Source organism: Cervus canadensis, chromosome 1 (assembly GCF_019320065.1).
Source record: "Cervus canadensis isolate Bull #8, Minnesota chromosome 1, ASM1932006v1, whole genome shotgun sequence".
NCBI lineage: Eukaryota > Metazoa > Chordata > Mammalia > Artiodactyla > Cervidae > Cervus > Cervus canadensis.
In genome coordinates this window covers 59,711,371-59,783,459 of record NC_057386.1, presented here as the reverse complement: position 1 = coordinate 59,783,459, position 72,089 = coordinate 59,711,371, and the positions used below count along the sequence as shown (strand labels likewise).

General features: G+C 41.9%; 1 protein-coding gene and 1 pseudogene across 3 annotated transcripts; one reads left to right on the top strand and one right to left on the bottom strand.

The window, feature by feature from the left end:
* Positions 1–13,689: 13,689 nt before the first annotated feature.
* Positions 13,690–42,646, top strand: TMEM192 (transmembrane protein 192). 3 transcript variants are annotated; one of them, XM_043483803.1, is made up of 6 exons: positions 13,690–13,803; positions 21,558–21,704; positions 25,831–26,032; positions 32,495–32,629; positions 38,141–38,243; positions 38,556–42,646. In XM_043483803.1, exons 1-6 carry the CDS (start codon positions 13,795–13,797, stop codon positions 38,692–38,694), a joined length of 735 nt encoding a protein of 244 aa, XP_043339738.1. In that variant the 5' UTR covers positions 13,690–13,794; the 3' UTR covers positions 38,695–42,646. The 3 variants fall into 3 exon arrangements, with proteins under 3 accessions (XP_043339738.1, XP_043339729.1, XP_043339746.1); XM_043483794.1 differs by having other exon boundaries at positions 25,768–26,032; XM_043483811.1 differs by lacking the exon at positions 32,495–32,629 and having other exon boundaries at positions 25,768–26,032.
* Positions 42,647–70,135: 27,489 nt separating this feature from the next.
* On the bottom strand, positions 70,136–71,119 carry LOC122438377 (annotated as a pseudogene).
* Between the last annotated feature and the right edge of the window lie 970 nt (positions 71,120–72,089).

Sequence of the window (72,089 nt, the reverse complement as noted above, 5' to 3'; positions counted from 1 at the left end):
TTGATGAATGAATAAATGAATGAGTGAGGAGTGCTGAACATACACTCAAACTCTAGCTTCCCTGTGATCTTGGGAAAGTCATTTAAACACTCTGGCCAGTTTTCTGAACTGTAAAATGCAAGCAATAATATTTTACAAGCCCATCTCTGAGGATTGTTATCAAGACCAAAATAGAAATGTTGCTTAAAAATGTGTAAAGATTTTATAAATTGTCACATCCACATAAACGCTGTACATAGGATCCTTCTTAGGAAGAGGCAGGATATACACATGTCCATGTATAAATGTACATGTTATTCCTTTGTGTCTTCTGTTTTTTCTCCTTTATAACACTCTAAGCAACTTAATTTTCATTTATTTTAAAGAATAAATTCGTCTCTAGCTTATATTAACAAGAATGCTGTAAACAGCAAATCATCACATGTCCTGTTTTATGTCACCTTTGTACAAACAACTTCAGAGACTGAAATTACAAACTTTTCTAAATATTGGAAAATCAAAATAATTATTTTATAAGTTGTTGGAAGATACTTTCAAATGTCTTTTAAATCTCAGCACACAGAATTGTGAATTGTATTTTAAAAGAAAAAATTTTTCTTAAAGCCTAGAAAGTAATTAAATGAGATATCACTGCAGAAAGCTGAAAGCCTCATCTTCTGGTTATTTCTGAAATAAGGAAATCCTCCATGGAAATACTAAGAACTAACCTGGCTGGATTTCAGGGCCTGAGACTTAGCTTTGGAGTTGAATCAGGCAGGAACAGAGATCAGATGAGACCAGCTCTAAATTACTAAGTAGCAGCCATGATTTCCATGAAGTGTACAAAATTCATTTCATCCTGAGTTTCTGTAAATGGTTTTTCTAAACTTTCAGAGTAATTTTGCTTTTGGTCTAAATCTTCACATTTGGTACCTATCCAAGGACAAATTATTTTTGGAAGTTTTAGCAAATTTGTTCTCCCACTCTGAATTAGTCAGCAAAACCAATATAAAATTTTTATGTCTTCAAAAACAAGTGTGTTTTTAAATATCAGGCACAAGAACTACTGGAGAACACAAACCAAGAACTTGGGAGAAAGTGATGGATAAAGTCTAAAATTTCATAGGTCCTGAGGACCTCTAATAGAACATTTTCACCCAAATTTGAAGTTTTTTTGCAATTGGATTCTATTTGTGGTACACAGTGCTCTGAAAGATACAAACATTTATGGAACAAATAAATGGAAACTACAGAATATTTCCAATTGCTTATAATATCCTTAAATTTCTTTCCAGAAAGTTCATAAGCCAAAAAATAATTTGACACACTATAATAACCTTTTGACTTACTTTTTCTGACTGTTGATTGAAAGGAAAATTTTCAATGACACATCTCTGGGAATCTAAGACAGACTTAGCTATAAAGCTTTATTTCAAAGCTGAATTTGGAATATATACATTCCTGATAAAGGTACGGGGAAACTTAAGAGGTTTGTAAAAAGGTCAAATTTGAAATTTGATTTAAAGCCAAGTTAGAAATCAATATCGGCTTTCCTGGTGCCTCAGTGATAAAGAATCCACCTGCTAATGTGGATCATTCTCTGATCGGGAATGATTCCACTTGCTGTGGAGCAACTAAGCTCGTGAACCACAGCTATTGAGCCTGTACTTTTAAAGCCCAGGAGCCACAGGTACAGAGCCAATGTGCCACAACCACTGAAGCCTGTGAGCCCTAGAACCTATGCTCCACAACAAAAGAAGCCACCACAGTGAGAAGCCAGAACAGAGCAACTAGAGAGTAGCCCCTGCTCTCCACAACTAGAGAAAGCCCCCACACAGTAATGAAGACCAAATGCAGCCAAAAATAAATAAATTTTTAAAAACTATCAATGAAAGTGTTCGCTGCTAAGTCATGTCCAACACTTTGTGACCCCATGGACTGTAGCCCACCTTCCAGGCTCCTCTGCCCATGGAGTTTTCCAGGCAAGAATACTAAAGTGGGTGGCCATTCCCTTCTCAGGGGGTCTTCTGTACCCAGGGATCAAATTGGGGTCTTCTGCATTGCAGGTAAATTCTTTATTGTCTGAGCTACCAGGGAAGCCCAAAACAATCTCCAGTATCAGTAGCTAAAGAGAATGAGAGTGAATAAAGAGATCTCACTTTAAAATCAATAATAAATATTAATTAGGCACCTATTGTTTGCACCTGTAGGGAGTTAAAATGGACAAGAAGGACATGTGCTGATCTTCTCCTTCAAGAACACCAAAATCACAACTAGCTGCTGAACAACCATCAACAGGAGGATATTGAAATCCACCAAGAAAAGAGATATCCCACATCCAAGGACAAAGGAAAAACCTCAACAAGGCAGTAGGAGGGGCACACAATCATGTTAAAATCAAACCTCATACCCACCAGAGTCTCTTGGAGGGCACAAATAAAACTGCTTATGTGCACCAGGATCAGGGAAAAGGAACAGTGATCTCCCCCAACAGGAGACTGAGCCAGACCTGCCTATGAGTGTTTGAAAGTCTCCTAAAGAGATGTGGGTCAGCAGTGGCCTGCTGCAGGAACAGGGGTACTGGCAACAACTGGGAGACATGGCTTGTTGGCCTAAGTCCTCTTGGAGGAGATCACCATTAGCTCTACCATTGGAGCTGAACCTGCACCTCTTTTTTTCAAATAAAAAGTTTATAGTATTATCAAGTTCAAGCTTGTACTGCTCACTGCACAACAGGACAATAAATTGAGAGACAAGTTGTTGGGGCAAGGAATACCAATTTTATTCAGAAAACCAGCAGACCAAGAAGATGGTGGACTAATGTCCCAAGGAACCATTTTCTCTGAGTTAGAATTCAGGCTTCTTTAATATTAAAATGAGAGGGAGTAAAGTCAAACATTTCCTGGTTGCAATCAGCCTTCAGAGAGGACTTGTTTATTTCTTCTTTCCTGCAGTCTTCACAGGTGGGTCTGCTCTGGATGTTTCCTATGAGTAAAACAAAGCTAAATGTCCATTATCAGGAAGGTAGAATTCCCATGAATGGGCCATTGTGTATAATTAAGCTTATAGGCAAATCATTTTAATGACTAACTTGTCATTAAAGTTTGACTTCTGTCGAATACAAAGGTTCTTCCTTATTGCGTGTGTGGTAAGTTGCTTCAGTTGTGTCTGACTCTGCAACCCTATGGATGGTTGCCCACCAGGCTCCGCTGTCCATGGGACTCTCCAGGAAAGAATACTGTAATACATTGCCATGCCTGTCTCCAGGAGATCTTCCCAACCTGGGATTTGTCTCCAGCATTGGCAGGCAGGTTCTTTACATCTAGTGCCACCTGGGAAGCCCTCTTCTCTATTACAGGGAGACAAAGGTGATGTGTAATCACAGATGATTTCTACCCTAAAGTGTAAGTAAGTCCTTTAGCCTACCAAGTACACCATCATCATCCCAGGTCCTTCCAATGAATATTCGTTGATTGAACCCTAGAGGGTTGATCTCCTCTAGGATTGACTGGTTTGATCTCCTTGCAGTCCAAGGGACTCTTAAGAGTCTTCTCCAACACCATAATTCAAAAGCATCAGTTCTTTGGCACTCAGCCTTCTTTATGGTCCAACTCTCATACCCATACCTGACTACTGGAAGAAGCATAATTTTGACCATATGGACTTTTGTTGGCAAAGTAATGTCTCTGTTTTATAATATGCTGTCTAGATTTGTCATTCCTTTTCTTCCAAGGAGCAAGCGTCTTTTAATTTCATGGCTACAGTCACCATCCACAGTGATTTTGGAGCCCAAGAAAATAAAAGTCTGTACTGTTTCCATTGTTTCCCCATTTACCATCACCACAACACACATCCACAACTGGCCATCATTTCCACTTTGGCTCAGCCTCTTCATTCTTTCTGGAGCTAATTCTCTGCTCTTCCCCAGTAACATAATGAACACCTACCAACCTGGCAGGCTCATTACCCAGTTTCAAACCTTTTTGCCTTTTTATACTGTTTATGGGGTTCTCAAGTCAAGAATACTGAAGTGGTTTGCCATTCCCTTCTCCAGTGGGCCAGGTTTCATCAGAAGTCTCCACCATGACCCATCCATTTTGGGTGGCCCTGCATGGCATGGCTCATAGTTTTATTGAGGTACACAAGGCTGTGATCCATATATTCAGTTTGGTTGTTGATGTTCAGTTGCTCAGTCATGTCTGACTCTTTGTGATCCCATGGACCGCAGCACGCCAGGCTTCCCTGTCCTTAACCATCTCCTGAAGCTTGCTCAAGCTCAGTTTGGTTAGCTTTCTGTGATTGTGGTTTTTGTTCTGTCTGCCTTCTGATGGAGAAGAATAAGAGGCTTGAGAAAGCTTCCTGATGGGAAAGACTGGCTGTGGGGCAAACTGGGTCTTGCTCTGATAGGTGGGGCCATGCTCAGTAAACCTTTAATCCAAATTTTCTGCTGAAGGGGAGGTGCTATGTTCTTTCTCTGTAGTTTAGCGTGAGGCCGAATTATGATAGGGGTAATGGTGATAATGGTGACCTCTTTCAAAAGGACTTATACCAGCATGTGCGGCTCCCAGGACTGTTGTATTCAGTGTCCCTGACCCCATGGCAGGCCACTGTCACTCACATCTCTGCCAGAGACTCCTGGACACTCACAGGAAAGTCTGGCTCTGTCTTTTATAGGGTCACTGCTTTTTCTCCTGGGTCCTGGTGCTCACAAGGTTTTGTTTGTGCCCTTCGAGAGTCTGTTTCCACAGTCCTATGGAAGTTCTGCAATCAAATCCCACTGGCCTTCAAGGTCAAATTTCCTGGGGTTCTCAATCCTTTTGCTGGATTTCCAGGTTGGGAAATCTATTGTGGGCCCTAGAACTTTTGCAATATTGCAAGAACTTCTTTGTATAATTGTTCTCTAGTTTGTGGGCGTTCTGCTCAGAGGCTGTATGGTGGGGCTAATGACCACCTCCTCCAAGAGGACTTATGCCACATGCCATGCCTCCCAGGTCTGCTGCAGCCAGAGCCCCTGTCCCACTGGCAGGCCACTGCTGACCCATGCCTCTGCAGGAGACACTCAAACACTTAAGGGAAGGTCTGGTTCAATCTCTTGTGGGGTCCCTGGGTCCTGGTGCACAACATTTGGTCTGTGCCCTCTGAGTGTCTCTGGCAAGCATGAGGTTTGGATCTAAATGTGATTTCGCCCCTTCTACCATCTTGCTGGGGGCTTCTCCTTTGCCCTTGGGCATGGGGTATCTTTTTTTTGGTGGGATCCAATATTTTCCTGCTGATGGTTGTTCAGCAGCTAGTTGCCCTTTTGGAGTTCTCACGGGAGAAGATGAGCACATGTCCTTCTACACTACCTTCTTGAAAGCAATATACTGTACACGTTGACATAATAACTAAATGTTGTATGTGAACCTTGATTGTGTTAAGTAGTTAGAATAGGAAAAAAAACGGCCCAAAATGGTGGTGGCTAAAAGACAAAGGGAACAAAGGAAAAATCCACAGACCAGAATGAGAACCTCAGGTGAAACAGACACTCCCCTTTCCTGGCTAGCCATGATTTGCATAGGGCAGGCTCAGAGGGGAGGAGACAAAATGTATAAAAAGAAGAAGTCAAGCTGGGTTGGGGTCTTGGCTCTCCTTTGGGGTCAGCCTGCTTGAGGGTATACTTTGCTTGCAGAATAAAACTCTGAGCTGTAACCAAGCTGTACCCCTGGTCCACTGTTTCAAATCTTTGCTGCAGTGAGACAGAACCAAGGAAATTACACACTCTCCCTACATATCTGGTGCTATGACCTGGATATAACCTAGCTGAGGCAACCTTGGCTCAGCCCCAGTGAGGCAGAGACCAAGCACAGAAGAAGCCCAACGTGGCAAAAGTTCATGCTGTGGAAACTGCAGAAAAAGAAACCCAGTGCAGTGGAAGTGACAAGAAGCCCAGCATGCTGGAAACCAGGACAGCAAGCACACACTCAGCAGAAAGCTCACACGGCTCAGTCTCAGATTCCAGAAGACCTCCAGTTAGGGTAAGAAGTCCTCACCCCTATGGCTGGAAGGACATATGGCTAACAAAATCCATTTATTTACAATCTCTCATTTCTTGTTTCCTTGAACCCTCTGCAAACAGTGGGCACAACCGAGAGACTCTGGTAGGGGTTACTCCCCAGTGTGTCCTGAAGGCTCCACTATCTGCTGTGCCCTAGTAACTGTTGTCCAAACAAGTGAGAGTTCTTCTCTCCTTAATCTCCTTTGTCCCGAGGATCAGGCCAATGAAAACTGTGGGCACAGGTCAGGCATTTAGCAGTTTTTCCAGCAGGTTATGAAGGGGACTCCTTGGCACATTCTTCCCACTGCTTTTTCCTCCCATCCTTCAGCTCCTCTCTCAATCTATAGCACTGTTTACAAAGTATTGGGCAGGTCATCATCTTTCCATTTCCAAAAGTTGTGCTTGAAACCGTTTACCTAAGGCTGAAACTCAAATCCATGTGACCGGGACTCTGTGCTGTGTTGTGCTTAGTCGCTCAGTCATGTCTGACCAGGACTCCAGCCTGGCCAAAACCCATGGTGCCTGGTTTTAGGGCCTAATGAAGCTCAGATTCTTGATGTCTCATTGCAGAAAGAATTCAGTGAGAGACACAGGGATAGGTAAGGGGTAGATTTGTTCAGATTCAGAGAGAAACACACTCCACAGAGTGTGGGCCATCCCAGAAGGCGAGTGTGGTGGCTGTGAAATGTGGTGTGGTTAGTTTTTAGTGGCTGGGCAATTTCATGTGCTAAGTGGGAGGATCATTCCAACTATTGGGGGACTGCCCACTCTTTGTCTTTTGATAAATGCCTTGGAACTGTCCTGGCACCTCTGGGTGTGTCATTTAACTGGCAGATTGAGGATCAAGGCTTAGTTGAAGTCGACTTGTCTGCCATCTTGGACCCATTTGATTTAATTGGTTTATGTTATGTTCTTGGGTTATGTCATTCTCTCAAAAGTTGTGCCCTGCCCCCTTCCCTCCTGTCTCATGCTCTTTTTGTGAACCCTGTCTGGGACCACAATGTTGCCTCTACAATCTTCTGGCAGGACAATCAGAAAATAAGGAGTCCCAAAAGGGAGGGGTTATATGTATACCTATGGCTGATTCATGTTGAGGTTTGACAGAAAACAGCAAAATTCTATAAAGCAACTATCCTTCAATAAAAAAAAAAATTAATTTAAAAAAAGAAAAGAAAATAGCTGGCACTTGTGTGGGAAAGATGGTAAAATAGGCAATCCCTCTAGAGATTAGGCCTTCATCTTCCATGTTTCCTACAACATGTGTGACAACAGCACCGCTCAGTGGATGCACTAGGGCGGGTGACAGACACATAACACCTGCTAGAAGTCCATCTGTTGGTGGCATCCCTTCAGGGGCATTTGGGCTACCAGGGACAACATTTGCCACTTTGGGAGTTAGCTACGCAGGCCATTTGGGCCCAAACCCTTACCACCCTTCTCCTAAAGCTGTGAATGTACCCCCTGGATCAAATCTCCACTCCACTTTATTGAAAATCAGTTGGTTGCCTCTTGTCATTTTGTCCTTAGGCCACTTTGCCTCAACTCCTACAACCACAACCCTGCCCCTTCTGTAGGCAACACCACTCCACCCAGCCAGTAACCCACTCCTTTATCATTACTTCTGTTATTACCTAGAGTGGATCTATGACAATGAAATGTTTCTCTTATGGAGGACTAGGGGAGGAAATCAGGGACTTACATTCCCACAGAAGGGTTAAGAGAATTAGCCTTGCGGCTGTTTTGCCAGGTTCCCAGTCTCAGGGCACAGGCTTGGATTGCTTTACATCACAGTGGACAAACTGACAATGAGTTAAGATTACAACCCCTTAATCCTACCCAGCATTAGTTATGCTGGAGACACCCAACTCCAGCCCAGGGGGCCCAAGAGGTCGACCTGTCTCGACCTTCCTAGAGATCTGGTCCCTAGGAGGTTGTCATACTTCAGCCTGCTTGGGGATCCACCAGCCCAGGGGTCCCAGGAAGTTGACCCTTGGAAGCTGATATGCCTTGACCTGCCTGGGGATTCAATCTCCAGGAGGTTGACGTGCCTCAACCTGCCTGGGGATCTGCACCCTGACCCAGGGATGCCTGGCTCCCAGGTTGCAACAGTACTGGGTAGGATAAGCTTCAGAAAGACTCACCCCTAAGGAAGTCCACCCATGGAAATAGTAGGAAGCATATTAGTTGTGGTGCTATGTCCAGTCTCAGCAACAACTCAGGAACCCAACAAGAACCTGATTGCCTTTCTGGAAAGGCTAAAAGAGGCCCTCCAAAAGTTTACCAATCCGGACTGACACTCTTACAAGAGACAGGTGATTTTAAAGGACAAATTCCTGTCCTAATATGCATCAGATATAAGGATAAAGTTTCAACAGCTACAGCAGCAGAACCCTGCTTCCACTTTAGACAAAATGGGCCAGATGGCCACCAATACCTTTTATAACAGAACATAAGAGGGAGGTCAAGGCCCAGGAAAGGGAGAGAAGGAGAGACTAGTCATGCCCAGATGTTGGCTGCCCTCCAGGGAAGCGCTATGGCAAACTCCGAGTCCTTGAAGGACAAGGCACGAGATGAATGCCTAATCTGTAGACAGGTGGGACATTGGGCCAAAGAGTGTCAAAATCGTGGTAAACTTCCTAAAACAACTTGCTACAAATGCTGTCAATTGGGACACTGGGCAGTACGGTCTCAAGGTCAAGTGCCAAGCCTTCACTCACTATGGTTCAACAGGACTGAAGTGGCCCACTCCAGCCAGCCTGCCTGTCATAGATGACCATCACGGGGCTGGAGCCGAGGGTACAACTGAATGTGGCAGGTAGACCCAAGAATTCTTTTGGTTGACACAGGGGCTACCCACTCTATCCTGACCTCCTACTCCAGAGCCTTCTCCTCCCAAACCTATACCATTTTGGGTGCTACAGGAAAAACAATTACAGAAAGATTCACCTGAGCCCTTCTTTGTTACTGGGATGGGCAAATATTTTCCCCACCAGTTTCTGGTGGTCCCTGAGTGTCCTACTCCCTTATTGGGAAGAAATATACTCACTAAGCTGGGAACCACCCTTGTGATGGGAAGATTTTCAGCCCCTAGAGCCTTACAGCTTCTGGTTACTACCCGTTACTCCCTCTCCAATAGGGAGGGACCAAAAACTATGGGAGGCTCCAGGAGAGAAACAACAAACAACCTGGACATTATTACATCAGCGGTTCAGAGATACTCCTCACCTGTTTGGATAGGCTCTTAGCTATGATTTCTTAGATCTGGATCTGGGACCAAATGAGAAAATATTACAATATGTAGGTGACCTACTAATCTGTAGATGAGGGAAATGCCCAGTAAAGTGTGATTCAAATTCTAAACTTTTTGGCAGAGAGGGGATATAAAATCTCTTGTGCTAAGGCATAGATGGTTCAGACAAGGGTCACTTACCTGGGAGTTCAGATTATGCCTGCGTCCAGGAGGCTGTCCACCGACCGAGAACAAGGAATCCTGCAGTTGCCTTTCCTCACAACTCTAAAACAATTGTGAGCTAACCGGGTATTGCAGGATCTGGATACCCAACTATGGTCTACCGCCCAGCCCTTACGTGAAAGCTTAAAGGAACTGGATGATTCAATCCCATTGAAGAGGGGAACTCCTCAAAAGGAGGTAGAGGCTACTTTAGTGTACAAGCCTTAACTCAAGTACCCACCTTGAAGTTGCCAGACGCAGAAAAAGCATTCCAACTATGTGTCCACGAAAAGGAAGGAATAGGCTTGGGAGTGTTAAGTCAAAGGTTGGGACCTGAGCCCCAGCCAGTAGCTTACTTATCCAAGAGGCTTGACCCAACCACCTGAGGCTGGCCTCCCTGCCTTTGAAATATTGCAGCTACTGCAGTCCTGATAGAAGATGCTTTAAAACTCTCTCTTGGGAGAAAACTAACTATTTTTACCAGCCACCAAGTGAAACAACTCCTGAATGGGAGAGGCCATTTATGGATGTCCGATCAAAGGATCCTTAGGTATCAAGTAGTGCTGGTGAAAATCCAGGCTTGACTATATCCCCTTGTGAGGCTCTTAACCCAGCTACCCTCCTGCCTACCCCCAAGGGCTCTCTCCCCTTTCACTCCAGCCTAGAAACTTTGGACCATGGACAAAACCCTGAAAGGGATTGCCCAAAGATCCTCTGACCAATGCTGAGGAAATCTGATACATTGATAGAAGCAGCTTTGTCTTGGATGGAAAAAGAAGAGCCAGATATGCAGTAGTCTCCAATTTCGAGACCATAGAGGCTAACTGTTGCCACCAGGTACATCAGCCCAATTGGCTGAGCTCATAGCTCTGACTCGAGCTTTAAAGCTGGGAAAAGGAAAAGAGTAGCCATCTACAGTGACTCCAAGTATGCCTTTCTGGTGCTACATGCACATGCTGGAAAGGAAGAGGCCACTTGACCACCAGAGGGTCCTCAATCAAGTATGGTGCTGTAATCAATCAATGGTGCTATCCTCAATCAAGTGTCCTGCCATAAAGGACACCAAAAAGGGAGCATGGAAGAGGCACGAGGGAACCAAGCAGCTGATCAGGCAGCTAAGAGAGCAGCATTACAGAACCATGACATAATAGGGCTTGCCACCCTAGTTCCACAGATTAATTTGCCAGAAACTCCTTTATATACTGAAGGTGAGACTCATAAAGCTAAGAGTAAGGGCTTTCAAGAAGATCATATGGGATGGTTCCAAAAGGAGGTACTTGGGCTATCTTGAATGAGATGTGTTGTTTCTGGCTAAACCCCTCCAGCCAAGTTGAAGAAAGTCTCACAGTCCTCAAGAAAAATATTCAGATCCTACAGGATCTCAAAGAATGAGCTGGAGAGTCCTCAGGGTGGCTATAATCTCTCCTTGGGGATCTTTCTCCCAGTGAGGGGGGATTTGGAGTTGACTAATGTCCCTACTAACCCCTATTAGCACCATATTGACACTACTTATAATTATTCCATGTAGTATCAATTATTTAACTCATTTTGTCTCTGCCAAGGTCAACAAGCTACAAAATGCAGTGCTAGTTCAACAAGGATATATAAAACTATACCAACCGCAGAAAACATCTATCATTCACCCTTAGACGGATACCACTATAAGGACTCTGAGGCTTGAGACTAGCAAGAGGAGAAGCCCAATGCCCCTTGCTGACCCAGCTTAGCAGGAAGTAGCCAAAGAGACCTCGGTGCCCCTAATCCCAAAGAATTGGGCCTCCCATCTCTTGAGGGGAATATTTTAGGTAGTTAGGATAGGAAAAAGGAGTCTAAAGTGGTGGTGGCAAAAAGACAAACAAAGGGAAAAGCCCACACAAAGGGAACAAAGGAAAAATACACAGACCAGAGTGAGAAACTCAGGCGAAACAAACACACCCCTTTCCTGGCTAGCCCTGATTTGCATAGCACAGGCTCAGAGGGTGAGGAGACAAAACATTTAAAAAGAGGGAGCTAAGACATGCTGGGGTCTCTCCTTTGGGTTCAGCCTGCCCTCATGCCTCCAGGGTGTACTATCCTTTGTGCAATAAAACTCTGAGCTGTAATGGAGCTGTAACACTGGCCCACCATTCAAATCTTTGCTGTGGTGAGACAGAACTGAGGAAATTACACACTCTCCCAACAATTGGATCCTAGATGGTTGGGTGAAGGGAAGCAACAAAACATACATTTGCAGGACAATTTGGAAATTTTTGTCATGGATTTGCAGTTATGGAATTACTATTGGTTTTCTTAAGCATAATCAATTATTGTAGTTAAGAAGGAAAGTGAACGTTGCTCAGTTGTGTCCAACTCTTTGTGACTCCATGATCTGGAGTCTGCCAGGCTGCTCTCTCCATGGAATTCTCCAGGCAAGAATAGTGTAGTGGGTTGCCATTCCCTTCTCCTGGAGATCTTCCCAACCACGCATGGAACCCAGGTCTCTTGCAGGTGTATTTTTTACCATCTGAGCCACCAGGGAAACCTGCAGTTAACATGAAAACATCCTTCCTTTTAGGCAATGAACTATCTAGAAAAAGCTTCACTTTGAACTCAATCTACCTTCAAATAGTTCAATTTAAAAACATGTGACACACACACAAGCATGAGCCCTCACATAGAGCAACTAACTGTTGAGATAATGTTAACCACTGTTGAATCAATGTGAGGGGTATACAGATGTTCTCTGTACTAGTTTTTCAAAGTTTCCCAGGTTTGAAAACTTTTAAAATAAAATGTTGAGGGGAAATGCACATCTAGACAAAGCTCTTGAGATATAATTCATAGAGTCTCAGAAAATTTTAAAGATTTAAAGTTGCGTTGAGATTTGAAAGATCAAAAGTTCATCTTTTATTTTGTTGTTGCTCAGTTGCTAAGTTCAACTGTCTGTGACCTCATGGACAGCAGAAAGCCAGGCTACCCTGTCCTTCACTACATCCCTGAATTTGTTCAAACTCATAGCTATCAAGTCGGTGATGCCATCCAACCATCTCATCCTCCGTTGCCCCCTTCTCCTCCTGCTCTCAATCTTTTCCAGCATCAGAGTCTTTTCTAATGAGTCGGCTCTTCACACCAGGTGACCAAACTGTTGGAGCTTCAGCTTCCGCATCAGTCTTTCCAGTGAATAGTCAGGTTGATTTCCTTTAGGATTGACTGGCTTGATCTGCTTGCTCTTCCATCTTTGCTGATACTTAAATAATTTTATTTCAACAATGATATAAACAAGATTACACCATACACAATGTACAAAGAAGCATTAAAAAAGTATGAAAGTGTATTACTACAATATCAGAATAGAATGGGGGCTAATACTGACAAAAATTTTAACTTTCTTTACATTTTAACCAGGCTTCCCTGGTGGCTCAGAGGTTAAAGCGTCTCCCTCCAATGCGGGAGACGCGGGTTGGATCCCTGGGTTGGGAAGATCCCCTGGAGAAGGAAATGGCAACCCACTCCAGTATTCTTGCCTGGAGAATCCCACGGTCGGGGGAGACTGGTAGGCTACAGTCCACGGGGTCGCAAAGAGTCGGACACGACCGAGCGACTTCATTTTCACATTTTAACAAAAGATAGTGTATTCTCAGAAAAATGCCATAAAATTTCTTGTTCAATTTCACTTGAAATAAAAAGTCCCAAAACCCCTCTTATTGCCTCCTTTTCCACTGGTGAAATCTTTAAGTGTGTCCATGAAACCAGTTTTTATTCTGTTTGTGTTCCTCTGCTGGTGGAGTTTTGCGCTATCAATGAAAACCTGGGATTCTACCGCTGGTCCTGTGCACAGACCTACGCTGCAAAAAGTAACTAAGGAAGGCCGATAAAAGTTAATGCTTTACAAAGAAGCAGCTGACGGCCAAAAATAGTTCAATTCTTGGACTTAGAACGCATCCATTAGCGCCCAAATCTCTGGCCAACCTAGGACACCAGCTCAGGTTTCGCAGTCCGTAGGCACCGCAGCGTTCCCAGAGACAGCGGCCTCCCGGGGATGGACTTTAGGCAGGATCACGCCCCTTTCTCCTCGGCCATTCGGGATTGAGGTATCGGGTCAGCCCCCTCGGAATCTACCAATAGTTCGCGAGAGGCGGGACTAGTCCCTTTGCCCCTCTGCCAATCGAGGGCGAGGGGCGGGTCTGGGACAGCCGCCGGAAGCCGGGCCCTGGAGCGAGTAGGAGGGGCCCGCCTCTACGCTTCGGCCAATTGAAAGCAAAGGGCGGGCCCAAGGGCGTGTTCCGGAAGGCGGTGTGGGCGCAGGTGCGGAGACTGGGCTGCCCGGCTGCGGCCTCCGGCGGCCGGCAGTATGGAGGACGTGAGTGCTCAGTTGCAGGTGGCGAGCGACCGGCCGGCCTCCTCCTCTTCTGATGCTGGGCGCCCTGGGCAGAGACGGGGTTGGGAGCAGTCTTGGCGGAGGGGATCCTTCTGCGCGCGGCTGCCGGGCTGCGGTGTGCGGGAGGGGCACAGGGGCGCCGGCGGGGTCCGCGCCTTGCTGGCCCTGGGCTTATTTTCTCGGCAGAGGAGGCAGGAGGGGCGCCCAGCCCTTGCGGTCGCGTGTCGGGTTCCGGAACTGGGGAGGCCCGTGGTGCGCGCTGGGCCTCGGGCGCTGGGAGGCTCGGGCGCAGGAGCGAGTCCACCTCCTCTTGGCCTCCGGCCTTGGCGCTGAGAGCAGATCTATCGCTATCATCACCCGGAAACACACATTGGAGGAAAACAATGTGATGTTTTGAATGGAGGACTGGTAGGAGTGAAGGGATTTTTAAATCTCCTTACTTAAGATGGATCCAAACCAGATTATTAAGAAGCCACTGCACTAGTTACCCTGTACAGAGTGCGGCGTAACTGTAAAAGTCTTTGCTTAAGTGTATTAAAACAATTTTAGGAAAATCATGTATTTGTGCCCAGAATTAACTAGATTACCCATTGACACAAAATTCTTGCTCTTGAGAAAATGCAAAGTTGATAGTTATATTAAAGCACTGATTTGAGTTAATAAATTAATAGGAATATTACTATGCTCCTGCCACTGAATGAGATGCATCAGGCAAGACACTTGAAATACAGTTCCAGCCCTACAATACCTTAGATTCTTGTGCAAATAGTGACCATAGTTCAATTATCTTGACTAAATAAAGACCAAACAATTTCTAATGATAGGACTAAAAACCATGTTTTTTCCACTATGAGAAAGTGGAAAGCTAACTGTAACACTTGCAAGTAGATTTGAGACTCATATATTTTTTTAGAAATGGATTGTTTTTGAATTTTTAAAGGGTGAGATTCATGAATTGAAAATGTGTGGAGAAAATGAGTATCTAAATGGAAAATTAGACTCATAAAAATGTGTGCAGTAAATGCTTCTTGCTTGGTGCTAAGCTGCCTCCCGGTTCTTGGATCTGTAACTTTTAGCTTTAGGACTAGTACAATCCTAGCAATTTGTTTCACCAACAATTGAAGAGTAATGTTTCACCAGTAGCTACATAGCTAGGTCACTTTAGGTATGAACAATTGCCTACCTTTGGTATTTGTGGATATGATTTCTCCCACCCAAGAGAAAGCTAAAAACTATGTGCCATGTCCTAGGCCCAGACAGCTAAATGAATTAAAAGAGGCAAAGACTTAGTTTGGGTTCTTTGTTTGCAAACCAATTTTGGCTACTTTAAGGAAGAAAGGGATTTATTTGAAAGGATATAGGGTAGATGAACACCTAATCCTCTGAAAGGATTCAAACAAGGGCTGCTTAAGGGATGCAGTGACAGGAGTCCTGCAGGGACTCTGGCAGAGGTAGGGGCACTGGGTGGGCTTCAGTAGACTGAATTGAGGAGGTGGAGCTGAATCTGGGGATACGGAAGCAGCTTGGGTTCACCAGACAGAGAACCCAGAAAGCAGAGTGCTGTACAGAGGGAGAGCTTCAATGAATGCAGAGTCCCTATTCAGCTAAGTCCTCTTCTGTATGCCTCTGAGGTAATGCCCTGACAACTGAGGGGGAAAAAAAAAAAAAACGACCCAGAAGGACTAGAAGGAGCAGTACTCTCACACAGGGCCAGGATTAGTGCTTGTTCTTCCAGCTAGACTGGAAACCTCGTAATCACATGGTATTGAGTATTCAGAAAGGTCTTGCTTCACTTGTAGGAAATATTTAGCACTAGACCAAACATGGTATGGTCCCACCTAAGAAGCACCTTAAAAGAGTAAAGAGATCAAATTGTTTCCAGTGACTTAACTGAATCCAGAAAAAAGCTCAATATTTACAGGAGTACAAAAGTATCCAGCACCCAAAGAGTTAAATTTTTTTGCAGTGTCTGGCATCCAATCCAAAATTACCAGGCATTGCTAATTATGTGATATAATGGAGATGTTAAGTAATGCTATCATAGTAATCATTTTGCAGTATGTAAGTGTATCAAATCAACTCATGATACCCAAACTTACACAATGTGACATGTTAATTATATCTCAATAAAGTGGAAAAAATGACCAACCATGCAAAGAGGCAGGGAAATATGACATAATAAATTAATTAAAATTCATTAAAAAATGACATGAAATAGCAAACAAGGACATTTAAAAAAACTACCATAACTTTTCTATATGTTTCAAAGGTTAAAAAGACATGAGAGATATAAAATAGACCCACTCAAACTTGTAGAAATAAGAACTACAGTGTCAAAATGAAAAAAAGGCAGAGGGAACAGCATTGAGGCATCAGGGAAGGCAGCATGTTTGCAAGACAGCCGTTTGACAGGTGGGGAGGGATGAAGAGGCACAGAGATTGGAAAAATGGCCCCTGGAGGTGTTCATGGACATTAGCTAAGGGAATACCCAGGGAGGTGGGACAGCTGCTGAGAAAGCTAGAAGAATAAAAGTCATGAAGAAAACAGAAATCATCAGAATTGCTCCTTGAGTTATGACAAACTAATCAGGAAGCTATCTAGGCATTGAATTAAAAAAAAAAAAAAATGTAGTGGTGTTGAATGCCTGCTAGTGGAAATCGAGAAGCCCATCCCAGATCTGGTCATGTCCCAGACTTCTGTGTTATCTTTATAATCTTGGTGCCCAGAGCCCACCCTTACACCATTTGTCCCCCTCTCTACCCCATCCAAAGTAAATATATATATATTATATAATGTATAAATGTTATATATATTTAATATACACACTAAATATATATTAATATCAATTAACAACAGTCAATTATTAATAACCATAATTAAATTATATTAAATATATAATATATGTATTTATATATTATATATATATTTACTTTGGAAGTAAATATATAAGCTAAGTCACTAAGCCATGTCTAGCTCTTCACAACCCCATGGAGCCCTGCCAGGCTCCTCTGTCCTTGGGATTTCCCAGGCAAGAATACTGGAGTAGGTTGCCGTTTCCTTTACCAGGGGATCTTCCTGACCCAGGGATCGAACCCACATCTCCTGCTTGGCAGGTGAATTCTTTACCACTGAGCCACCTGGGAAGCCTCACACACACACACACACACACACACATGTATGTATGTATATATGCACACGTGTGTGTGTGTGTGTGTGTGTGGTGCTGGTGCTAAGTCATTTCAGTCGTATTGGACTCTTTGAGACGCTATGGACTGTAGCCCACCAGGCTCCTCTGTGCATAGGATTCTCCAGGCAAGTGGGTTGCCGTGCCCTCCTGCAGGAGGTCTTCCAGACCCAGGGATCCAACCCGTGTCTCTTCTGTGTCCTGCATGGCAGGTAGTTTCTTTACCACTAGAGCCACATGGCCAGCCCTATATATTTATATATATACATACATATATGTGTGAACGGCTGATGCTAACAGCTGATTCATTGGAAAAGTCCCTGATGCTGGGAAAGATTGAGGGGAGAAGGAGAAGAGGGTGTCAGAGGATGAGATGGCTGGAAGACATCACTGATTTAATGGATATGAACTTGGGCAAACTTTGGGAGATAGTGAGGGACAGAGAGGCCTGGTACATTGCAGTCCACGGGGTCGCCAAGAGTTGGATACAACTGGGTGACTGAACAACAACAGTATTTTTATACATATATGTATATATATATGTACATATATATGTGTGTGTATATATATATATCATATATATATATGTATAATGTTAAATCCGGAGATCAAATCAAGATGGTGGAATAGAAGGACATGTGGTCATCTCCTCCTGTAACAGCACCAAGATCACAGCTTGTTGCACAGCCATTAACAGGAGGATGCTAGAACCCACCAAAAAAGATACCCCGTGTCCAAAGACAAAGGAGAGACTGCAATGAGACAATAGAAGGGGATACAATGATGATAAAATCAAATCCCATACTTTCTGGGTGGGTGACCCACAAACTGGAGAAGAATAATACCTAAGAAGTTCTCCCTTTGTTGTGAGGGTTCTGAACTCTATGTCAGTCTTCCCAATATGGGGATCTGGGAAAGGGACTAGGAATCCACTAGGAATCTGACTTTGCAGGCCAGCAGGATTTGATTACAGGGTTTCCACAGGACTGGAAGAAATAGATACTCCACTCTTGGAGGGCACAAGCAAACTCTTGCATGCACCAGGACTCAGGGGAAAAGAGTAGTGACCCTATAGGAGACAGAACTAGACCTACCTGCTAGTGTTGGAGGGTCTCCCGTGGAGGTGTGGGTTGTCAGTGGCTCACTGTGGGGACAGGGACACTGGCAGCAGCAGTCCTGGGAGGTGCTCCTTGGCAAGTGAGCCCTCTCAGAAGAGGCATTAGACTTACCATAGAGCCTGTAGACTCCAGAGCTGGGTTGCTGCTGCTGCTGCTGCTGCTGCTAAGTCGCTTCAGTCATGTTTGACTCTGTGCGACCCCATAGACGGAAGCCCACCAGGCTCCTGCATCCCTGAGATTCTCCAGGCAAGAACACTGGAGTGGGTTGCCATTTCCTTCTCCAATTCATGAAAGTGAAAAGTGAAAGGGAAGTCGCTTAGTCATGTCCAACTCTTAGCGACCCCATGGACTGCAGCCTACCAGACTCCTCCGTCCATGGGATTTTCCAGGCAAGAGTACTGGAGTTGGGTGCCATTGCCTTCTCCGAGGGCTGGGTTGCCTCAGGCCGAAATACTTGCCCCACCTGTCACATCAGCCGATAATTGGATTAAAGTTTTACCCAGCCCACAAGAATAAGACCCAGTTTTTCCCACCACCAGTCCCTCCCATCAGCCTCATTCACCTGAGGGCAGAAGGAAGAAGCAGGAAGAACTACAATCCCGAAGCCTCCAGAATGAAAACCACAATCACAAAAGTTAAATGAAAAGGCAAAGGATTATCTCCCAGATGAAAGAACAAGATAAAACCCCAGAAAAATAACTAAATGAAGTGGAGCTAGGCAGCCTTCCAGGAAAAGAACTCAAAATAATGGTAGTGTAGATGATTCAGAATCTTGGGGGAAAAATGAAGCAGATGTAAGAAATGTTTATGAAAGACCTAGAAGAACAAAAGAACAAACAAAAGAGAGATGAACAATACACTAGAAGGAATCAGTAGAAGAATAACTGAGGCAGAGGAACAGATAAGTGACCTGGAAGACAGAATGTGGAGATCACTGCTATAAAACAGAATATAGAAAAAAAGAAAAAAGGAAAAAACTGAAGTCAGCCTAAGAGTCCTCTGGGACGACATTAAGTGCACTAACATTCACATTATAGGGGTCTCAGAAGGAGAAGAGAGAGAGAAAGGATCCAAGAAAATATTTGAAGAGATGGTTTTAGTTGAAAACTTACCTAATATGGGAAAAGAAATAGTCAACCAATCCAGGAAGTGCAGAGTCCCAGGCAGGATAAACCTGAGGAGGAATATACCAAGACACAAAGTAATCAAACTGACAGAAATTAAAAACAAAGATAAAATATTAAAAAGCAATGGGGGAAATGGCAACATACAAGGGAATTCCCATAAGACTATTAGCTGATTTCTCAACAGAAACTCAACAGAAATTCCCTTCAACGGAAGAGAATGGCATGATATATTTAAAATGATGAAAGGGAGGAACCTACAACCAAGAATACTTTACCCAGTAAGACTTTTGTTCAGATTTGATGGAGAAATCACAAGCTTTCCAGACAAGCAAAAGTTAAGAGAGTTCAGCATCACCAAACCAGCTTTACAACATATGCTAAAGGAACTTCTCTTGGCAGGAAACACAAGAGAAGGAAAAGACCTACAAAGAGTTAACACCAAACAATGAAGAAAATGGTAATAGGATCACACATATTGATAATTACCTTAAATATAAATGGGTTAAATGCGCACCAAAAGACATAAACTGGCTGAGTAGATGAAAACATATGTATGTATGCACTTCCTCTTACCACATCACTTTACTTAACTCTCCAAATTGTATGCAGTTATTTTATACTGTTAGGTTAATCATGTTTCCATTATGACTTGCAATTGTAAATATCTTTTTTTGTGTATGGCTATTAAATGTGAAAACTGATAAGCATCTTTTACTGTTGTGAAAAAAATTATCTACTCTTTTCACAACACTCAAATATATGTACATTACAGATAACTGTAGTCACTGGGCCATAAATTATGTTTCCCCAGGACTTATTTACCATCAGATTTTTACATTTTGACCACCTTCACCCATTTCCCTACTCTCCCATCCCCCTCCTGTGGCAACCACCAATCTATTTTCTGTATCTATCTTCACTTTTTATAGATTCCACATAAAAGTGAGATCATACAGTAACTGTCTTTCTCTATTTGATTTATATCACTTGATATAATTCCTTCAAGATCCATCCATGTTGTTGCAAATGACAGGACTTCATTCTTTTTTATGACTAAATAATAATTTGTTGTATAAAAATATATTAGATTGTTTCCATGTCTTGGCTATTATGAACAATGCTGTGATGAACATGTGAGTACAGATATTTCTTTGAGATAAGATTTTGTATCCTTTTGAAATATACCCAGAAGTAGATTTGCTGGGCCATATAATAGTTCTATTTTTGATTTTTTAAGGCCCCTCCATACTGTTTTCCACAGTGGCTGTACCAATTTACTTTCCCACCATCAATGCTCAAGGGTTCCCTTTTCTCCATATCTTCTCTAGCACATATTATCTCATCATTTTGATAAAAGCCATACTGACAAATGTGAGTCAATACCTCATTGTTTTGATTTGTGTCTACCTGATGATTAGGGATTTTAAACATCTTTTTGTGTATCTGTTGGCCATCTGTATGTCCTCTTCGGAAAAATATCTATTTGGTTCCTTTGCCCATGTTTTAATTGAATTGTTTTTTGTTTTGTTTTTTTGCTATTGAGTTGTATGAGGCAGCATTATTATTAATAGACATCAACTTATAATGGTCAAACAAAATGTGATATATCCATATAGTGAAATACCATGTTCATCAATAAAAATGAACTAATTTAAAAAAATGAAGTAATTACTGATACATGCCACAACACAGATGAACTCAGAAACATTCAGTATTAAGAAGCAGGACTCAGCACATTTTTTATGATTTCATTTACATGAGATGTCGGGGGAAAAAAAAAAAAAGAACCAATCTATAAAGACAGATTAGCAGTTACCTAGGTCTAGGGGCAGAAATGGGAAGTGATTATAAATGGGCATGATTAGCACATTGCAAGTGTTCTAAAATTGTTGTAATAGTTGCGTAACTATAAATATACAGACATTTATTGTATACTTAAGCTAGTATATTTTACATTATATACATTATATCTCAGTAAAGGTGTTGAGTAAAGTATTTTAAAAATCAGTAAGTTTTCAGGGCTTGAAGAAAATTATTTGCTTTAATCCCATTATGTATTACCTTATTTGGAGATAAAGAATCAATATTTCCTTTACTTGTTTTAATAATTGTTATTTTTACCAATTTATTTACAGTAGTTATTAAGAGGTTTATGGTATTTTTTCAAATTTGGCTTTAGGTAGGAAGTGTGTTTTCTTGTCTGTAATTTTTGTAATGAATTTTAAAGCTTTATAGTTAGTAGTTTTTCTTGAAAACATAATCCAGAAACTGGTGTTTATTGCTTGCTTCCTTTTTTTGTATCCCAGGGTTCCTTGGATCTCATCCAGAGTATTGAAGATGACCCCCTTCTGGACACCCAGCATCTTCCACATCACTCTTTACATGCTCATTTTTGGCCCAGATTCCACCCTCTTCCTACAGTCATCATAGCAAATCTTCTCTTGCTGATACATGTAAGTTGGCTGGGGGAAAGTGATCCATTTGGAGGTGATGTTTTTCTAGAGGTGATGTTTCTAAAAAAAATTTTTAACCTCCTCAGAGGGCAGAGGGCAGTTTGGCTGTATCTATCAGCATTTAAAGTGTGCATACTTTTTTACTCATGCTTCTACTGCAAAGAATTTATTGTAGACATATTTGCACACACATAAGGATATTGTTTATGATAGCAATGTTGTCTGCAATATGAAGGAACTGCAAGCTACCACTGCCCAGATGTTTTGTATGTCCTTTCCGTATGAAGGAATGCTTAATGTAATATTAAAAGAGAAACTTAGAAATTTGGGGTAGATGCATATGTATTTAAACTACTTACTCTTCATGATTCATTGTTGAATGGAAAAAAATGAGGTTTACAATGGTGTGAACAGAATGTTCCTATTTGCATGTTTTAAAAGGGAGTTGAGAGAGCTTTTGGGCATGTGGGTGATATTGTGACTTACAAGAAATATATTTGGTCATTCAGGTGATCAGAGTAGAGTTCTCATGTGCATTTGGTTGTCATCCATGGTTTCTGGCTCTCAGCTCCCAAAAACACTGGGAATTTCCTGAGCAATAAGAGCAATGGGAGTAACCTTTGTTATGAGTTTTGGTCTTTTGTCTTCAGGTCTTAAAATCACTTCTGTGTCATAAAGGTGAACTGGGCATCTTGATATTCATAGCAAGCATATTTCCACCATTTCTGTTTATGTTGATGAGTTGACTTTGAAAAGCACCTAAAGGATGGAGGCAACAGCCAGGGAAACTAAGCAGGGACAGAGGTTGGAACATACAGTCCTACCCTCTGACTTCTGGGGGTGGGAAAGGGGCTGGAGGTTGAATCATTCACTGATGGCCAGTGATTTAGTCAATCAGGCATATGTAGTGAAGCCTCCATAAAAGCTCAAAAAGAAGGGGTTCAGACAGCTTCTACGTTAGTGAGCCAGAACACTCGTGATGTGCCATACTGCCAGACCCCAAACTCGACCAGGACAGGAGCTCCTTTGGGACCTCACCCACTGTGTCTCTTCATTGGGCTGTTGATGTGCATCCTTTAATATCCTTTGTAATAAATTGGTAATCTGGAGAGTAAGTAGGTTTCTTGTGTTCTGTGAGCCCCTCTAGCAAACTAACTGAGCCCAAGAGGGAGTTGGTGGGGATCTTTGATTTGTAGCCAGTGGGTAAGAAACACTGGTTACAAGCTGGACTTGCAATTAGCATCTGAAATGGAGGTAGTCTTGTGGGACTGAGCCTATAATCCGAGGGAATTTGATACCTCGGTGGATAGTGGGAGTGATTTTAGGTGGATAATGGATATACCAGGTGGATAGTGTCAGAATTGAGTTGACACTCAATTCTGCGTGAGCAGTACACGCAGCTGGTGTTAAAGCTGGTGTGAAAGGCTTGCTTACCTCCTGCTCACCCACCCCCTTGGAATTGGTACTGGAAACATTAACATTTATTCTGTATTCTGTAATAGAGTATTTCCAGAAGCAGACATGACCCTTTTAATACTAGTTGCACTGAGCACCTTAATGGAAGGGACACCTGATATGTTTTAATGTTTACCTTTTGTACTATTTGAAAATTATTTTTACCATATCATGTATTACTTTTTCAGTTATAAAAACAAACAAAAAAAGATATAGATAAATCTATATGTTGACAGACATTTATCAATTTATTTACACCTAGGAACTAATGTTAAACAGAGAAATCAGTATAATGTTTTCCCATGTTTTATATGATAAAATTACAAATGTCTGGGGATTTTTAAAACATGTCAACCATGAGATAAATAAATCCTGGAGATCTAACGCATAACATAGTGATTATAGTCAACACTATAATATTATAAATTTCAAAGTTGCTCGGAAACTAAATAATTGCTCTTACTACAAAAAAGAAATGGTAATTATATAATATGATAGAGGTGTTGGCTAAAGCTATGGTGGCCATCATTTTGCAACATATGAATGTTTAAAATCAACACATTGCACACCTTGAACTTACACAATGTTATGTCAGTTATATTCCTCAATAAAAAGAAATAAGTAAAGTTCAGCATCATAAAAACAAGACACGTGTGTGAATGGTCTTAGAGGCTTACTGGGGGCTCTGTTCCAAGTCTCTTCCTCTTTTTGATGACTGCAGTCTCAAGCACTAGGGGCTGCAGTTGCTCTTTGCTGAAATGTGAAAAATCAAAAGAGGGCAAAATCTTGCCACTTCTTGGGTGTTCATGAGGAGCGTGGCTGTGGTTGAGGACTGGCCCAGCTGCCGCCCCAGTGAGCTTGCGCTGTGGGAGAACTGACTGCACTGAGGACAGAGGTGCACCTGTGTTCCTCATATACCTCTAGTAAGTGGCCTGGGTCTGCCATGGCTTCCTAATCTCCAGACAGCAGCTGAAGCACTTCTTTCCTGGTGCCTTTTTGTGTAATTTGTATTAGATAATTTTTATGTATGTGATACATACATACATACACATGCACACAACACTTAAAAAAAAATTGCCTGCCTTTGCTATAATGGCGCTGATTGCCCTAATTTTAGGACTAAGATAATCTTGTGTTAAGGAACAAGAAAAATTAATGCCTTTATATGCTACTTTGTATAAAGTGGTTCAGTTAGGTTCAATGTACAGTACATTAAAGTAGAGGGAGTATGTTGACTTTTCCACTTTTGCTTTATGAGGATATGTATCTTGAGCTGCTAATAGCAAATACTGCTCTTGACAAATCACATACATTTTAAATAGATTTATTACATGATAAGATTTCCTGCTTGGTGATAGGTGCCTGCTTGGTGATGGATGCTAATGACGGCATTTAAAATTTTCTTTAATTTGATTTTTTTAAATATTACAGAATAATACTTCCTTATTATAACAAGTAAAACGTAGTATACAAAGATATAATCTTCCCATTTCTCTGCTTCACCCCTTCTCCCTGAGTTAATAAATGTATCTCAGAGTTTGTTGTATTTCTTACAGTATCTTTTTTTAAGTTCATAGAAATATATACAAAAAGATTACCACATTGTAAAAAGAGGTCTGCCATTTCCAAGGAAAAAAAGAATGGGTACTACGGTATTTATTTCTAAACAACATTTCTTAAACTTGAACATACATCAGACAACCTGACAGGCTTATTACACCACAGGCTGCTGGCTGCTGCCCCAGAGGTGTTGATTTGGGGCCTGAGAATTTGCATTTCTAACTGGTCTGGAGACCACACTTTCAACTACTACTTTACACCTTAGTGTTTTTAAATATTAACATGTCATAGATATCCACCCAAACTAATACATAGAACTTCAGTTAATTCTTTTATAGCTGAATAACATTCTATTATGTGAGTGAGTATACCTTAATTTATTCAAATGTTCTGCTATGGATACACACATATACTTGGGCAGTTTACATTTTTTTCTTTTCAAATACAGAGAAAACTGCAGTAAAATATCTTTTACTTCTGCTTTTACTTCTGAGTGACAGGGTCCTTAAGATAGGATTTCTCAGTCAAGATATTTCCAAATTATTTTCAACAGCACATCCCAGACCAGTCAGCATTTTGTAAGACTGTCTGTTTGCCCATATTTTGATACCAGTCTTTAAAATTTTGTCAATCTAATTGGACAATTATTTTAATTCTCTTAAAACTGAAATTAGAAATAAACTTTAATGCATGATGTTTATTAGTTACTTTTGAGGTGCTGAATTAATTGTTTTTACTCTTTTTAATAAAAGAAGTGGACAGGAGACTGCATTTAACATTGAAGTACTCATCTCTAGCAGATGGGATTTAGGGTGGTTTTTATTTTCTTATTTGCAATTTTGTCTGTTCCCCAAATTTTCTGCAAATTTTTCTCCAGGTTATCTGTTTAAAAAGTTTGTAAAGATAGCAAAAATGTATTTTTTAATTCGTAAAAAATAGGGTAGTGAAAGTCACAGGTTTAAGAGTATGTGCTGGGCGTGGACATTGTTGTCTCTTAAATCCGAAATCCGAATACTGAAGGTTAATCCTGCTGTCTCCTTCCCACCAGCTTGTGTTTGTTATTTTAGCACTTCTAACAGGTGTGCTTTGTTCTTACCCCAATCCAATGGAGGACACGTGCCCGGGAAACTACACCAACCCATTGAAAGTGCAGACAGTCATAATCCTCGGAAAAGTTATTTTGTGGATTCTGTATTTCCTTCTTGAACAATACGTCCAGTATCACCATTGCAAAGTAAGAAACCGAGGTTATAACAAGATCTACCGGTCAACAAGACATCTGAAAAGACTTCCGCTGATGATACACTCCACTGGTAAGTTCAGTTGTCTCCCTCAGCTCTTTGGCAGCTTGCTTGAGTGGCATAAATGACAGCAGAATAAAGTGTTTGATTTTATAATCAAATATATGTTGTTATTTCTGTGAGAGTGATGTGGCCACTAAAATTCATGTCACCTTAATGTCTTGAAATTTTTCTTGTATTTCCCTTTGAAATCTGTGTTATATAGGGGAGGAAAAATATTTTCTCTTCCCTTCTAGGTTTTTAGCTGAAATTCCACCAAAAAAAGACAGGTTAACTGGAGAAAAACAAACAGAAGTTTAATAACACTATACCTCCTGTATACGAGGGAGATGCTTCCCTGGTGTCTCAGTGGTAAAGAACTTGTTTGCCAATGCAGGAGATGCAAGTTCAATCCTTGGGTTGGGAAGATCCCCTGGAAAAGGAAATGACAACCCATTCCAGTATGATTGCCTGGGAAATCCCATTTATAGAAGAGTCTGGCAGGCTATAGTCCATGGGGTCACAAAAGAGTCAGACACAGTTGGCAACTCAACAACAATATACAAGGTAGAGACCCAAGAGAACTGAGTGACTTAAAAATGGCCTAAGCCACCCACTTCAATAATATCTACAGCTAAAGACCAAAGAAGATGGGAAAGATTGCAGGGGGCAATAGTTCTGAGAGGTGACCAGGAAAAGCACCGTAAGCACTGGTAAGGTTGTTAAGCAGATTTCCATTGATTTCTTGCCTTCTCCATGATTAGAGTTTGTAGAGAGTTAGAGTCATCATGGTATTTGTTGTTCAGTCCCTCAGTCATGTCCAAACTCTTTGCGACCCCATGGACTGCAGCACACTAGGCTTCCCTGTCCTTCACTGTCTCCCAGAGCTCGCTCCAACTCATGTCCAATGAGTCAGTGATGCCATCCAACCATCTCGTCCTCTGTCGTCCCCTTCTCTGCCTGCTTATTATCTTTTCCAGCATCAAGGTATTTTCTGATGTGTCGGCTCTTCACGTCAGGTGACCAAAGTATTGTAGCTTCAGTTTGGAAGCTTCAGCTTCCTTCCAATAAAAATTCAAGGTTGATTTCCTTTAGGATTGACTGGTTGAATCCCCTTGCTGTCTAAAGGACTCTCAAGAGTCTTCTCAAACACCACAGTTCAAAAGCATCAGTTCTTCGGCACTCACCCTTCTTTATGTTCCAACTTTCACATCCACACGTGACTACTGGAAGAACCAAACCTTTGACTATACAGACGTTTGTTGGCAAAGTGATGTCTCTGCTTTTTAATATGCTATCTAGGTTTGTCATAACTTTACTTCCAAGGAGCAAGCATCTTTTAATTTTATGGCTGCAGTCACCATTTGCAGTGATTTTGGAGCCCAGGAAAATAAAGTCTCTCACTGTTTCCATTTTTTCCCCCATCTATTTGCCTTGAAGTGATGGGACTGAACACCATGATCTTGGTTTTTTGAATGCTGAGTTTTAAGCCAGCTTTTTCACTCTCCTCTTTCACTCTCATCGAGAGGCTCTTTAGTTCTTCTTTGCTTTCTGCCATAAGTGTGGTATCATCTGCATATCTGAGGTTACTGATATTTCTCCCTGCAATCTTGATTCCAGCTTGTGCTTCATCTAGCCCAGCATTTCACATGATGTACTCTGCATATAAATTAAATAAGCAGGGTGACAATATACAGCCTTGTATACTCCTTTCCCAATTTGGAACCAGTCTGTTGTTCCATGTGCAGTTTAACTGTTGCTTCTTGACCTGCATACAGGTTTCTCAGCAGGCAGGTAAGGTGGTCTGGTATCCTCATCTCTTTAACGATTTTCCCCAATTTGTTGTGATCCACACAGTCAAAGGCTTTAGAGTACAAAATGAAGCAGAAGTAGATGTTTTTCTGGAATTCTCTTGCTTTTCCTGTGATCCAACAGATGTTGGCAATTTGATCTCTGGTTCTGTTGCCTTTTCTAAATCCAGCTTGTCCATCTGGAAGTTTTTAGTTCACATACTGTTAAAGCCTAGCTTGGAGGGTTTTGAGCATGACCTTGCTAGCATGTGAAATGAGTGCAATTATGCAGTAGTTTGAGCATTCTTTGGCATTGCCCTTCTTTGAAATTAGAATGAAAACTGACCTTTTCCGGTCCTGCGGACACTGCTGAGTTTTCGAAATTTGCCGGCATATTGAGTGCAGCACTTTAACAGCATCATCTTTTAGGATTTGAAATAGCTCAGTTGGAATTCTATCACCTCCAGTAGCTTTGTTCGTAGTGATTTTTTCTAAGCCCCACTTTACTTCACATTCCAGGATGTTTGGCTCTAGGTGAGTGATCACACCAGCATGGTTATCTGGGTTATTGAGATCTTTTTTGTATAGTTTTTTTGTGTATTCTTCCCACCTCTTTTTAATATCTTCTGCTTCTGTTAGGTCCATACCATTTCTGTCCTTTATTGTGCCCATCTTTGCATGAAATGTCCCCTTGGTATCTCTAATTTTCTTGAAGAGATCTCTAGTCTTTCCCATTCTATTATTTTCCTCTGTTTCTTTGCTTTGTTCACTTAGGAAGGCATTCTTATCTTATCCTGGTATAGAGAGGGATATAACCTTATAAATGGAGATTTCCCTTGTAAATGTAAATGTCTCTCGTAAAAGGTAACTCCTAGTTGGTTTTCAGAACTTCATCTTTGTCTGCCACTTCTTAAAACTAATCAGCTTAAAACAACGTGTATGACAAAAAGGCATATTTTACTGTGGCACTGTCTGTCCACTTCATTGTGAGCAAGGTATGCCTGGGTGAATTGTGACTCCCCCCATTCCTCTTGGTACTAGCAGGCTTATTTATCTCAAGGAGATATAAAGCTAATGCTAGTTTATACTTGTAGGGTAAGAGAGAGTTGTTTTATTTTACATGAAGCTTCATGCTTTTCTTACCCACTCCAGTATCCTTTCCTGGGAAAGCCCATGGACAGAGGAGCCTGGCAGGCTATCGTCCATAGCATCACAAAGAGTCAGACATGACTTCATGACTAAACAACAGCATAATGAGACGAGTGCTCAGGGCTGGTGCACTAGGAAGACCCAGGGGGATGGGATGGGGAGGGAGGTGGGAGGGTGGATCGGGATGGGGAACACATGTAAATCCATGGCTGATTCATGTCAATGTATGGCAAAAACCACTACAATATTGTAAAGTAATTAGCCTCCAACTAATAAAAATAAATGAAAAAAAAAAAAACACAAACAATAGCTTAGTGCTTTTCTTGCAGTAAAATAGAGATTGTTTTATAATAAGACATATTATTTAAAACACAAATGTGGAAAACAATTTATGAATGCAAGATCAGAAAGTCCATCGAGGACTTTGAACATATGCCTACCTGCTTTTCTTTATTGCTGAAGATGTTTTAAAGGCTTAATGGAATTAATTTGCACTCTCTTATGTATTTTTGCTTAATTGTCAAGGTTTCTACCTTAAAAAAAAAAAAAAGCCCTCTGTTTCAATTTGAGTTCAGAATAAATGTTTAAACATTTTGAAGCCAAATTAGAAATTTAATTTTTTCACAGAAAAACAGCTCTATAGAATTTAATGTATTTTTTTTTTCTGTATTCTGTAGTGCATTTTCTTAAAAGTCAGGCTGTGAGTTCATCTGCTCAGTGAGGTTCTCAGTGGGAGTGGAGGGCCCAGGGATCGCAGAGAAAGAAGCATTGTAGTGGGATGACTGGTCCTGACATATCTCCAAGGGGTCGGTCTTTAATGCCCCCAGAGGAAGAGCTGTTCCTGCCTTCTTCTGCTAATGTGTGGGCTTCCCTGATAGCTCAGTTGGTAAAGAATCCTCCTGCAATGAAGGAGACATGGGTTCGATCCCTGGGTTGAAAAGATCTCCTTGAGAAGGGAAAGGCTACCCACTCCAGTATTCTGGCCTGGTCCCAAAGAGTTGGACATGGCTGAGCAACTTTCACTTCACGGCTAATGTGCAATAATGTGCAGTACTTGTTTTTCGTCAGAAGATGTCACTTATGCTCTGTGCCTCTGACAAAGCAAAAGTGGAAGCCTATCTGTATACTGACTGTTCAGTTTCTCCAGTGATGGTCTGGAGATAGTACTGTTGAGGTCCACCAAGAGATTGTCTAATCTTTTTTTTTAACTTATGTATTTTAATTAGAGGCTAATTACTTTACAATACTGTGGTGGTTTTGCCATACATTGACATGAATCAGCCACAGGTGTACATGTGTCCCCCATCCTGAACCCCCCTCCCACCTCCCTCCCCCTCCCATCCCTCAGGGTTGTCCCAGTGCCACCGGCTTTGAGTGCCCTGTTTCATGCTTAGAACTTGGACTGGCGGTCTGTTTCACATTTGATAATATACATGTTTCAATACTATTCTCTCAAATCATCCCACCCTTGCCTTCTCCCACAGAGTCCAGAAGTCTGCTGTTTACATCTGTGTCTCTTTCGCTGTCTTGCATATATGATTATTGTTACCATCTTTCTAAATTCAATACATATGCATTAATATACTGTATTGGCATTTTTCTTCCTGACTGACTTCACTCTGTATAATAGGCTCCAGTTTTATCCACCTCATTAGAACTGATTCAAATGCATTCTTTTTAATAGCTGAGTAATATTCCATTGTGTATATGTACCACAACTTTCTGATCCATTCATCTGCCGATGGACATCTAGGTTGCTTCCATGTCCTAGCTATCTTTTGCCTTTCTTCTGACTTTCAAATTATTGCTATATGTATGACCCTTAACTTTTAAGTTGCTTATATAAGGACCCAGAAAATCTAAGAGATTGGCACAGATGTTTACTTTGTTTCTATTTTCTTTAAATATATATATTTTCTAATTTGAAGAAAAAGAACATAAATCTATGAGGATATAGAACTTCCAGCTAATCTGAAGGGTGTAACCATTCTTTTTTTTTGCCTATGATAATATTTCTGGGTATTGTTTAGCTTCATCTTGACACTTGTTTTTCTCTGCAGAGAGAAAAATAAATTGATTTTACTTTATTTTGTGGTGATTGGAGACAGGGCTTTGGTTTCCTTCCAGTAAGCTGAAAGTAATTATCTAATTTGTCTCTTCTCCTTCCTTAATCTTGAACTGTCAAATATTATTAGCTACATAGCAAGTTGCACATTTAGTTGTTTTTTCATTGATTTGAAACCTTAACCCTTCCCTGAGATATGGGCAGGGTGGGTGGGGTGCCCTCACTGTCTGCAGTGCTTGCCACTCAGGAGAGTGTCTTACCTCAGCAGTCTCTGCTGCCGCCTGCGAGTTCAGCCCGTGACCTGCCACCCTGCTCACACAGGCCTTCTCAGGATGTCAAAAATCCTTTGGAAACTGTTTACTTTCCCTGCAGGGGTTTTTCCCTAGTTTTTTCCTGTTCCTAAAGCTGTAAAGTTAAATATTCCCTGTACATAAAACTAATTCATAAATTGAGCTCTTGGTCAACATGCTAAGACACTGGCCTTTGTGAGTAAGAGAGGCCTTAGAGATTTGTGCTAGACTATTGCTTTGTGTAGAGGGACTTCTGATACGTTATTTAAAATCATGACTCAAAATCATCCCATTGTGCCAAGAAGTAAAAGGTAAGTCAAATAGGCATCTCCCCAACCATAATCAGATTTAGATAAATGTGTTAGTTTTAGGAAAATCAAAGATTAAGCACTATAGGAATGATTTTTGCCCCTAAACTTTTCTTTGATGCATGTGCGTGCTAAGTCACATCCAATTCTTTGTGACCCCATGGACTGTAGCCCTCCAGTCTCCTCTGTCCACGGAATCCTCCAGACAAGAATACTGGAGTGGGTTGCCAGTTCTTTTACCAGGGGATCTTCCCAACTCAAAGATCAAACCCATGACTCCTCCAGCCCCTGAATTGGCAGGCAGATTCTTTACCACTGAGCCACCTGGGAAGCCGAAACTTTTCTTTGATAGTCTTCAAAATAAAAGTACAGGTTGAAGTTAAAATGATCTTCAAAAATAAATAATGGATATCTGAGCAGGGGGAAACAGCTCTTATTTATTGAATAATTATAGGCTAGGCATCATTCTAAGTGTTTTTCACACACAAACTCATTTACTCCTCATAGCAGCTCTGTGAGGAAGGTACTGTCATCCCACATGTCACAGCCAAGTAGAAGTGTTGGATCATCTGTCCAAGGTCAGCAGCGTGTCCTGGGTTTTTCTGGACCCTTGCCCTGCCCTTGACTATGGTGCATGACCAGAAGGGGCCACTGGGTCCTCGTAGAAACTTACTCCTTGAGTTTTAAGAAAGTCCAGATTCTTCTCTATTTGTGTTATGGGCATCATTTACTTTTGGCAGTGTTGTTTATTTGTGTTTGATTTCCATCCTCTAACTTCCTTCTTGCTGAGTAACTGGGGGTGTGCGCGTGCCCTTGTGGTCCCCCTGCTGTGGTGGTGGCCGGGGCTCTGGGACCCCGGCTGCGCCCCAGCTGTGCACATCTCCTCCCTGCAGGCAGCACGGCACTCCTCCTCCTCCTCTGCCTGCAGCACTCCTTCCCTGAGCCCAGCACATGGTACCTGGACCTCATTTTGGCCATCCTGGCCCTGGAGCTGATCTGTTCCCTGACGTGCCTGCTTGTGTACACAGGTGAGCTGAACAAGGAGCCTGTTAATACTGAGAAAGGTCTTTAACTGCAGGTTGCATCCCCACCTGAAGTCCAGCTCGTTTACCTTTTTGGCAGGAAAGCTTTTCTACGTGGCTGAGACCCTATTGATCACCCATGTCTCTCATTGCTGACCACATCCAAACTCCTCTAATTTCAAACCACTAGGAACATACCAGCGAGTCATATTTCTAAATTTGTGTCATCAACAAATTCTTATTAAATAGAATGAAGGCTGTTCATTAAAAAACAGAAATGATTAAAAAAAATCCATAAATTCTGCATCCTCAAAGGCAACTGAGATGTAAGTCTGGCTTTAAATTAGAAAATAACAAAAGATAGGACTGTCTGGTGGTCATGTTGGTTAAGACTCTGTAACTCCCATTGCAGAGGCATGGGTTCTATCCCTCATCCAGAAATTAAGATCCCACATGCTGGTGGGGTCAAAATCATAATAAAAAATGAAAGTAAATAAGTTAATACGTGAAAACTGCATTTAGACCACACTTGTTTTTGATAAGCCATTTAAGAACCCACTTCTTTCTAAATTTAGAATTGTCTGATTGCTCTGTCTGGCTGCCTCTCAAAAGTCTGAGGGGTAAAATTAAATAAGCTTCAGGTATGTTAACATGAGAAATAGGTGGAAGGATTCTTGAACAGAAAAAAATCCAAGCCTGGAAGAAATCAAGATTTCACTCCTGTTGCAATATTGACATGCACCAAAATCTGTAATACAGCTAATAATGGTAGTGTTGATCAACAGTTGTTTTGTGACAATAAAATACCCTATCTGTCCCATTTGAAAGAGATAATTTCTTCAGTTGTGAAGGAAAAGTCACGTGGACCAAAACCCGTGTTCCATTTTACTATTTTGTGCCTCTAATTGAGACTTCTAGGGCAAATATTGCTTTTGTTATGATACACTGAAGTGTATCACAAAAAATTTAAGGTTAATTTCCTGATACATGCATTTTTCCTCCCTATATTAAAAAGATTTAAAAGATGCCTAGTTTCGGTAATGTGGATAGTAACTCTTCATGACGTGATTCTTTGATACACTAATTCTAACCTAAACTTGACTAACTTGTCTGTAGTAAAGTAGTTAATCTCTGGAAATACAAATGGATTTTTTCATTGAGCACTGGACTGCCTCTGCAGGAAAAAATTAGGAACATGAAACTTAAAAGCTTTGTGATTTGATTAGCTCACCATTTGTTTAAAAACAAGTCAAGCTTCAAAAATTGCTGCTCAGTTACCAGTCTTCTAGCAGCCCTGATGTTCTGGCTTCAGCTCAGGAGGAAAGGAGTGTAAGGGCAGCAGGTCCATGTCCCATGTCCTGCAGTTTAGTGAGAGCTCTCCTGGGCTTATTGTAGCAGAAAGAAAGAGTGGAAGATTCTTGTTCTATGTAGATTGCACTCATGTTGTTGCCTGGCCTGCGATCTGTAAAATGCTGACTGCATGCATCTTATTTTAAAAACCACAAACAGCAGATACTATCATCACAACATTGTAAATCAACTATACTTCAATTTACATTGTAAATCAACTATACTTCAATTTAAAAAGTGGAATATCTTCAGAAAAAAAAAAAAAACCTACAAAGATGAGTCTGATAGTTGGACATTTTTATATTGTTGAGCTACGTCTTTCATTTCTGCCTCTTAACTTTTATTTTAATACCCTGTTAAGTGTTATTTCTGTTCCTGAATTCAAGAAACTTAAAGTTGTTCCAAGTTTCTTCATTTATCTAGGAGTTATTATGTGGAAGACAACATTATAAGGAGATGCCATATGAACGTAACTCCGATTCAGAAGCAAGCCTCCTGGGGCAGTCAGGTCTCACCCTTCATCTCCAGAGTAGCACGGGACACGGTGGTTTGCTCCCTCCTTGAGATGCATGCTTTTCTCCCCGGGACCCTGCCCGCCCCCTTGGTGGCCTCATCTTTCTTGCTGAACTCCCCCAGCCTGCAGGGTGGAGCCGAGTGCTCAGTCCTGCTTGCTCCTGGATGAGGGCACTGTGCTTGTGCCTCTGGAAGCCAATGGGCTGCTCATGTCTTTTTTTTCATTGAAGTGTAGGTGACTCATAGTGTTGTGTTAGTTTCAGGTGTACAGCAAAGTGGTTCAGATATATATATGCTTTTTAAGATTCTTTTCCATTATAAGTTATTATAAGATACTGAATATAGTTCCTTATGCCATATAGTAAGTCTTCATTGTTTATCTATTTTATGTATGGTAGTGTATATCTGTTAATTCCAAACTCCTAATTTATTCCTCCCTCCCCATTTCCCCTTTGGAAATCCTAGTTTGTTTTCTGTGTCTGTGAGTCTATTTCTGTTTTGCAAATAAGTTCATTTGCATCATATTTTAGTTTCCATATATAAGTGATATCATATATTTGTCTTTCTCTGATTTATTTCATTCAGTATGATAATCACTAGATCCATCCATGTTGCCGCAAATGGCATTATTTCGTTCTTTTTAGTGACTGACTAGTATTCCATTGGAGAAGGAAATGGCAACCCACTCCAGTGTTCTTGCCTGGAGAATCCCAGGGATGGAGGAGCCTGGTGGGCTGCTGTCTCTGGGGTCTCACAGAGTCAGACACGACTGAAGCGACTTAGCAGCAGCAGCAGCAGCAGTAGTCCATTGTATATATGTATCACATCTTCTTTCTCCACTCCTCCACCAGTGAACATGTAGGTTGCTTTCATGTCTTGTCTATTGTAAACAGTGCTGCAATGAACATTGGGGTGGATGTACACTTTCAAACCATGTTTTTCCTCCAGATATATGCCCAGGAATGGGATTGTTGTATCATATGGTAGCTCTGTTTTTAGTTTTTTAATAAACTTCCGTACTGTTTCCCATAGTGGCTGCACCAATTTACATTCCCACCAACAATGTGGGAGGGTTCCCTTTTCTCCACACCCTCTCCAGCATTTATTATTTGTAGACTTTTTGATGACTATTCTGACTGATGTGAGGCAATACTTCATTATAGTTTTGATTTGCATTTCTCTATTTAGTGATGCTAAGTATCTTTTCATGTCTGTTGATCATTTTGATATCTTCTTGGAGACATGTGTATTTAGGAGTTTTGCCCATTTTTGTTTGGGTTGTTTGTTTTTTTGATGTTGAACTGTATGAGCTGTTTTTATATTTTGGAAACTAATCCCTTGTTGGTGTCATGGTTTGGTTTGGAAATATTTTCTCCCATTCTTTAGGTTTTCTTTTTGTTTTGTTTATCATTTCCTTTGCTCTGCAAAAGATTTTAAGCTTAATTATGTTCCATTTGTTTATTTTTGCTTTTATTTCCATTATTGTAAGAGATAGATCCAAAAAAAATTGCTGCGATTTATGTCAGGCTATACTACCTATGTTTTCCTCTAGGAGTTTTATAGTGTCCAGCCTTACATTTAGATCTTTAAACCATTTTGAGTTTATCTTTGCATATGGTGTTGGAGAGTGTTCTAATTTTATTTTTTACATGTAGCCATCCAGTTTTCCCAGCACCTCTTATTGAAGTTCAGACTTTCTTTTCTCCATTGTATTCTTTTGCCTCCTTTGCCATAGATTAATTTGCCATAAGTGTATAGGTTTATTTCTGGGCTCTCTATCCTGCTGCATTGATCTATGTGTCTGTTTTTGTGTGAGGGGCTTCTCATTTCTAATTCTCTTGACCATCTCCTGAAAGTCAAGGGCTGCTTGTTGCATTCCCTCACTTCGTTCTTTTGGCATCTCACTTGCTTCTGGTCCTTTCTGGTGAACCCTCTGCATATCTCCTAACCTTCCCACATTTCTCTTTAACATCATTGTTTAAGCTTCTTTTGCCTTGTTCTCAGCTGAGAGTCACATCAAAATCATCTTTGGGTCCTGGTGGTTCCATGACAGATTGAACATATGACTCAGCACATGCACTTCTGGGTGTCTGCCTACTTCTACACTTTGTGTTCCAAGTAGCATTATTTATAGTATGGATTGGGAGAATCCTTGGAGAAGGGAATGGCAACACACTCCAGTATTCTTGCCTGGAGCATTCCATGGACAGAAGAACCTGGCAGGCTACAGCCCCTGGGATCACAAAGAGTCTGATACCGCTGAGCAACTCACACACACACACACACACACACACAGAAGTAGAAACAACCCAAAAGGCATAAAGTGATGACTAGACCAACAAAAGATATTCTGTCTATACAGAGGATAGTGTTCAGGCACAAAAAAAGGAGTACATGAAATGAAGCACTGACATGTACAGTATGAATGAACCTTGAAAGCATTATGCCCACAGGAAAAAACAGTCATAAATATTATGATTCTATAATACTTGAAATGACCAGAACAGGCACATCTATAGAGATGTATAAGTGTTGCCTAGTCCTAGAGGCTGGGCTACATGAAGAATGACTGCTCAAGGAAACCAAGCTTCTTTTTGGGGTGGTAAGATGTTCTAAAATTGATTGTGGAGATAGTTGCACAACTCTTTGAATGTACTGAACCATTGAATTGTACACATTAAAGGAATTACATGTGAACTGCATCATATGTAAATTATATCTCAAGGGTTATTACAGGAAAGGAAAGACTCCTGTGGAGTTTTTAAAAATTGTGCCAGGGCCTAACTCACCTCCTCTCCCCTCCACACATGCTGAATACTCCACGCATTTCAAGCTGCAGAAATAATTCTCAAGGGCAGTCACTGCCTATCATGGAGACCTGCCTCAGCCTCTTTGTCTCCTTGTACCATCTCTGGTGGGAGTGCTCATTCCAGCCATGTCCTGGGGTGGTTACACAGTTGGAGTAGGTGCCTGGACAGTGGCTGTTATTCAGACATGCAGGTGTGTAGACAGATCTGAGGTTGGGAACAGCAGCCTTGTCTTTGCAGCTGACTTCTGCCAGTGGCATTAGTCTTCTGGGGCGTCCAGAACTGGATGATTAAGACACACAAACTTAGTTTCTCTCAGTTCTGGAGACTGGACATCTGAGATTAGGGTGTGGCAAGGATGACTTTGCTGAGGCCTCTCCCTTGGGATGGAGGTGGCTGCCTTCTCACTGTGTTCTCATGCGGCCTTGGCTCTGTGTAAGTGCATGCCTGGTGTCTCTTCACGTATCAGATTAGCAATCCCATTTGTTTCTACCTTGATTACTTCACCAAAGGCACTGTCTCCAAGGACAGTCATGTTGGGATTAGGGCTTCAAGTTCATCAGTGGCCTCCAAGTCACCAAACTCTCTGGCTCTTCTATGTGTCTTCACTTCCTTTCAGTGACCACTGATGGCTGTTTTCTGACTCTACTCCTGCCTCTCTGCATCAGCATTTCCATTCCCTTTTAGTTGATTTTTCCCATTTTTGTTTTTTCACTTTATGAAGTGCTTTTTTTTTTTTTACATTTTATTTGAAAAGAATAGGCAATTCCTAATGTAATTTGAATAAATGGAATTAAAAAAATTTTTGTGATTGGATAACCTGACAATAATGACTTTCTTATTTTAGTGAAAATCCAAAAATTTAATAAAGCCAAGCCACAGCCTGACGTACTTGAAGAAGAGAAAATCTATGCTTACTCCAACAATATTACCTCAGAGACTGGATTCAGGTATGTGCAGAGTGAAAGATTAGAGAAAGAGAATTAAAAGTTTTTTCATCTAGAGAGCATTCTGATGCTTGGAGTTTAGGACTCTGCATATGTTAAACTATATTTACAACTGTGTTTGATTGATTTCTCTCCTCTCAGCTGTGGTGAAACTAAGTCTAAAGAAAGAATCTCATTTGGGGATATTGCTTTGGCTTGTGATGTCTAAGAAAAATAACAAAATTTTCTTCAAAAAACCTGAAAAATAGTAGGGCTCCATTAGCAAAGAGACTGTTGGTAAACATATGTAACCATGGCCACCTTGGTTCTATGCAGGCCTCTCTCAAGCCTGGAGGAGGTTGTGGAGAAGCAGGGAGACATCATAGTGTACCTGAAGCGGCACAACGCGCTCCTCAGTCAGCGGCTGCTGTCCTTCTCATCCTCTGACCTCGGCTCTCAGCCAAGTGGGATTTGACAGCAATTCCAGAGGAACCAGAATCACTTAAGACTGATCAACTCCCTGACAAGGTGTCACAAGAGATTGCAGCTTTGCCAAGTACCATTCTACAGTTTCTGTTGGAAACCTGAATCTGATTCTCACCTGTGTGACTGTTTAATAAGTAGGACACACGGATCATTTGAAAGGCACTTTGAAGAGCCTTGATAACTCATGGAAGATATATATTTTGCACATTTTGAAATTATTTAACCACTTAGTTTATCCTAGGTCAAAGTGTAGTTTAAACATCTCCTTGGCCAACACTTTTTCCATACTCTTTGAAACTTGGTGATAATTTGTCTTTTTGTAAAGAAAGTCTGACATGACAACCTACTTAAAATGGGGTTTTGATCAAATGAGTTTTTTCCACTTTTATACAGGTGAGAGAAGTCATCATTTCTCATGATTAGTGGTTTTTTCCATGGAGCCTGTGTATTTTATATGCTTCTGTGGTTTTAGATATCCTTGGCCCTTATAGTTTTTATAAAGAATTTCCCACTAGGTGATTTACCTTCCAAACCCTACAGTTTTCCATCCTCCAGAAGATGTGAAGTTTACTTGGAGCAGTGTTAGGCCAACCGGTGCCGCCTGTGACTGCAGCAGGGGCTGTGCCTGGCAGCGCCTGAAACGGAGAGGACTTCAGGCTTTTTCTTTCCTTTGACCCTTCTTTGAGAGATTGCTGTTTCAGTATTGACCAATTCTCATTGAATCAATAAGTTCACCGATTTAAAAGGAGTCTTCAGTGGCTTTTAGTTTGTCTGAAAGAAAAAAAAGAACTTTTTTTAAGTCTTGGATTATACTTAAAAATTATGGGAAAAATGTCTTATCAACTGTTTATATACAGATATTAAACATATATAATTCTTCAGATAAAATGAAGCATTTCTATGTGTAAATGGCATTTTTCCTCCATTTTTCCTGCTTTGCCCTTTTCATTAATCAGTTTGCTTTGGCACCTTTCCATGCTGCCTCAGAAAACTTCTTGCTTGAATGCTTAATGAGAGAGGGGATATTTGTGATTAGGTATGCTGCTAAAAATCTCTTTTGTATTTAGCTGAATAATGAATATTTGATTTAAAAATCTTTGAGCTGTACATAACTGTTTGACAAAGAATGACTTCAGTGGGTCATCCCACACTTATGAAATGGTACACGTCTATTTCCTTCAGATACAGCCCTCTCAGAGCACTCTCAGGAGTTTCTGCTGAGGTCAGGTGATTGATTGCTTGTCACCTGCAGTCAGCCCCATTGAGTCCCCAAAAGTGACAGCATTCACAAACTAAACCCAAAGTTGTATTTTTAAATTTAAAATTATATCCAGGTTTCCTGACTTTCTTTTCCTCCCTTTTTTTCTTTTTCCCTTCCTTTTAGCATTTCTCAAAGCTGTGGAAATTTGTCTCTGTGCCCTGGAGAGCTTTTGCCTTTAGCTGTTTTCCTTAAGGAAAGCACTGGTGGTAGGTGATTAATGCTCATATATATTTTTCAAACTCAATTTGTATCTATCATCAGTTTCTAAGGTTATGAGATGAACTTTGGTTTACAGAGAAAAGTATAGTTTAAATGTTAGAATAGTCAAGTTCTAATGGGATGTCTGTATAATCACCAACACACTTTTCTAAACAAAATGCTGAACATTTCAAACAATAAAAGAAATTTAAAAAAGAATGAACCAAACAGTTTAAATGTTAATCATTCTGTGCACCAGAGACAATGTGCTAGCACCATGGATAGAAAAATTAGTGAGACAGTCCTTGTTTAAAACTTACACTCTAAGGAGAGGACTAGGATTTCCAGGCTCTGTGCTGTGTGAGATGATGGCAGCAACTGCAAGATAGCACAGGGGCTCCAGGTCAGAGATTTCTCTGGCGGGGAGGGGGGAGGAGAAAGCTTTAGGAACTCCAGGGAAATTCATGAGTAAACAAGAAGTGCGATAGCTACTGAGGACCATACGTGCTGTGTATAACTTGAGCCCAAAGTGTGAGGCAGGACTGGGAGGAGGAACAACCAAGATTCTGGGGACCCTGACCCTGCGCTGGAATGGGTCCCACTGAAGAGTTCTAGGCAGGGAAGTGGCAATTGGTTTTAGTTTCAGGAAGATCAGACTGTCAGGGTGGGATGGGAAAATGGGTGGCAGAGTCCGTGGTGCTGAATGAACAAAGGCAGGTGGAGTAACATTTTATTATGCGTATGTATGTTTATATCTGTGATGTACATTTTATTGTGCGTATGTATGTTTATATCTGTGATGTACATTTTATAGTGCATGTGTATGTTTATAGCTGTGATGTATTTCTATATTGTTAATTTGAAAATTGTGTTTCAAATGACAGTAGCATCATGACTTACTGCATTTCTTTGAATATTAATGAGGTTGACTTTTTTTTTTTTTCATTCTTTGTCCTTTTACAAATCTTTTGTGATGTACATGCGTAAGCCTTTTGCTTATTATTCTCCTAGGATATTCTTTTTCTTAACAAACATGATCTGCCTTTCTATATCAGGATAGTCTTCAGTTTATAGTTGTTGGGAATGTTTTCTAATTTGTTTGGGGTTCTTTTGCCATGAACTCTTCAACTACAGCCTGGATTCTGTCCCTGCAGCATTGGTGGGACTGACACAAATAGATCCCTAAAGTACATTGGGTGAAAGCCAGGAGTATCTTGAGGGAATTTTAATATACCCAGACTTGGAAATTCCCTGGAGTTCCAATGATTAGGGCTGCTCTGCGCTTTGACTACTGAGGGCCCAGATTTAATCCCTGATCAGGGAAGGAAGATGCAAGCTGCACAGCAAGGCCAAATATATTTGTATACACACACACACACAGGCTTCTGCTGGGGGCTTTTTTCTTCATCCAGAGATTCAAACAGAGGTCTTATGTGAATTGAGTTAATTCTTTTTCCTTTTTTCTCTAAGACAGGGTTCTCCATCCTTGGCGCTATGGGCATTTTGAGTTGTATAATCTTTGTTTCAGGGACTGTCCTGTGCATCATAGGATGTTTAGCAGTATGACCACTGGGATGCCTGTAGCAACCTCTAGTTGTGACAACCAGAAGTGTCTGCGTGTGACAGCAGGATGAGCACAGCCCAGCAGGCAGCCATTGCTGTGCCTTATTACTCCGCACCCTGTTGCTAGGCAACAGGTCCTGCTCAACTGTTGGCTGGTACCTCAGTAGGCCCTGCCCACAAGCAAGCATCAATGAACGGCTGTTAGTTGCCCTGCCCAGCTATTGGTCAGCACCACAGTGGGCCCTGCCCACAAGGAACTGTCAATGAGGGAACACTAGGGAAATGATTCAGCCAGGGTCAGTGGTGTGGTGGTCATCAGGTGGAGAGTGAGGTAAGAGGCAGATTCAGGCTTCTCCTGGAGGCCCTCCAGCTTACCCAGCCTTGGGCCAACGGGTGAGCTGGCAGGCCCAGGGAGCAGGCTGGACACTCTGTCCTGCAGGGCTCCAGAGCCCTCACTCAGGCCCTCCATGCCGAGGCCCAGGCCTTGAGGCAGCAGTGAACCTGTCTGTGACCTAATAGCAGTGTCCGTTTGTCTGGGTCACAGTCTGTGAGACCTGGTCTCCCCTACTCGGGCAGCCTGAGGAGACTGAGGGCCAGTTTGGTCGGATGCCCGACTCCATCAGGGGTGACAGGTGGGCAGCGTGCGGAGCCTGACCCTGAGGAGCTGAGCTCTGCCTCCTCTTAGCCAGGACTGGGACCTTGGAGGGTGAAAGTTGTGCCTTGGGACTTTGCCCTTTCTTGTCAGGACAGAGTAACATTATTCTGTTAATAATAAATGAATAACATTCGTTTGGTAGAGATTTACAGGAAAATTGTTACCGGACCCCAAGAACAAAGGATCTGACACCAAGAAGTTTGCAACAACTAACTACCTGTCCCTCAATTTTTGCTTTTAAAGGGGCTTGCTAAAAGCTTTCAGCAACTTTGTGGTTAGGGTGTGAGCCACCCATCTCCCTGTATGAATCTGTAATAAACCTTTCTCTGTTCCACACTCTAATGTTTTAGTATTGATGGGTCTTACTGTGTATCAGGCACACAGACTTGCGATTCTGTAACATCTGTACACAGGCATTTCATTTCATTTAATACTTACATTTTGTGGGAGCTAATGTGCACCAGGAAGTGTTGTAGGTGTTGGCAATGGGGATCAGTCAGACAGAGATGGTTTCTGTTGTCATGGAACCTACATTCTTGGGTGCAGTTGGGAGGAGTAAGATAGAGGGAGGGTGGAAGTGAACGCAGACAAACAAGCCAGCATCTGGTTTGAAGAATACACTTCTTTTTTTTTTTTTTTTTTGTAAATCAGGCCTCGTGGAGATTTTAATGTTAATATGACTTAGGGAAAGAATTTAGCTTCAGTATCCTATAAACATTCAGAAAACTGAATGGCAGAGAAAATGAACTTTATGTCTGCTTCATACTTTTTACAGAAGACACCAGTATTTAGTGGTCTTACAGCCTGATCAGAAATGCTCTTGTGAGCCTTGAATACAAAACTCCCACCTGGCAGCCTCTTGAATTCTTGAGGAAACAAACCTCAAATATATGACAATCACAAATCACAAAAATCTCAAGACATTTCCTAGGTTTCCTAAAGAAGATTGTAGTAAACATGTCTCTAAATTGTCCCCTCCCATTCTTTCTGTTCTGACCCAGCTTTTTTACCCAGCTACTCTACTGGAACTTCTTATCAAGGCAAAGGGGACTGAGTGCACCTCCTCGGCCTGCCTGCCGTGGTCCTTTCAGTTCCCCACTCTCTCCTCACTTGATTTTCTTTACTCAGGCTTCCAGGACACTGCAACCTCCTAATTTTCCTTTTCACTGGCCTCCTGTCCTATCTCCTTTGCAGGCTACTTTTCTTGATGTTAGTGTCTCCTGGTCCTCTTTCTTCTCCATCAGTTCTTGCTCTTGCTGACCTCATGGCTATAGCAAATTGTACAAGCTGGCCCCTTCCAGATGTGTCCTCCCTGACCTCCAGATGCATATACCCAGGTGCTCCTCTAGATCTCCACTGCGATGCCTAAAAGGCATTTTGCAAAACTAAGCCCTCCAACACAGCCTTCTCTATCTCCACCAGGGTAGCTCCTCTTCCTCTCACATGCCTACAAAATCTATCAGCAAACCTTGCTGGCTTTTCCTTTAAAATAGAGCCAGAATCCATCACCTTCACATGGATTGTTGAAATAGTCTCTTTACATGGACTTTTAGCTTCTAACCAATGTTCTTCCCCCACATATCCCCACCCCAAACATCAGCATTTAATGTAGCAGCCAAAGAGGACATGCTGAAGCACACATATGCCATGCTACTCTGATGATTCCCTGCTGCTTAGTCACTTCAGTCCTGTCTGACTCTGTGACCGTATGGACTGTAGCCCATCAGGCTCCTCTGTCCAGGGGATTCTCCAGGCAAGAATACTAGAGTGGGTTGCCATGCCCTTCTCCAGGGGATCTTCCTGACCCATGGATCTAACCCAGGTCTCCTGCACTGTAGGCAGATTCTTTACTGCTGAACTACCAGGGGAGTCCTAAATGTTTAATAAAAATCCAAGTCCCTGGCAGTGACATCCAGGGCTCTAGAAAATCAGCTCCCACACACCTCAGCTTTTCCTTCACTTTCTCTGCTCTGGTCATGTTGTTTCTGGCCTGTGAGACACATCTGCAACTCAGGACTTTGCACCCCTGTTCCCTCTGCCTGGAAAGATCAACTCCTATGGAACTTTATCTCCTTCAAGTCTATGTTCACATGTCTCTTGCTTATTGAGGCCTCCTGCTCACACTCACCCCCTCTATCTCCCTTACCTTGTAGGGGTTCTGAATATATATCCCCTCAAAATAGGTCAGTTTGGCATATTGGTTATTTTGAACTAAAGTTATTGAGAAACAACCACTTACAAAAATGTAAACTCTTGGTGCTGACCAGGTGGTCAGTTGAGTAGTTTATACTCTGCCTTCCACTACAGGGGGCATTGGTTTGAACCCTGGTTGGGGAACTAAGATCCCACATGCTGCCTGGCCCAGCAAAAAAAAGAACCCCCGCAGAAAAGAACCCACAAGAGAAAACCCACCACTCATAAAAGAGTCACTTAAAAAAAAAGAAGTAAAAAAAAAAAAAAAAAAAAAGAAGTAAGCTCTTATTCTCCTTTGTCCCTGTGAAAGCAGGAGATAAAACTGCCATGTGAAAGGTACCCTCCCCTCAGCAGTGAAACAGTAGGACCCTGTATGGCCCTGCTGGATTCAAAAGACCCTCTGTGTCCCCTGTTTCTTGTTTATATGTAAAAAAGGCTTTAGTCTCCTAGGCCTTCCCTGAGTTCCAAAGAGCAGGCACAAGAAGTTACTAATTAGTGGAGAGAGGGAATACAGACACAAAGGAAAAGCAGTCAAGAAATAATCATCATCATCAGTGTTAGTTGCTCAGTTGTGTCCGACTCTGTGACCCCATGGAGTGTAGCCCAACAGGTTCCTCTGTCCATTGGGTTCTCCAGGCAAGAATACTGGAGTGGGTTGCCATTTCCTTCTCCAGGGTATCTTCCCAACCCAGGGATCAAACCAGGGTCTCCTGCATTGCAGGCAGATTATTGGCTAGCTGAGCCACCAGGGAAGCCCCAAGAAACAATAGTGCAGAGATAGAAAGAGTCCTGGTTCCTCCCCAAGTGACATATATAGCAATCTGATGCATATCTTTGAGTTTTTCTGCAGGAACTAAGACCCATATGTAGGATGGTAACTACAAACTAAGGATGAGTATGTAGCTCAAGACTGGTTGGAACCAGAAGGCTGATAATTAAGATTCTTAAAACCACCTGGTTACCTGACCACCAAACAATCAGAAGAAAGCCATGTACCCTGCAACCCTCATCCCAGTTGTCCTGAAAGCCGTCTGGGGTCTTTTGAGCATGAGCTGCCCAGTCTTACTTGGAGCTGAAATAAATGCTATACTTGTTCACCACAACCTGGTGTCATTAGATTGGCTTTGCAGCATGGTGCGCATGCAGACCCAGGATTGATCTGGTAACACCAGGAGAATAGAAGTCATACTTAACACCAGACAGAATTTAGAGCCAAGAAGGCTCTAAATAAACAAACCTTGTTTAGGGAAGGAAAAATAATTTTTCCTCTGCCCTATTAGGTTCTTTCCTGGGAACCCACTGTAATAAAAGATAGTAAACAGGAGACCAAAAAACCCCCAAACTTTATCAGCATGTATACCTTCTGTGTACATGGGAGATCGCCAGGCATACTGAGTGATATCCCCAAACGGCCCAAGAGTGACACAGAGTGAAAGTTGCTCGGTCCTGTCTGACTCTTTGCCACCCCATGGACTCCATGGGATTCCCCAGGCCAGAACACTGGCATGGGCAGCCTTTCCCTTCTCCAGGGGATCTTCCCAACCCAGGGATTGAGCCAGGTCTCCGCACTGTGGGCAGATGCTTCACCAGCTGAGCCACAAGGGAGCCCCAGGCCACCACCTTAAATACCTCTGGCAAAGGACCAGTGAGCATGCTGAAGGGTGGAGAAGCCAGTCATGGAGGCTACAGGAAAGGCACAGCTAAGAAGAGTGTCATTGTCATGTAGATTTAGGTCTTTGTCTTCTCCATTGGTCAGATTATAAGATGTAGAACTATCTCCCCCACCCTGGCACAGAGAGGGAGATACCCTTACACATAGAGATTTTATTTATAGATATAAATGTTTCTTGAAAAAGAGTAGCTAACTGCTTGGTCACTTCTTTACAAGTCATGCTTTTATGGGGCTCCCGTGTGTACAAAATTAAATTTTTTTCTCCTGGTAATCTAATGGCCTATAGCCATTATATTATTAAACCAGTCAAAGAAACAAGGAAGGAAGAAGATTTTTCTGCCCCTACATCTTGTTTGTTTTTCTCCCATTGCACTTTCCACCTTCCATATTATGTAATTTACTTACTTACTTTTTCTCTCCCCTGACTGGAATGTAACAAATTAATTTAAGATGTAAAAAAGATTTAAAAGTAAAAAAAAATACAACAATTTCCCTACATTATTCACAAGTGCACAAAGACATGTAAAATCATGGCAGTAATGATTATAAGAGTGAAAAATTTCATAATACACTGAAATAGTTTCAGGGGAGTAAGTATATGTATACACATAATGTTATGTGTGTGTATGTATATATATATATATATATAAACATATACACTGATATAGAAGATGTCTGATGCCATATATAAAATTAAGAATATGTGGGGAAAATATTTACAATGTAAGAGTCAAACATGCTTATTTAACATTTTCAATTTGAAAAGAATGCAACAGAAAACAGACAAGGGTAGTAGAAAACATCAGATATGTTCCCATTAACATTAGAATTAAGACAAAATTGTTCACACATTATCATTCTGGAGGTTCCAATAGAATATTCAGATGATATAAAATATATGGATCTTTATAGATGGAAAAAAATAATGAAAATTACCACTACTTCCAGATTATATGATTCAATTCAGTTCAGTTGCTCAGTCGTGTCTGACTCTTTGCAACCCCATCAACTGCAGCATGCCAGTCTTCCCTATCCTTCACAAACTCCTGGATCTTGCTCAAACTCATGTCCGTTGAGTCAGTGATAACCATCCAACCATCTCATCCTCTGTTGTCCCCTTCTCCTCTGCCTTCAATCTTTTGCAGCATCACAGTCTTTTCCAATAAGTCAGTTCTTCACATCAGGTGGCCAAAATATTGGAGTTTCAGCTTCAGCACCAGTTCTTCCAATGAATATTCAGGACTGATTTCCTTTACGATTGACTGGTTTGATCTCCTTGTAGTCCAAGGGACTCTCAAGAGTCTTCTCCAAACATCACAGTTCAAAAGCATCAATTCTTTGGTGCTCAGCTTTATTTATGGTTCAACTCTCACATCCATGCATGACTACTGGAAAAACCATAGCTTTGACTAGACAGATCTTCATCGGCAAAGTAATGTCTCTGCTTTTTAAGACACTGTCTAGGTTGGTCATAGCTTTTCTTCCAAGGAGCAAGCATCTTTTAATTTCATGGCTGCAGTCACAATCTGCAGCGATTTTGGAGCCCAAGAAAATACAGTCTCTGTTTCCATTGTTTCTCCATCTATTTGCCATGAAGTGATGGGACTGGACACCATGATCTTAGTTTTTTGAATGTTGAGTTTTAATTTTTTCACTCTCCTCTTTCATCTTCTCTTTCATCTCTCATCAAGAGACTCTTTAGTTCCTCTTCACTTTCTACCATAAGGGTGGTGTCATCTGCATAGCTGAGGTTATTGATATTTCTCCCTGCAGTCTTGATTCTAGCTTGCGCTTCATCCAGCCTGGCATTTTGCATGATGTACTCTGAATATAAGTTAAATAAGCAAGGTGACAATATACAGCCTTGATGTACCCCTTTCCCAATTTGGAACCAGTCCATTGTTCCATGTCCAGTTCTAACTGTTGCTTCCTGACCTGCATATAGATTTCTCAGGAGGCAGGTTAGGTGGTCTGGTATTTCCATCTCTTTAAAAATATTCCACAGTTTGTTGTGATCCACATAGTCAAAGGCTTTGGCCTAGTCAATGAAGCAGAAGTAGATGGTTTTCTGGAACTCTCTTGTTTTTTCAATGATCCAGTGGATGTTGGCAATTTGATCTCTGGTTCTGCTGTCTTTTCTAAATCCAGCTTGAACATCTGGAAGTTCTTGGTTCACACACTGTTGAAACCTAGCTTGGAGAATTTTGAGCATTACTTTGCTGGCGTTTTAGATGAGTACAATTGTACAGTAGTTTGAACATTCTTTGGCATTGCCTTTCTTTGGTTTTGAAGTGAAAACTGACGTTTTTTAGTCCTGTGGCCACTGCTGAGTTTTCCAAATTTGCTGGCATATTGAGTGCAGCAGTTTAACAGCATCATCTTTTAGGACTGAATAATATGATTGAATACCAGGAAAACTCCAAAAATCCTACTAGAAAAACTGTTATTTTATATATATATATAAAGGATGGACATTTTCACAGGACCATAATAGGTACTTGGTTCATGCATCTTGCCTAGTTCAGACCCTCTCTTTGAATGGTGGTCTTTCCCCTCCCCCCCCTTAATAATTTCTAATCAATATTCACTTTAATGAAACAGAAAAGAATTACAGTGACTGGACAACCACAAAAATAATTTTATGATGTTTTTGCTACCTGTGAGTATATAAATATGCTTTTGGAATTCCTGGAAAGCAATAGAAATAGGAGCATTCAATAAGATACCTGGGTGAAAACTTAATATATAAAAATTCATTGCTTTATACAGATAAGTACCAGTTAGAAGATACAATTCAAGAAAAGGCCTCATCTGTAATAACAACAAAAAAAGATTAAATAATCCAAATCTTTTTGAAGAAAACTTAAGAGCATTACTAAAAGTTACAAAAGAAGACTTGCAAAGGTGTGGCATGTCCTCAGAGTGTTGACACCATAAACATGTCAATTTTTGTCCAGGCAATCTATGAGAAGATTAATGCTATAGAAAACTGGGGTCATTATTATAATAACAGCAACAGTTAAATACTGTCCATTAACAATCAGATCAAAGAAATGGAATAGGAGATAAAGAAATAGCCCAAAGTGTGTATGGGAATTTAGTATATAAAACTGACACTTAAAATCACCACACACACACACACACAAATCACCACAGAAAAGTTAGCTCAATCACTAAATGATATTAAAACCACTGGGTAAAGCACCAAAGAAAAAACTTAGGTTATTTTCTCTATCTTAAAATTCATAGCTTCTAAATCCAGCTAATTCAAACATTAATGTTTTAAAATGAAACCATTAAAGTATTAGAAATAAACAATGGTTATGTTTTTACAATCATTTTAGAGAGGTGAAGTCTAAGACTTTTAGGATTGACATAGAAGCCATAAGTGAAAAGCCTGATATATTTAACTGCATTTCCCCTTGGGAAAACTAACTAAAATTTCCCCTTGGGAAAAAACTGCTGTAAGGTGATCATGACAAAAGTTTTAGGACAAATAAGAAACTGGGTAAAAATGATCTACAATTCAAGTCACAGGCTAAGAATTTGAGTTGTGATTAAGAAATATATATTTGGCATAGAACGCTGTGAATGATGTCGAATTTGTGATCTCTGAAGACTTAGCTTTGGGACCAGGAACTAGGCTTGCTCACTCAAGAGCTTTTGTGTAGCAGAGTTTTATTAAAGTATGAAAAAGGACAAAGCTTCTGACATAGACATCAGGAGGGGGACAGAGAGTGCTTTTATACTTTTATATACTTTTAATATGCTTTTTAATTAGTTATTACAATAAATCAAAAGACTGTCTCAAAGGTCTTACTAGACCCATTCCCACAATTTACATTTTAGAATGACAGGATTAGAGCTAACAATAGAAAGATCTTACCAGACCCAGTCCCATAATATACATTTTAAGATAACAGGATTAGTTAGAAGGTTCTCAAGAAGGAAAATCATATCCTTAAGCAGGATACATTGTTATATAATCCTTAGTACAGAGTTTAAGCTGAGTTTTTTGTTGTGTAATCATCAGCTCTGGGCTTAAAGAAAACAACAACAATAAAAAAAAATGTTTTATGTGACTAAGACTAAGGAATGTAGGAAAAAGTTTGTCCTTTTCTCCTCCATGAGAACTCTAGGCTCCTGTGTCCTCCTTGAGAACCCCACATCCCTCTCTCCTCCTCAGGGACCCCAGACTTCTTATCAACCTACCTAGAAAATGACCCCCTCACAGCTAAAACCCTTGAAATTTCCTATGTGATAAGACCAATGGGAACATCTTGTTATAATATTTGGTCTGTTGTCATCATTTCTTGAATAGCTCCAAAGGTATTAAAGGGAAGGAAGCCCCTTTCAACTGCAGTTGAGCTGATGTTCTAAAGGTGACTCTTGCAAAGACCCTAAGGATTGGGTTTTGATGCCTCAGAAAGCAACCAAGTGATCGGAGGACTGGAACTTACAGTCCCTTCTTTACCAGCCTCCAGGTAGAGAGAGAGGATTGTGGTTGACTCAGTCACCAGTGGCCAATGATTTACTCATTTGTGCCTCCATAAAACCCCAAAAGATGGGGCCCAGGTGTTCTTGGGGAGCACGTGGAGGTTGGAGTGGGTGCTGTGCCCAGAAATGGGTAGAAGGGAGCTCTGTGCCCCTTCCCACACATCATGCCTTATGCATCCTTTCCATCTGTCTGTTCCCAAGTTATTCCTATTAGAGTAAACTGGAAATGTGTTTTCCTGTGCTCTATGAACTGCTCTAGGAAATTAAAGGAAACAAAAGAGTGGGTTTTGGGAAGCACAAATGACAACCTAGGCTTGTGATGGTTCCCCAAGTGTGTGGGAATGGAACTGGGGGCAGTAGCTTTGTGAGACTGAACCCCTAAACCTGTGGGAGCTGATGCTATATCTCCAGGTAAGTGGCTTCAGAATCACAAATTGTGGGATACCCAGCTGACATCGCAGAGCTGTTTGCTGTGTAAGAGGAGAGAAGACACAGTGGATTGGGGTGCGGTGGGTAATTCCCCTTACACAGACTAAGAGCAGGATTCTCTAACAGAAGAACAACTGCCACAGAAAGGGCCAAGTATACAAACAACATAGACAGAAAAGGAAACAAATGCTTTATAAGCCTCTGAAAAGATGATAAATCTCAGTCATAAGGAAAAATGCAAACTGACCTCCGCTGTGACACAAAGCCAGATATGTGAACGTGTTACTCCTCTGTGAACAAGGGTAAACTCATGTCCATCGAGTCAGTGATGCCATCCAGCCATCTTATCCTCTGTTGTTCCCTTCTCCTCTGCCTTCAATCGAGACTATTATAGACAGGTATTTTAGAGTATAATTATTGTTAAGAGTTTATCTAAAAGCTCATACCACATTTACATTTTTTAGGGGTTTTCTTTGTTATTGTTTTTAGAGGTACTTTCTTTGTTGACAAGCTTGTGACAGATATGACAATATAGCGATTTTTAACTTATAATAAACCTAGGCACAATGACAATTTTGGGCTTCATGTTAATGACTCTTAGACATGTCTATAGCAGAGTAGCAGGGAAAAAAATACTAGATATTTAATATTGACTATTTCCCAGTTCACGTGAATCTGAAATTCATTTAGGTCAATTTTTTCTAGTATTTAGAGCTGTTTGATTTGTAAGGGCTTCCTTTTCTTTTGACCATTTCGATAAGAACTCACAACTTGAGCAATATTATGAAATAACAGAAGACTCACACTGAGACATACATAAATGCAGACAGACAGACAGAGATCTTCTAGTTTTCCGCCTGAGATTTAAAATGTCCGGTTGAGCCTCTTTTTTTTAGGGGGTGGGGGTGGTGGTGGTGGGGAGGGGGATGGGGATGGGCAAGAATACCATTCCCTTCTCCAGGAGATCTTCCTGAGCCAGGGATGGAACCCAGATCTCCTGCACTGTAAGTGGAAAGCTTTACCGCCTGAGCTACCAGCGAAGTCTCCCAAGGCCCTGGAAAGGGTTCCCTTCATGCATTGCTCTAGGCAGGCCTTTGTAAGAAGCAATTGTTTTGAATAATTGCATATGCAAAAGAACCAGCTTTATCGTTTCTAAGAAAAAAACAGTTTCATTATAACCAATTTTCTCTGGTTCTATAGAATATCATGGCCGTCCTAGGTCAGGTCATCTTTCCTTTCTGTAGTCATAGTTTGATCCCTAAATTATAGACAGATGAGCGGATAAAAAGCTTGGATTGTCTCTGTGGGATGGATCTGCTGGTGTTTCAGGTGTTTCACCTGGCGGCAGTAGCGAGGCCCGTGGGTCTGTCCTGGAAGTGGGTGTGCGGGCGGGCGGGGCGCACAGGGAGCGCGAGCCCGCCCCCCCCCCCCCACCCCCGGCCCGTCGCCCCTGGGGAGGGGCCGCACCTGTGAGCTCTCCAGGGGCGGGGCGCACCCAGGAGCGGGAGCAGGAGTGCGTAGGGGGGACCGGAGGGTGAGGGAAACGGAGAGAACTGCTCTGCCAGAGGGAAACGGAGAGAACCTCACAGTCTCAGGTTTTATGGTCATTGGGTTCCTTTCTGGCTTGTCTCTTGCCAGTCATTCTGAATTGGCGTCCTTCCTGGGGGCACACGCACCACTCAGCCGAGATGGATTCCAGCGAGGAGGATCCTGGGAAGTTGGTAGGACCTCTGGACTGGAGTTTCCCATCTCTTTTGGACCTCTCCAGAATCCTGGTTGGTGGTAGCTTCTGAGTTCCTTGATCCTTACCAGGACCTCCTGTGGTAAGATGACTCCTGCAAGTGTTTTCTCTTCTCCGTTGCCTGGCAAGGGTGGGTGGTCAGTGGTTTATTTAACAGTCTGTCTTTTGGTTCTCTCAAATAAGGTCCTTCACAGAGTAAATGTATAAAATTGTAGAAGTCAATGTTTTAAATAATTTATATTCACAATTTGGTAAGTTGGCTTTTTTGTTGTGTGTTAGAACTCATCACCAGACCAAAGGTCATGTAGATTTTTGTTGTTTTTCTAAAATTTTTAGTATTTTTTTTTTTGTAATTGAATTACGGTGTGAGTTACATAGTTTGTGTTTCTGTTCATTTCATTCCATCTGTTTGGTTTTCTTTCTTTCTTTTTTTTTAACGGTTATTTATTTTTAGTTGATTGATCATTGCTTTACAATATTGGTTTGATTGGTCATACATCAACATGAATTAACCATAGGGGTACCTGTGGTCCCTCACTCTTGAATCTCCCTCCCACGTCCCACCCATTCCCACCTCCCTAGGCTATCAGAGAGCCCCAGTTTGAGTTCCCTGAGTCAGACAGCAAATTCTCAGCTTAGGTTGGTGTGCATGCATCCATGCTGCTCTCCCCATTCATCTGTTCTCCATGTCTGCATCTCCACTGCTGCTACGTGAACAGATTCGTCAGGACCATCCTTCTAGAGTCCAGGTTTTTCTCTTTCTGACTGACTTCCCTGTTTCATACGCAGGTTTTTCTTTTTCTGACTGACTTCCCTGTTTCATACGCTCTAGGTTCATCCACTTCATTAGAAGTGCCTCAGATGTGATCCTTTTTATGGCCACATTCCATACATGCTCTGACTGTTCCTTACCGTATTTTGAGGAGGGTCGTGGAGCTATTCAGCTCCATTTGGGTTTGGGCTTCCAGTCTGAGCGCTCGCTGCAGAGCTGCTTCTGGGTGAGCCGTCTGGACTCTGGGAGCGCGGGGCTGCCCGCTCTTCTCCGGCGGCCCGCAGGGGGCGCCAAAGCCCCCTCTGACCCTCGGGCGCAGGACGCTTTGCCTTCAAACTGGGCTCAGTGACCAGCTGGTGGGAGCTTTCTCTCCTCAGGGCCATCAGGGTTCGGGCTTCTGGATAATGGGGCTGTGTCCAGGCTGAGAGGAGTGGGCTTGCCTCAGTGCCCCAGCAGGGAGGCGCTGCAGGAGGGAAAAATGAGGACAAAGTAGGCGTTTCCTGTGTCCAGCTGAGCGCTTGACCGGAGGTCCATCTCAGAGGACTCGGGGCGTTGGCGGGGGGGGGTGGGGGGGGGTGGGGGGTGGGGGTGGGAGGGGGGGGATGGGGAGAGCTCCATGTGCAAAATGGCGGGTTTTCAGTTAGATTTCTTTTAGATGATCTAGAGGATGGCCAGTGATGTTCTTCAGTGCACGTGGCCAGTTTTCCTGACACTGTTTCTTGAGAAGACTGTCCTTTCGTCTTCGCTTGTTCCCAGTTTGATGTTCATGAACTGACCACGTATATGTGGCTTCACTCCTGGACTCTCTATGCCTTCCTCGAGTCCACGTGCTGTGTTCGTGCCAGTTCTTGTACCGCTCCGTGATGTAGTTTGAAGTCGGAGAGGAAGATGCATCCAGCGGTGTTCTTCTTTCTAAGAGTCTTTTTGGCTGCCGTTTCTTCCGTGAAGGAGGCTCGCTTTCCCCGCATCCCGCGCACTCTACTTCCAGGCACGGGAGAAAAGCGCTTTAGGGAGGTCTTTTCTCAGGCCCCTTGCCCTTGAGCCTGGGGTCTAGCTAGGGGACCCACACTCACAGGCAGAGGCAGAACCAGATACACAGGTCTGGTCCAGCCCCCTGTACCTTCAGAGAGCTCTGGTGAGCCAGAGTCTGTCAGGAACCTCTGTGGCTCCCCCAGCAGCTCAGCCTGTGTGTGAAGGAGCAGACCCGACCTAGGGGCACAGTGGACCTCTTTCTCTCCATGGTGCGCTGAGGCTGCTGGGCGAGCAAGGGCTTGAACATCCGTCCAGTTGCTCCTACCTTCCCTCTGACAGAGCCCTCACGCCTCTAGGCCTTGGCAGTGTGGAGATAGCTGGTACGCACCTCCTCTCCAAGGAGGCCCGGGGCCTAGTTGGAGTGGAAAGGCACTAGCGGAGCTGACCCCGGGAAGGCACCCGGATATGTCTAACAACTCCCGCAAGCTGGCCCTTCGCGGGGAAGTACCACTTGAAGCCAGGAATGTCTTTGCAAGGCTGGCCAAGGGCAGGGCCACGCTGGGCTCTGACTCTGCCATTTCGGGCCTCTGAGCAGAACTGGCGTTCTCCCGGTGGAATACCTCCCCGGTTCCTTCCAAAGGCCGGTGTGCAAACACTCGCCGGTTGCCTGCCACTTCTTCCCTGAAGGAGGCTTGCTTTGCCCGCATCCCGTGCACTCTGCTTCCAGGCAGGGGGAAAAAGCGCTTCTGGGAGGTAATCTCTCACGGCTCTTGCCCCTGAGCCTGGGGGCGAGCTGGGCACTCACACTCACAGGCAAAGGCAGAACAACATGCATGTCTGTTCCAGGCCCCTGCAACTTCAGAGAGCTCTGGTGAGCCAGCATCTGTCAGGAACCTCCTTGGCTCCCCTAGCAGCACAGCCTGTGTGCGAAGGAGCAGACCCGACCTAGGGGCACAGTGGGCCTCTTTCTCTCCATGGTGCGCTGAGGCTGATGGGTGAACAAGGGCTTGAACATCCATCCAGTTTTTCCTCCCTTCCCTCTGACAAAGCCCTCATGGCTCTAGGCCTTGGTAGTGTGGAGACACCCGGTCTGCACCACCTCTCCAAGGTGGCCTGGGTCCTAGTTCGAGTGGAAAGGCACTAGTGGAGCTGACCCCAGGAGGGCGCCCGGGCATATGTGACACACACCCGCACCCTGCTCCTTCAGGGGTAGTACCACTTGAAGCCAGGAATGTCTTTGCAAGGTTGGCCAAAGGCAGGGGCCATGCTGGGCTCTGACTCTGGCATTTCGGGCCTCTGAGCAGAACTGATGTTCTCCCCCTGAAACACCTCCTGGTTCCTTCCAAAGGTCGGTTTGCAAGCGCTCGCCGGTTGGCTGCCACATCTTCCCTGAGGGAGGCTCGCTTTCCCTGCATCCCACGCACTCTGCTCCAGGTCTGAGTCTGGGGCGAGCTAGGGCACCCACACTCACAGGCAAAGTCAGAACCACATGCACACGTCTGTTCCAGCCCCCTGCACCTTCAGAGAGCTCAGGTGAGCCAGAGTCTGTCAGGAACCTCCTGGCTACCCCAGCAGCACAGCCTGTGTGTGATGGGGCAGAACCAGTCTAGGGGCACAATGGCCTCTTTCTCTCCATGGTGCGCTGAGGCTGCTGGGCGAGCAAGGGCTTGAACATCTGTCCAGTTGCTCCTCCCTTCCCTCTGACAGAGCCCTCATGGCTCTAGGCCTTGGCAGTGTGGAGATAGCTGGTACGCACCTCCTCTCCAAGGAGGCCCGGGGCCTAGTTGGAGTGGAAAGGCACTAGCGGAGCTGACCCCAGGAAGTCGCCCAGGCATGTCTGACACAGTTCTGCTGCCTGCTCCTTCAGGGTTCAATACCCCTTGAAGCCAGGAATATCTTTGCAAGGCTGGCCAAGGGCAAATGCCATGATGGGCTCTAATTCCGGCATGTCGGGCCTCTGAGCATAACTGGCGTTCTCACGCTGGAAGACCTCCCCGATTCCTTCCAAATGCCGGTTTGCAAGCACTCGCCAGTTGGCTGCCGCTTCTTCCCTGAAGGAGGCTTGCTTTCCCCGCATCCCGCACACTCTGCTTCCAGGCCCAGGAGAAAAGCTCTTAGGGGAGGTCTTTTCTCAGGGCTCTTGTTCCTGAGTCTGAGGACGAGCTAGGGGACCCACAGTCACAGGCAAAGGCAGAACCACATGCACACGTCTGTTCCAGCCCCCTGCACCTTCAGAGAGCTCTGGTGAGCCAGAGTCTGTCAGGAACCTTCTTGGCTCCCCCAGCAGCACAGCCTGTGTATGAAGGGGCAGACCCGACCTAGGGGCACAGTGGGCCCCTTTCTCTCCATGGTGCACAGAGGCTGCTGGGTGAGCAAGAGCTTGAACATCCATCCAGTTGCTCTTCCCTTCCCACTAACAGAGCCCCCACGACTCTAGGCCTTGGCAGTGTGGAGACACCAGTGCCACACCTCCTCTACAAGGAGCCTGGGGCCTATTTTGAGTGGAAAGGCTCTAGCGGAGCTGACCTAGCGGAGGAGGCCAGGGCACATCCGACACACTGCCGCAGCCTGCTCCTTCATGGTTCATACCACTTAAAGCCAGGTATGTCTTTGCAGGTCTAGCCAAGGGCAGGAGGCCATGATGGGCTCTGTTTCTGGCATTTCAGATCTCTGAGTAGAACTGGCGTTCTCCCGCTGGAAGACCACCCTGGTTCCTTCCAAACGCCAGTTTGCAAGCTCTCACCGGTTGGCTGCCGCTTCTTCCCTGAAGGAGGCTCGCTTTCCCCACATCCCGCACACTCTACTTCCAGGCCTGGGAGAAAAGCGCTTCGGGGTGGTCCTCTCTCAGGGCTCTTGCCCCTGAGCCTGGGGATGAGCTAGAGTACCCACCGTCTCAGGCAAAGTCAGAACCACATGCACACGTCTGTTCCTGCCCCCTGCACCTCTGGAGAGCTCTGGTGAGCCAGAGTCTCTCAGGAACCTCCTTGACTCCCCCAGCAGCACAGCCTGTGTATGAAGGGGCAGACCCGACCTAGGGGCACAGTAGGCCTCTTTCTGTAACAAAAGACTTTTTTTCTTTCTCCAAATTGTCCAAAAACAGAATAGTGTGAATGACTCAGACTCTCTGGGTTCCCCAGTTTCACTAAAAGTATACAAGAAGGAGCTCTAGAGACACAAGTTTTAATGTATATCAAAGGAAGGTGGTGACTCTTCAGGGAGAATTCAGACAAGATATAAAACTTCACAATCTTTCTCTACATTTTCCATACTGTGTCCTCACCTGGCCTAGAGCTTGCAGTAAGATCACTTTATGCTTGATGTTCTCAAAGTACTGTTTCAAAATTATCTGTATATTTATACATCTCTAACAGGTTAAGTTAACTTCTCCATCCAATAAAATATCTATTACTGTGATTAAACAGTGCATTCTAACCACCTTAACATGTAAGGATTCAGTTCAATGCAAGCTTTATCAACCCTTCTCTATAACTGAGGAGGGGCTTCCCAGGTGGCTCAGATGGTAAAGAATCCTGCTACAATGCAGGAGACCCGGGTTCAACCCCTGGATTGGGAAGATCTGCTGGAGGAGGGCATGGCAGCTCACTCCAGTATTTCTGCCTGTAGAATCCCATGGACAGGGAAGAGTCGCAAAGAGTCAAATGCGACTGAGTGACTGGGCACAGCACATAACTGAGGTCATTACTGTAAGAGTATGCAGGCAGAGCATACTTAAAAAAGTAAGAAATTCAATTCAAAATAGCCTCCTAAATTCAGCATTGCGTGTAAATACATAGTTTTAGATAGATCCCTGGTGGCTCAGAGGGTGAAGATTTGACCTGCAATGCAGGAGACCTGGCTTCTCTCCCTGGATTGGGAAGATCCCCTGGAGAAGGGAACGGCTACTCACTCCAATATTCTTGCCTGGAGAATTCCATGAATGGAGGAACCTGGTGGGCTATAGTCCATGGGGTCATGAAGAGCCAGACACGACAGAGCAACTAACACTTGCACTCCCCCCCCAGGTATGTATGTGTAGATGCCTCTGAGAACGGCGAGTGTGAAGTGCAGGCCAATCACGAGCACCCTGGTGTCTAGGGCCACTCAGTGTGCTCACAGGCAGCTTTATTTATCTTTCTTTGATCTGGTCTGGGCCTCCAGTCTGGCACATATTCAGAAAAGATTAAAGAATTAAAGTAAATCTGATCATCTCAGTTCAGTATTATTTCTTATTACACAGATTATCCCCCCCCCCTCAAGTTTATATACCAGTTTAAATACTAATTTGACATAATGGGGAGGAAATGTTGGTTTCATTTCCCCCCAACATTCCCAGTTTGACCGTACATTGTCTATTTGTATTCTCATTTTCAGCAAAACTGCATAGTAATTGGCAGAATTTTTTCATAGGATAGAAGAGTATAAAGTGCTAATCACTCAGTCATGGTTGACTCTGCAACCCTGTGCACTGTAGCCCACTAGGCTCCTCTGCACCTGGAATTCTCCTGGCAAGAATACTGGAATGGATTGCCATTCCCTTCTCCAGGGTATCTTCCTGATCCAGGAATCGAACCCAGAATCTCTCACAATCTAGAAGGACCCTTTACCTTCTGAGCCACAAGTAGCATAAAATCCCTCTGCAAATTAGTAGCAGAGTATGAATTTGTCTTTCCCTAACAAGTGATGCAAATAGCATATCCACTAGATGGCAGAGTGACACAGTTTAAATCAAGGCACAAATAATGGGCTTTGATTGCTTTAGAGAAAGTAGCAGAAACTAATAGACACCAAGATGTTCATGGCTTAAATATAACTTTGAAAATATTTTATTCTGTGAAAGAAAAATGTGACCTGTAATGTCGACCGACGGAGGCTGCTGAGGCCACCAAGACATCAGCAGGGCTCCTGCATCGCCACGTCCCGCTCAGGCCGGTGAGCCTGAGGAACTCTGGAGGGAAACAGAGCCGCACCCTGAGGGAACGCAGGAAAGAAAAGAACAGGGTCCTGGCCCTCCGTAGTCAAGGTGCAGCTCAAAGGGGTGGTTTCATGGAGCCCAGACTGTTGCCTCTTCCCAGGCGCAGAAAAGCCCTAAATTCGTTAACGTGAGCTATCTGGTTTTCTTTAATTTCCGGTAATCTTCTGATGGTCTGACTACCTGGCTTTTGTTGCAAAATGCATATACATTCTGACTTCTCCTTTCCCTTTCCAGGCATTTTCTCTGAACTAACTGAGACGTTGTTTTACAGGTTTGTGCTGTGCGTCGTCTCTCAGTCGTGCTCGACTCTTTTGTGACCTCGTGGACTAGAGCCCACCAGGCTCCTCTGTCCATGGGATTCTCCAGGCAAGAATATTGGAGTGGGTAGCCATTTCCTCTTCCAGGGCATCTTCCTGACCTAGGGATCGAACCTGGGTCTCCTGCATTACAAGTGAATTCTTTACTATCTGAGCCACCAGGGAAACCCCTTATTTTATAGGTTTAAGTCCACAGAATAAGGAATTATAATTCTCAAGTTTTAGGTTATACTTTTTTTTTGGTCAGTTGGTAATTTCATCCCTCTTTCAGGAATAAGGAAACAAATGTTAAAAGGTGGTAATTTACTTCATCACATTCAAGCATCAACTCACCTTTGATTTTTAGCTTTGTTCTAATTTTAGATTTTGAATTAGAAGTGATGTGTTGGCTCTTGGTCACTTACATAATGACATAGTTTGGGTAATGAAGAATGTTAACACTTCATTTCAATTTTATAAGTAAATACACAAGAATTTGGTGAATAATATGTCCAGATATTAATATAAATATAAAATCCTTACAGAAAAAAATACTATTAATATATTACAAAAATAAGAATGCATACTGAAGATATAACTGTTATTAACATATATATATATTTCAATGCCAAAGCAAAAAAATTCATAAGCCAAAAACTGTAGGAGATGATACGATATATGATATATTGATATAATGATATATACATCATATGATATATATGATATAATGCTATCAATATATGATATCAATATATATATCATACCAATATATATATATGATATATATACCAATATATATATGATATGTATAGATATAATGATATCAATATATATATCATACCAATATATGATATTATAAATATATATATGATTGTGTTGCTGTAGGAGATGATATGATATATGATATATGATATCATGATATATACATCATATGATATATATGATATGATGATATCAATATATGATATCAATATATATATCATACCTATATATATATATATATATCATACCAATATATGATATTATATATATATATGTGATCGTGTTGCTGTTATAATCCCAAATAATACAATTACATATATAACACAGAAATCTACTAGTAAGGAATACAGTTTTTCCAAAGCAATTTAAAAAATTGACTATATTTTAACCCATAAGTAAAACACAACAATTTTTCAATAATAAAATTATCATTTATTGGTTACTAGCAAATATAAGAGTAAATAAGACTGTCCATTTAAAACTGTAAAATCATTCCTTAAAAATTACAAAGGAATAATATAGATTATCATATCGAAAACTACTATATGAGATATAATTTAGGTGATAATCAAAAGAAATTATATGGTATTGCATACTGATAACAACAAAATTGAAATAGATAAAACATTCTTCTGGAATGGTCTAGATAAAGGCCTTAAGATACTGTTAGGACCTAAAATTTAGTCTTTCCACCCATCCTTCCAAAAACTTTTCAGACCAGGGAAATCAAATGAATAACCCATACTTTTTGCATCACTGTGAGAAAGATAACCTCAGGAAGTGAAATTTGACTGTAAGTAAATAAATACTCATGAGGAGTGCAAAGGCCTCTGGGTCTCAAATTACCATAATTCTAAGTGTGTAGAGTGAAGAAATCTAAAGACACGGTTTAGAAAAGAGAAAAGGAAAGTGGAGATCTTATCAGTGGGACGAACAGGTAAAATCAATAATAAAGTTCTACTTACATAACCAGAAAGCAGGTCAAAAGTCTGATACGAAACAGCACTGGCTGCAAGAAAAAGGTTAGGCATTGTATAGGATTTGAGGTGAAAACTTCAGGGAAATTTCTTTCTAAGATAAAGGAGGAAAGAAAAAGGGTAATAATAGAGTTATAAATGTTAAGAGAAGCAAGATGAGTAAATTGTATTAAGGGTCTTCCAGAAACAAGATAAAAGAAACATACGCATAAACAATGATAATCAAAATCTCTCAATAACCATGCATTTTACATATAAAGAGATTTATATATAGATTTTAGGTATATACTGATGATGAAGCTGAAACTCTAGTACTCTGGCCACGTGGTATGAAAAGCCAACTCATTGGGAAAGACCGTGATGCTGGGAAAGACTGAAAGCAAAAGAAGAGAGTGGCTGAGGATGAGATGGCTAGATAGCATCGCTGACTCACCAGACATGAATTTGAGCAAATTCTGAGGGAGAGCGGAGAAGAGGGAAGCCTGGCATGCTGCAGCCCACGGGGTCTCAAAGAGTCGGAGTCAGACATGACTTAACAACTGAAAAACAAAATAATACATATATATGTATATATACATATATATGCATATATGTGTATACATATATTCATATGTATGTCTGTATGTGTATTCACATATACTTCATTTTGCTACACTACAGAAGAAAACAGCACTAAACAAGAATTCTTGTAAGCCACACAAAACCCAAGCTTACTCCACTAAGTTATATAAAAAACAAAACAAAACAAAAAACCCCTCTGTATCCATATAATCCTACTATAAAGGGAGGGGGAAAAAGCATAAAATGTGTCAGAATATTCCAAACAATGAATATGTCTCCATAATAACATCACATGCACTCAAAGACACACTCAGTAAGAACAGAAGAAAATGATAACACTCTGAACTGAATTAAATCTCCTTAAATAATTATATAGAAATATTAAAAGTAGGTCATAAACATAAAATAAAACATGAATAGAAAAAGAGATTATGCCAAATAAGAGTTGGTTGGACTCAAGAAATGGCAAACCACTTTAGTGCTCTTGCCTTGAGAACTCCAAGAACAGTATGAAAAGGCAAAAAGATATGGCACTGAAAGATGAACTCCCCAGTTGAGTAGGTGCCTGATATGTTACTGGAGATCAGTGGAGAAATAAATACAGAAAGAATGAAGAGACAGAGCCAAAGCAAAAACAACACCCAGTTGTGGATGTGACTGGTGATGGAATTAAAGTCCAATGCTGTAAAGAACAATATTGCATAGGAACCTGGAATATTAGGTCCATGAATCAAGGTAAATTGGAGATGGCAAGAGTGAACATCAACATTGTAGGAGTTAGTGAACTAAATGGATGGAATGGGCAAATTTATTTCAGTTGACCATTATATCTACTACTATGGGCAGTAATCCCTTAGAAGGAATGCAGTAGCCTCATAGTCAACAAAAGAGTACAGAATGCAGTATGTGGGTTCAATCTGAAACATGACAGAATGATCTCTGTTCATTTCCAAGGCAAACCATTCCATATCATGGTAATCCAAGCCTATGCCCCAACCAGTAATGATGAAGAAGGAGAGGTTGAACAGTTCTGTCAAGACCTACAAGATCTTTTAGAATGAATACCCCAAAAAGATGTCCTTTTCATTATAGGGACTGGAATGCAAATGTAGGAAGTCAAGAAACACCAGGAGTAACAAGCAAATTTGGTCTTGAAGTACGGAATGAAGCAGGGCAAAGGCTAATACAGTTTTGCCAAGAGAACGCACTGGTTATAGCAAACATCCTCTTCCAACAACACAAGAGAAGACTCTACACATGGACATCACCAGATGGTCAACACCAAAATCAGATTGATTATATTCTTTGCAGCCAAAGATGGAGAAGCTCTATACAGTCAGCAAAAACAAGACCAGGAGCTGACTGTGGCTCAGATCATGAACTCCTTATTGCCAAATTCAGACTTAAACTGAAGAAAGTGGGGAAAACCACTAGACCATTCAGATATGACCTAAATAAAATCCCTTATGACTCTACAGTGGAAGTGAGAAATATATTTAAAGGACTAGATCTGATAGACAGAGTACATGATGAGCTCTGGATGGAGGTTCATGACACTGTACAGGAGACAGGGATCAAGATCATCCCCATGGAAAAGAAATGCAAAAAGGCAAAATGGTTGTCTGAGGAGGCCTTACATATAGCTGTGAAAAGAAGAGAAGTGAAAAGCAAAGGAGAAAATGAAAGATATTCCCATTTGAATGCAGAGTTCCAAAGAATAGCCAGGAGATAAAAGAAAGCCTTCCTCAGCGATCAGTGAAAAGAAACAGAGGAAAGCATCAGAATGAGAAAGACTAGAAATCTCTTCAAGAAAACCAGAGATACCAAGGGAATATTTCATGCAAAGATGGGTTCAATAAAGGACAGAAATGGTACGGAACTAACAGAAGCAGAAGATATTAAGAAGAGGTGGCAAGAATACACAGAAGAACTGTACGTAAAAGATCTTCACGACCCAGATAATCACTATGGTGGGAGCACTCACCTAGAGCCAGACATCCTGGAATGTTAAGTCAAGAGGGCCTTAGAAAGCATCACTATGAACAAAGCTAGTGGAGGTGATGGAATTCCAGTTGAGCCATTTCAAATCCTAAAGGATGATGCTGTGAAAGTGCTGAATGCAGTATGCCAGCAATTTGGGAAAACTCAGCAGTGGCCACAGGACTGGAAAAGGTCAGTTTTCATTCCAACCCAAAGAAAGACAATCCCAAAGAATGCTCAAAATACCACACAATTGCACTCATCTCACACACTAGTAAAGTAATGCTCAAAATTCTCCAAGCCAGGCTTCGGCAAATGTGAACCATGAACTTCCAGATGTTCAAGCTGGTTTTAGAAAAGGTAGAGGAACCAGAGATCAAATTGCCAACATTCGCTGGATCATTGAAAAAACAAGAGTTCCAGAAAAACGTATACTTCTGCTTTATTGACTATGCCAAAGCCTTTGACTGTGTGGATCACAATAAACTGTGGAAAATTCTGAAGGAGATGGGCATACCAGACCATCTGACCTGCCTCTTGAGAAACCTATATGCAGGTCAGGAAGCAACAGTTAGAACTGGTTCCAAATAGGAAAAGGAGTACATCAAGGCTATATATTGTCACCCTGCTTTTTTAACTTATATGCAGAGTACTTCATGAGAAACGCTGGTTTGGAAGAAGCACAAGCTGGAATCAAGATTGCCGGGAGAAATATCAATTACTTCAGATATGCAGATGACACCACCCTTATGGCAGAAAGTGAAGAGGAACTAAAAAGCCTCTTGATGAAAGTGAAAGAGGAGAGTGAAAAAGTTGGCTTAAAGATCAACATTCAGAAAATTAAGATCATGGCATCTGGTCCCATCACTTCATGGGAAATAGATGGGGAAACAGTGGAAACAGAGTCAGACTTTATTTTTGGGGGCTCCAAAATCACTGCAGATGGTGACTGCAGCCATGAAAATAAAAGATGCTTACTCCTTGGAAAGAAAGTTATGACCAACCTAGATAGCATATTAAAAAGCAGAGACATTACTTTGCCAACGAAGGTCCATCTAGTCAAGGCTATGGTTTTTCCAGTGGTCATGTATGGATGTGAGAGTTGGACTGTGAAGAAAGCTGAGCGCCAAAGAATTGATGCTTCTGAACTCTTGTGTTGGAGAAGACTCTTGAGAGTCCCTTGGACTGCAAGGAGATCCAACCAGTCCATCCTGAAGGAGATAAATCCTGGGTGCTCATTGGAAGGACTGATGTTGAAGCTGAAACTCCAATACTTTGGCCACCTCATGCAAAGAGTTGACTTATTGCAAATGACACTGATGCTGGGAGGGATTGGGGGCAGGAGGAGAAGGGGACGACAGACGATGAGATGGCTGGATGGCATCACCGACTCGATGGACATGAGTTTGGGTAAACTCTGGGAGTTGATGATGGACAGGGAGCCCTGGCATGCTGTGATTCATGGGGTCACAAAGAGTCGGACACGAATGAGCGACTGAACCAAACTGAACTGATGAGAAATTAGAAATATCACAATAATTGCAAACTCTGATTGAAAGTTGCAGTTTTCTCTGCTGATTATTAAAAAAAAAAAAAGAAAATAAATCAATGATTATTCAACTTTAATACTTTAGGTTTCCAGTAGGGGATAAAAACAAAAGAGAGGGAGACCTTGGTTATGAGAAGAGGAAGAGTTAGGATAGAAAAGTGATTAAATATTTTTAAAAAGGGAACATACATTGCTTCAGGAAATATTGATGCTCCCATCATGAAAAACTGCACTCTCATTAAATTTAAACATTAAAAAAAACACACACACACACACATTTTGGGTAGGTAACAGACAGCCATGGCATCCAGTTCAACCAATCCTATTTTATTTTAAGTAAGAAAAGTGAAGGTTTCGGGACATAAAAACAGGAAAGCATCATTGACAGGATGTATGCATTAGTTTAAATCAGTACTACCTGATAATTTTATTATTGAATTCAGCCATTATCTCCAAACTTTTCTGGACCACCTGCCTCTTTGATTTGGGAGGGGATCATGGTAATAGAAGGTCTTTTTCCTTCCTTGACCCTTACATTTTACTTTTACTTTCTGAATTGTTAACTGTTTAATATATTTGGTGCCCAAATTTTTCCATTCTTCCTAAGTTAAATGACCATCTGCCTCTATCTCCTATGTTCCGTGTGTGTGTGTGTGTGTGTGTGTGTGTGTGTGTATAAAATTGAATAAGATAATTCAAGATTAAACATTATTCTTTTTCCATCATCTTATCATTCAAGTTTTTGCTTGTGCTATTTTATTTGACATACACTTTTATTTTTTTTTGCAAGGTAACTGGACTGGCCATGTGATTCATCCATTTCTAGTTACAAAGCATGACCTGTGATACACAGTGTTTTAATTAAGGCACTTAGGCTAGAACTAGAAAGGATGTTACTATGTAGCCTCTCTCAGCATTCGCCATACATTTCATATAAAATATCAAATTCTAATCATCACATAGATTGCATCTTAGAAAAGAGAAATCATGAGTCATGGAGAAGGTTAGCAATTGATATCTTAACTTTCTGTCCTGACTCCAAAACCAAGCACATTAAACTGCTTGCTGAGCCTAATATTAAAGCAAAAAGAAAAAAAAATCTAACTAAATAATAGTGAAAAGGAGGAAAGAAGCATCCTAATGTAGTCAGAACAGGAGAGAGGAGTGAGCAGGTACCAGGGAAAGAAGAGTCGGGGATGGGATATAGAAAGACATCGAGTGGGGAGGAGAGCAAACATCTTAGAGAAAGTCATTTTATCCGAGATTTCATCCCACAGTTCAGCTTCTTTCTTCCTGAACAACCACGCCATCACTTAACCCCATTAAAGAGAGATTGTTGTTGTTGACAATGTTATGACAATGTTGTTGACAATTGTTATGTTGACAATCATAACAAGGATTGTCAAGGATCTTGGAAACCCAGGTGTGTAGAAAGTGGAGCCCAATTTCATACTCTGTCCCAGAAGCATCAGCTCTGACCATAGACTTTGAACCAGGAGCTCCCCAAGACGGAAACTTCGATCAGTGTTTAGGGCTCAGATGATAAAGAATCTGCCTGCAATACAGGAGACCTGGTTCAATCTCTTGGTTGGGAACATCCCTTGGAAGAGTGCAACCCACTCCAGTATTGTTGCTGGAGAATCTCATGGACAGAGGAGCCTGGCAGGCTACAGTCCATGGGGTCACAAAGAGTCAGACATGACTGAGAGACTAAGCACAGCACAGAAGAAAATATTTCAGACTGATTGAGAAAATTACCTCTTTTCTTACAACTAAACAGATGACTTCCAACAGAGTGTATTTTTCATATCTTCAACTTTCATTTACTGAGAAGGTGAATTATGTGAAGCTTGGATAAAACACCCAAATTATACTTCATTGAGATTTATCATAGCCTTCTATCACAAGTGATGATGGAATGTAAAGTTTATGGAGAAAGGGAACTCTCTATGTAGCCATAATTCACACAGCTCCTTCCTGGAAACACTGGGTCAGACAGAACAGCAAAGTCTGTATTGGAGCAGAGAGAATGCTCTGAAAAATGGAGTGAATTTCTTAATTCGGTTCTTAGAAACTTAATTGGAGTAAACTATTCCTAAAGTCTGAGAAATAAATGTCTCTGTGGCCAGCTTCCTTCCCACTGTATCTCTCTCTCTCTCTCTCTTTTTTTTTTTTTGTGAAAAATCATGAGGCTAAGTGTTTTATTTTTACTATACTGGATATTTATAGAAATTCACACAAAAGTTTGCAAATGCTTAAGGTAGGCTTTAAGCCTCAGGAGCTCCAAGGAAACTATTTCTTCCAAACCAGGCCCAAGTGATATGCAATGAGCTACCTAGCTCAAACAGTCCAAGGGCAAAATCAAGCCTAGGGGACAATTGGTTAAACTTCAACTCATATGACTTGATATGAGGCAATTCTGTTCTCTTCTCCATAAACTTTCCTTAAGTCCATCTCTTCTAGAGGCCTGGAAGTCTTTGAAGGCAGTTAAAAGCCCATATATGAAATATATGTGGTTAACTACTCTTATTTGTGTTATATCAAAGTGTGAACTGGTTTCCCCGGTGGCTCAGAAGGTAAAGCATCTGACTGCAATGTGGGAGAGCAGGGTTGGGAAGATCCCCTGGAGAAGGAAATGGGAAGCCACTCCAGTACACTTGCCTGGAAAATCCCATGGACAGAGGAGCCTGGTAGGTTACAGTCCATGGGGTCACAAAAGAGTTGGACATTACAGAGCAACATCACTTTCACTTTCAAACTGTTTATAGTTATCATCAATATCAAAGGGCTAATGTCAACAATAATTATAGTTCTTTGTCAAATCTGAAACATTAATATATTAATGTTTTTCTTTCTATTGTTTATTTATTTATGTTTTAAATAGAGTTGATTTACAATGTTTTGTTATTTTCAGATGTACAGCGACACATTAGGTTGGGAAAAAGTTCACTGCCCAATACATATATACATATATATATATAAATACATATATATTTATGTAAAACCTAATCTCTAAGACAATTTTGTCTTCCCTCCAGAAATATTTTCCAAAATATCAAATGAGTATCAAGAAGTGAGAGTAATTTTTTTCATTCTTTTTTGATTTTTAGATTCTAAGTAAGCATAAAATTCAAGTCTACTTAATTTTCATTTGAGGCTATTGAATTGCCAGATCAGAGTTCATAAGTGATCTAAGAATGAAACCTAAATTATTTCCTGGAACTTATGCTATTTTTTATAATATTACATTACTTTCAGTTCCGTTCAGTTCAGTCACTCAGTCGTGTCCGACAGTTTGTGACCCGATGAACCACAGCACGGCAGGTCCCTCTGTCCATCACCAACTCCCAGAGTCCCCCCAAATCCATGTCCATCGAGTCAGTGATGCCATCCAACCATCTCATCCACTGTCGTCCACTTCTCCTCAAGCCCTCAATCCTTCCCAGCATCAGGGTCTTTTCTAATGAGTCAGCTCTTTGCATCAGGTGGTCAAAGTATTGTAGTTTCAACTTTAACATCAGTCTTTCCAGTGAACACCCAGGACTGATCTCCTTTAGGATGGGCTGGTTGGATCTCCTTGCAGACCAAGGGACTCTCAAGAGTCTTCTCCAACACCACACCTCAAAAACATCAATTCTTTGGAATTCAGCTTTATTTATAGTTCAACTCTCACATCCATACATCACCACTGGAAAAACCATAGCCTTGACTAGACGGACCTTTGTTGACAAAGTAATGTCACTGCTTTTTAATATGCTGTCTAGGTTGGTCATAACTTTCCTTCCAAGGAGTAAGTGTCTTTTAATTTCATGGCTGCAATCACCATCTTCAGTGATTTCAAAGCCCAGAAAAATAAAGTCAGCCACTGTTTCCCAATCTATTTGCCATGAAGTGATGGGACTGGTTGCCATGGTCTTAGTTTTCTGAATGTTGAGCTTTAAGCCAACTTTTTCACTCTCCTCTTTCACTTTCATCAAGAGGCCCTTTAGTTCTTCACTTTCTGCCATAAGGGTGGTGTCATCTGCATATCTGAGGTTATTAATATTTCTTCTGGCAATCTTGATTCCAGCTGTGCTTCTTCCAGCCCAGCATTTCTCATGATGTACTCTGCATATAAGTTGAATAATCAGAGTGGCAATATACAGTCTTGACGTGCTCCTTTTCCTATTTGGAATCAATGTATTGTTCCATGTCCAGTTCTAACTGTTGCTTCGTGACCTGCATACAGGTTTCTCAAGGGGCAGGTCAGGTGGTCTGGTATTCCCATCTCTTTCAGAATTTTCCACAGTTTATTGTGATCCCCACAGTCAACCCCTGTCAAACAATGCTCATCCATATAACATTTTGTGTGATTAGAAAATTTGAATTTTTTATTCAACTTTAAATGTTTTATTTTTCATTAGAAACCACCATTGTCCTATTCCACACTTTCCTCATGGCACTTTCCACTTCTTTGTTCCTGAAAGTTTAAATCAAAGGATTGAACAAGGGAGTTAGGATGGTGTAAAATATGGCTACCAGGTTGTCAAAGGAAAAAGAATATGGAGGTCATACATACATAAATATGCACGGGATAAAGAACAAAACCACAGCAGCAATGTGTGATCCGCAGGTGAAGAGGGCTTTCTGCTGCCCTTCAGAGCTATGGGCTCTCAGAAACAGCAGGATGACCCCATAGGAGATAAGCAACAAGGAGAAGATTAAGATGCTGAAAAACCCACTGTTGGTGACTACCAAAAGGCCAACGATGTGAGTGTCAGTGCATGCAAGCTCTAGCAGTGGGTAAAAGTCACACATGAAGTGATCGATGATGTTGGGACCACAGAAAGGCAGCTGGAAAATGAAGAGAATCTGTATCATGGAATGTAGGATGCCCCCTGTCCAGGCTACCACCATCAGAAGGGCACAGAGTCTGCAGTTAATGATAGAAGAATAGTGCAAGGGTTTGCAGATGGCCACATAGTGGTCATAGGCCATGGCACTGAGGACAGTCACCTCCACCCCAGCAAAGAAGTGTTCAGCAAAGAGCTGGGTCATGCAGCCTTTGAAGGAAAAGGTTTTCCTCCAAAGGAGAGAGTCCACAATCATCTTTGGGACGATGACGGAGGAGAAGCATGCATCCAGGAAGGACAGAAAAGTGAGGAAGAAGTACATGGGGGAGCCCTGGAGTGCTGGGCTGCTACTGATGGTCACCACAATTAGCAAGTTGCCCCCAACAGTTGCAATGTAAATGAACAAAAACACAACAGATATTACTTTCTGCATGGTTGGATTCTGTGAAAGCCCCAGGAGGAAAAACTCAGTTACAAAGCTTTGGTTTTGTGTAATTTCCAAGGAAAAGGTGAAACGTACCTCAGTGAGCATGTAGGATCTACAGTTAGAATAAAGACAACTGTGTCTAAGACCAGTTTTGGGAGTCATCATAGTCATCAACAAATTGGTGCATCCATGTGAAAAATTGACATGTTCTTGTGCTTGCTTTTTCATTGAGAACACAAAGCTAGAAATTTGTTGAAGGTGGTAGGGGGATACCAGGAAGAATTGAAGTTTAGATAAATTGTTAAATGTTTTAAGATAGAGCTTCAATGTAAAAGAGTAGGGATCCACCTGGGGTGGGGATAAGAAATAGTTGTTATCTCAAATGCCAACTCTGGTCATACCCTAATAGTAGTGGTTTCCTGGAGTGAATTGTGAGAATTCTGAAGCCACATCCATGTTCTGAGGAAAGGAAAAAAGCAGTTTATTGGTCATGCCTGCCATGTGCATGTGTGCATGCCATCTGTGATCAGGTGACTTCCTTATCTATAGTAGAAGGAGAAATAAGACAAAATTGAAGAAGTGCTTGGATCATGGCTATACTCCTAGTTATTTCTTTAAAATCTAAAAACATTGAGACTTTAAAATCAACTAATTCATTCTTAAAAAAAAAAAAAAAAGAAAGAAAGAAAGATCATTGGGAACACACCTTGCTGTAGACTAATACATAATAAATATCCATGTGTTAAGTTGGCTTTCTTATCACTCATTATTTAAAAACAAGAATAGAAGCTGACAAAAATAAGTAATACCTTCTAATATGTACTGTTATGATGACTAAGTTAAATAATGCAAGGAAGCAGTTGTTCAGAGTTAAGTGGCTAAGAAACAGTCCATGTTAGATCTTATTACCCAGTTTTACCGGGAGAAAGCCCATGCTTAAAGAGAAAAAGTTAAAGAAATAACAAATGCTGGCTCTGGAATTTTAACCCAGAACCTCTGACTCCAGCATGGAAGTGACTGACTCTACAGGAAAAGAAGCAAAAATTTTTATAGCAAGCCCTTCAGAACAGGAGGG

Coding starts and splice junctions, on each gene's coding strand:
- TMEM192 (XM_043483794.1), top strand. Junction 26,033..32,494: donor GCTGATGATACACTCCACTG/GTAAGTTCAGTT, acceptor TCCTCCCTGCAG/GCAGCACGGCACTCCTCCTC. Junction 32,630..38,140: donor GTGCCTGCTTGTGTACACAG/GTGAGCTGAACA, acceptor TTCTTATTTTAG/TGAAAATCCAAAAATTTAAT.